Below are 72,089 nucleotides of genomic sequence, written 5' to 3' on the forward strand. Positions count from 1 at the left end.
TCAGATGGTAAAACATCTGCCTGCAATGCAGGAGACCGGGGTTCAATCCCTGGGTCAGGAGGATCCCCTGGAGAAGGAAATGGCAACCCACTCCAGTACTTGTACCTGGAAAATCCCATGGAGAGAGGAGCCTGGCAGGCTATAGTCCATGGGGTTGCAAAGGCTTTCACTTTCACTTATGACCTCGTGGGTGCGTGCATGCTGCTGCTGCTGCTGCTAAGTCGCTTCAGTAGTGTCCGACTCTGTGCAATCCCATAGACAGCAGCCCACCAGGCTCCCCCGTCCTTAGGATCCTCCAGGCAAGAACACTGGAGTAGGTTGCCATTTCTTTCTCCAATGCATGAAAGTGAAAAGTCAAAGTGAAGTCGCTCAGTCACGCCCGACTCTTAGCGACCCCATGGACTGCAGGCTACCAGGCTCCTCCATCCATGGGATTTTCCAGGCAAGAGTACTGGAGTGGGGTGCCATTGCCTTCATGCTAAGTCACTTCAATTGTGTTCAGCTCTGTGTGACCCTATAGACTATAGCCCACCAGACTCCTCTGTCCTTGGAATTCTCCAGGTAAGAATATTGGAATTGGTTGTCTTGTGCTCCTCCAGGAGATCTTCCTGACCCAGGGAATGAACCCAGGTCTCTTACATCTCCTGCATTGGCAGGAGGGTTCTTTAACACTAATCCACTCCCTTAAAGGGAAGGCCCTTTATGACCTCACTTAACCTTAATTTTTTCCCTAAAATCCATACCTCCAAATACAGTCTCATTGGGGATTAGAGCATCAACATAAGAATTAGGCTTAGGGTGGGGGTTGGAGAACATAATTTAGTTCACATCAGCATCTAGTTAGAGGTAGGCACCGAGGCTGTAAAGACTGAGGGACAATGAATACAGAATCCACAGAGAGACTGAACAAGAGGAATTTGAAGTTCAGACAGGTAGTCTAGTCCACTAGCAGCTCTTCACCAGAGTTGAAGTTCTTCACAGTAAGGTAACAGTTTTTCTCAGGACATTTTGCATTTTGGCAACTTTTTAGGACAAAAAGCAGTCTCTAAGTATGACTATGTCAGGCCTCTGTGGTAGCTCAGTGGGAGGATGAGGCTGAAGAAATGATGCTGATACAGAAGTAGATGACAGAGAAATGGAAGGAACCACCATACCCTCCGTCTTTGATTCTTCCATAGGCCAGAATACACTATCTGATGTTCAATTTGCGTCTGTTTAATTAACTTGATAGGAAAATCCAAAAACATAGAACCAACTTGTGTTTTTGGTCCAGTGATGACAGGAAGTACCTATTTTTCAGAAAAAGAAAATAAAATTGCTGCCTAATATTCCTGAAAGAGTGAGGTTTTTGCTAAAGTATCTAAAGTACATATTCTATAGAAGCTCATCCATGCCAAACTCGGTGAAGCATGGGTGTAAACAGAGTCCTGTGATATAAATGTCATTTCTACTGTCTCTTTTTTGAAGATTTTTTTTTTTTTTGATGTGACCTTTTGGAGGGTAAATTTTTTTTAATTAATATTTTAATTGTAGTATAATTACTTTATAATATTGTGATGGTTTCTGCCATACATCAACATGAATCAGTCATAGGTATACATATGTCCCTTCCTTCTTAAACTCCCCTCCCACCTCTCTAGGTTGTCACAGAGCACGGGCTTCACGTTCCCTGTGTCGATGATGTGGACCATTTCAAAGTCTTCATTGAATTTGTTACAAGAGTGCTTTTGTTTTATGTTTTTTGGCCATGAGGCATGTGGGATTTTAGCTCTGCAATCAGGGATCAACACCCCCCCAACCCCAACCCCAACCCCTACTCCCCTGTATTGGAAGGTGAAGTCTTAACCACTGGGCAGCCAGGGAAGTCCCTCTGCTGTCTCTTCTATGTGCACAGGAGGACACTGTGCCCCCTTCCATCAAGTTAGATTGTGGCCACGTGACTCAGGGCAGCTGTGATGCCAGCTGCTTCCAGGCCTGAAACTTAAATTCTCTTTGGGTGGCCCTCAACCCCTCCCTTCATTGTGGCAGTTGACATCCTGACCTAGAGACCACATGTTGTGCATTGTGAAGTTGTCAGATAGAGGAGGCTCACCTAGCCTGAATTGGCTTTATATGAATGAGAAGAAAATATTTTATTGTATTAAAGCCACTAAGATAGCAAGTATAGGTTCAGTTCAGTTCAGTTCAGTCATTCAGTCGTGTTTGACTCTTTGCAACCCCATGAATCGCAGCACGCCAGGCCTCCCTGTCCATCACCAACTCCCAGAGTTCACCCAAACTCATGTGCATCGAGTCAGTGATGCCATCCAGCCATCTCAACCTCTGTCGTCCCCTTCTCCTCCTGCCCCCAATCCCTCCCAGCATCAGGGTTTTTATCATAACTAATACATGACCCCTCCCACAGTGAAGAAATGTGTTTTCTGCTTAGTTCTATTTTATGTTAGTTTTCCAAAACACTGGTTCCAGCTAATTAAAAGGATTTAACGGCGGCTCGAGCAGAGCGGACACAGCCCCTGGACAAGCTTCCCCAGGAGAAGCCAAGGTCATCCTCCCTGACCTCAGCCTCCTCCCCACACCCGGCTGAGGGGGTGACCCACTTCTGGGCTTCCATCCATTCGCAAAGCCACTTCCAGCCCCCAAGTCCCCACCCCAGGACCCAGCGCCCTCACGATGGTGAAGTTGCTGCCTGCCCAGGAGGCAGCCAAGATCTACCACACCAACTACGTGCGTAACTCGAGGGCCGTGGGCGTGATGTGGGGCATGCTCACCATCTGCTTCTCTGTGCTGGTCATGGCGCTCTTCATCCAGCCCTACTGGATCGGTGACAGCGTCAACACGCCCCAGGCGGGCTACTTTGGCATTTTCTCCTACTGCGTGGGCAACGTGCTGTCTTCTGAGCTTAGCTGCAAGGGTGGCCTGCTGGACTTCTCCTCTATCCCTTCTAGAGCTTTCAAGACTGCTATGTTCTTTGTGGCCTTGGCCATGTTCCTCATCATTGGCTCCATCATTTGAAAAAAAATAAAAGGATTTAACGACCCCTAGTGGGTCCTGATCCCTAGTTTGAAAAACACCCTTTTAAAGAATGCTGGCATTCAGAAAAGGCAATGCAATGTTCGCCATTTAAACAAGTGAATGAAATCACATTCTTGAAGACTTTGGGCCTATGGTTCAGACTGATCACAATTAGTTGGTTCCGTCGTTTCCTTAAGAAGCTAAAATCCTATGTCAGCCTTCTCAACAATTGCTAACAATAGGAACCACCTCTAGAGACTTGCATTCTTCAAAATGAGGCAAATACTATTAAAACATCATGCATATTAATGACACACTCCATAGAAAGGACAAAGGAAATGAGGTATCAATTTCTAAATAATTGTTTGTTTGTTTGTGTTTTCTTCTTAATCTGTGATGGCTCAGACTGCCTTACTGGGTTTTATTTTCATGCACCATCTTCTTCCTTATAGGATCCCAAGCTCTCACTCGTATCTACAGCTTCCTCGAGCAGCCTGGCTGTGGCAAATCCCCAGGAACTGCTACAAGGCCAACAGCTCTTCCTCTTTGAGGCTTAAATCCTCCAGGATAAACTTGAAGCCTGTTAGGTCTTGACCTTTTAATAACATTTGCCTTCAATGCAATGTTCGATCCCTGAGTTGGGACGATCCCATCGAGAAGAGAATGGCAGCTCACTCTAGTATTCTTGCCTAGAGAATTCCATGGACAGAGGAACCTGGTGGGCTACAGTCCATGGGGTTGCAAAGGGTCGGACATGACTGCGTGACTAACACACACACATGCACACACAATTAACTCCGATACTTAAGCTCTAAGAAAGGTTGTCCACTCACTGGGGAGCCAAATGTTTTCTCAGTGTGCTCAAGGCATCCTCACCCACGAAACTGTTCCAAGAAACTTTGAAAATGTTTTCAAACAGAAGAATGTTGGCAAAGTAGCTCCCTCACCCCCTTTTGTTTGTTTTTGACTCTTTGTTTAAAGTAATATGTCGGTCAAGCAAGATGGTATTGCGCTTGGAGTCGGCAGGTCTCTATCACTTCTGAAAAATGTAGGAAGTCTGGATAGCTGGTGTATTCTAGGCGTAGACCTGAGTCAGTCCACCCTTCTATCTGTCAGTTTCAAATGATTTTAAGTGGACTTCCCTGGTGGTGCAGTGGATAAGAATCTGCCTGCCTATACAGGCGACATGGGTTCCATTCCTGGTCTAGGAAGATTCCACCTGCCAAGGGGCAACTAAGCCCATGCCCCACAACTACTGAGCCCATGTGCTGCAACTGATGAAGCCTGAGTGTCTAGAGCCTGTGCTCCGCAACAAGAGAAGCCACTGCAATGAAAAGCCTGAGCACTGCAATTAGAGAAAGCTGATGCAAAGCAACAAAGACCCAGTGCAGTCAAATACAAAAAAATAATAAATAAACGTAAAAAAAATTTTTAAGCACTCAGATTTTTTCGGTCTGTCTCTACTTGAACTGTTGGGAAAGTTTGATAACAAGGAGCCAAGTTAACTTTCTGCTGATAAGAACTTTTATTCTTAAATTTTTTTTCATTAAGCCATCTTAATATTTCAACATAACATATTAGGAGCAAATTTAAAACAGATTCTGACCTAACTTCTTCACAAGTTGAAATCCCCCAATGTTACTTAGTTTGGGGGGGGAAATGGTTAGTAAATGTTTTCACCCACATAGTTAAAAGCATGAGGTCATGCTCTTATGTGAAGATTCCACATTCTGTGGATTTGCAGTATATGAAGAGAAATGTAAGAAAATATATGAAAATCACAAAGTGTTAGATAACAAGCAAAGGCATAAATAATTAACATTCAACAGGGCTTCCTGGATAGCTCAGTTGGTAAAGAATCTGCCTACAATGCAGATTCAATTCCTGGTTCAATTCCTGGTTCAATTCCTGGGTCGGGAAGATCCCCTGGAAAAGGGATAGGCTACCCACTCCAGTATTGTTGGGCTTCTCTTGTGGCTCAGCGAGTAAAGAATCCACCTGCAATGTGGGATTTGATCCCTGAGTTGGGAAGATCCCCTGGAGAAGGGAATAATCCATGGGGTCACAAAGAGTCAGACATGACTGAGAGACTTTCACGTTCACTTTGATGTTACCGTTTACAACAAGACTAAGAGTTTATTAAAAGTGATCACTTATGTCAGACATTTAAAAACAGAAAGGCAGAAATCATGGTAAAAGCTAAAGTGCCATCTTGGAGGACTTATTCTAGTTACAACAAATTAATCCCTACCACTAGTTCCTATATGCATTGTGAACAGTGATTATTGTTTAAGGTCACTGATAACTGGAATGAACTACAAACAAAGATAATTAGGCTGTTAGAGCCATGGGTTGCTGCTGTTATTTGGGGAGAAGTAGAAAGAACCAGGACTTTCCTGGTAACTCAGTCGGTAAAGAATTCACTGCCAATGCAGGAGACCAGGGTTTGATCTCTGGGTTGGAAAGATCCCCTGGAGAAGGGAATTGCAACCCACTCTAATATTGTTGCCTGGAGAATTCCATGGACAGAGGAGTCTGGCCGGCTATAGTCCATAGTGTTGCAGAGAGTCAGATGCTACTGAGCAAGTAAGACACACATTTAATATGTATATATATTTATACATATAACTGAATCACTTTGCTGTGTACATGTAATGTAAATCAATTATGCGTCAGTTAGTAAAGAAAAGAACACAGTAACGAGATGGGTTTGGGCATAATGATGATTAGTTCAGTTTTGAACCATTTGAGTTAAAATTTTGTTAAACCCAATTTATGATAGTCTTTGAAAATCAGGTTCAAAAGATTTAACTTTGATACTGTAATTAGACAAGGACAATTGAGCAAAATTATGGAATTATAAAGATGTTATTAAAATATAATTGATTGTATATCCATGTATCACTTTTAAGAAAAAAATAGATTAAGAGAAATCTGTCTTTGAGAAACTGATATAATCATGGTGATAGCAATAGAAAAATTTAGGAAGAGACCACAGAAGGCAGATTTGACATCATGTCATGTAAGGAAGACAGAGTCTGGAACCTATGTAACATCTGTACCTAAGTAAGAAGGAGGCCATTTCTCCAGGTAAAGTAAGTCCTTCAGGTAGAAAGTTTGGCAAGTGGACCTAATTGGTGGGGTTGGGCGGGGTGGCGGGGGTGGGCAGTAGGGAGGTGCGTGCATGTGTAGTCACTCAATTGTGTCAGACTCTTTGCAACTCCATGGACTGTAGCCCACCAGGCTCCTCTGTCTATGAAATTCTCCAGGCAAGAATACTAGAGTGGGTTACTATGCCCTCCTCCAGGGCATCTTCCTGACCCGGATGTGGAACCTGTGTTTCTGCATTGCAGGCAGATTCTTTACCACTGAGCCAACAGGGAAGCCCTAATGGGGTGGGGGAGGGCTTCATGACAATTATATAAGACACCCCTCCTGTGGTTGTCCACAGCTCTATGTTGGAGCTCAACACCTAGCACAGAGCCTGAAATTCAGGCTGAAATTTCAGGCTCTACTCACATGTTTGACCTAACTACCCTTTGCAGAGCAGGTGTTGGTGCTGGAGTAAGGGTAGGTAAGCCTGGAGGCATTTGATGAGATAAGAGAAGAGAAAGGGAGCCAAGTTTTGTTTTTATTTTAAGTAGATAAAAGGAGCTTCCCTGGTGGTTCAGACAGTAAAGAATCTGCCTGCAATGCAGGACACCAGAGTTCGATCCCTGTGTTGGGAAGATCCCCTGGAGAAGGGAGTAGCTACCCACTCCAGTATTCTTTCGTGGAGAAGTCTGTGCACAGAGGAGCCTAGAAGGCTATAGTCCATCAGTTTGCAGAGCTGGACACGACTGAGCGACTAACACTTACTTACTTAGATAAAGGACACTCTTGGGGAAGGAAGATTAGACTTTTTCAATTGGGTTTACTGGATGTAATCATGACCAGCAGACCACTATTTTGAAATAGCAGGTAACCATTTTAAGTAAATAAAACTGCTCAGAAGCATGACTACATTTCTTGAGAGACAGTGAACTCAGTCATTGGAAGTAATAAAATGGACTCTGGATACCTAATTGATAAATATTTTATAGAGGAATTCTTCAAGAAAAGTCTTTCAAGCCTGTGATTTGATGATTGCTTGGGTGTTATGACCAATAAATCTGTGACCACAGAGGAGAGCTAACTGGCTGGAATGGGGGAGACCGAACTTGGTTTGGCCCTTGTTAGAGGAATATTTTCTCAAATACAAAGATTCGGGGAAGAAATAGAAGAGCCCCTTCCACCACTCCCCAGTTATTTTGCTCATATTTGTATAGCTGCATAATGTTTGTTACAGTTGACTATGATTTAACCTATCAGCTTCATCCTGAAAGTCCTGGATTGGATTGATGGATTAATCTAGTAGAAGCTGGTGTGGATGAAATCTGGATTTGGCTTTGGTTAGATTATGTGTCTGCATCCCCAGACTTTCTAATGTAGATAATTGGATAGCTAATGTTTTTTTGCTTTCTGTTTCTGCATTCAGTTGCTTTTGATTTGGTATATCTCACATCTAGAACATTAATTTTATTTCAGAAGGGAGGTCTTCATTATGATGCAGGTCTAAATAAGTATATAGGTATCATGTATTTGTATTTAACTGAAATAAGAAAGTAAGAATAATAAGTATCAAAGATCTAGTTTCATTGACTATTAAATTAATTGACAAACTAACTTCAGATCAGATCAGATCAGATCAGTCGCTCAGTCGTGTCCGACTCTTTGCGACCCCATGAATCGCAGCACACCAGGCCTCCCTGTCCATCACCAACTCCTGGAGTTCATTCAGACTCACGTCCATTGAGTCAGCGATGCCATCCAGCCATCTCATCCTCTGTTGTCCCCTTCTCCTCCTGCCCCCAATCCCTCCCAGCATCAGAGTGTTTTCCAATGAATCAACTCTTCGCACGAGGTGGCCAAAGTACTGGAGTTTCAGCTTTAGCATCAGTCCTTCCAAAGAAATCCCAGGGCTGATCTCCTTCAGAATGGACTGGTTGGATCTCCTTGCAGTCCAAGGGACTCTCAAGAGTCTTCTCCAATACCACAGTTCAAAAGCATCAATTCTTTGGTGCTCAGCCTTCTTCACAGTCCAACTCTCACATCCATACATGACCACAGGAAAAACCATAGCCTTGACTAGACGAAACTTTGTTGGCAAAGTAATGTCTCTGCTTTTGAATATGCTTTCTAGGTTGGTCATAACTTTCCTTCCAAGGAGTAAGCGTCTTTTAATTTCATGGCTGCAGTCACCATCTGAAGTGATTTTGGAGCCCAGAAAAATAAAGTCTGACACTGTTTCCACTGTTTCCCCATCTATTTCCCATGAAGTGGTGGGACTGGATGCCATGATCTTTGTTTTCTGAATGTAGAGCTTTAAGCCAACTTTTTCACTCTCCACTTTCACTTTCATCAAGAGGCTTTTGAGTTCCTCTTCACTTTCTGCCATAAGGGTGGTGTCATCTGCATATCTGAGGTTATTGATATTTCTCCTGGCAATCTTGATTCCAGCTTGTGTTTCTTCCAGTCCAGTGTTTCTCATGATGTACTCTGCATATAAGTTAAATAAACAGGGTGACAATATACAGCCTTGATGAACTCCTTTTCCTATTTGGAACCAGTCTGTTGTTCCATGTCCAGTTCTAGCTGTTGCTTCCTGACCTGCATACAAATTTCTCAAGAGGCAGATCAGGTGGTCTGGTATTCCCATCTCTTTCAGAATTTTCCACAGTTTATTGTGATCCACACAGTCAAAGGCTTTGGCATAGTCAATAAAGCAGAAATCGATGTTTTTCTGGAACTCTCTTGCTTTTTCTATGATCCAGTGGATGTTGGCAATTTGATCTCTGGTTTGGAAAAAAAGTATAAGCTAATAAAAATCGAGTTTTGGGACTTTCCTAGCAGTTTGGTGGTTAAGACTCCATGCTTGCACTGCAGGGGCCAAGAGTTTGATCCCTAGTCAGGGAAATAAGATCCCACTTGCCAAACAGTATGGCCAAAAAGAAAAGAAAAGAAAAGAAAAAAAAAAAACCTGAAAAAAACCGAATTCTGTTTAAACTTCAGCAGTAAAGAAAGTTGAAAGAAAATAGGGAAAGGAACACAACTCACTAAGAAGGACAAAGAGGAATCTGAACCAGCAGGTTAGTTTCACAGCTAATGTTGTTTCTGTCATTTTAAAAGATAAATAGAAGGTCAGGAAGACAAATACACAGTTTCCTGATTCAGGGGGCTACTGCACATCTTGGAACATAGTTTACCTTCCAAATAACAGCTCTCACTGGAGATTAGAAACAGGTTCTAACAGATCATTATGTCTAAAAGTTAATAGTTTTGGTAAAGTGGAACATTGGGTCTAGTAGTTATGTAAACCAATACTCTGCTGGCATCATGGTGCCCAGCTAGTAGGTCAAACCTTATCCTGGTGTTTCTGTGAAGGTGCTTTGGATGAGATTAATACTTAAACTGGTGGACTCTGAGTAAAGCAGCCTGCCCTCCCTAATGTAAGTAGGCCTCATCTAATTAGTTGAAGACCTGAATAGAACAAAAAGATCAGCCCACCCAGAGTAAGACAGAATTCTCCAGCCTGCTGGCTTTCACACTGGAAAAGTGGCACTGGCTACGGTGAGTCAACAGCATACCTGTGTACCTGCAGAGTTTGAATTTTCCACCCACTATTGTACAAGTCGATTACAATAAATCTCTTCATATATATTTAATATATTTTTATCTATATCCATATTTATATACACACATCCTACTGGTTCTATTTTTCTGCAGAATACTGACTAATACACAGGTCATACTTATTTCATGAGGGTGGGCAGAACACTGTGCCATTCCTTCTCTCACCTTGGCTCCAGGGAATAAATCCTCTCCATTCTCTTCTTGGTCTCAGTTAAACTCCTCAAGTGATTCAATATGCACATTCCTAAAGTTTATTCCTAGCTGAAGCTGAAACTCCAGTACTTTGGCCATGTGATGTGAAAAGCCAACTCAATGAAAAAGACTCTGATGTTGGGAAGGCTTGAAGGCAAAGGGAGAAAGGGGTGGCAGAGGATAAGATGGTTAGATAGCATCACCAACTCAATGAACATGAGTTTGATAGTAATGATGATCACTATTATCACCAGATAGTGAAAGACAGGGGAGCCTGGTGTGCTGTAGTCCATAGGGTCGCAGAGTCAGACACAAATTAGTGATTGAACAATGACAACAACAAAAATCCAGTATGACTGGTGTCCTTATAAAAAGTGGAAATTTAGAGAGACGTACACAGTGGAACACCATGTGAAGATGGAGACAGAAATCAGAGTGATGCCTCTCCAAACCAAGGAATGCATGAGGTTGCCAGCAAACCACCAGAAGTCAGGTGAGAGGCATGGAACATAATACAATGCCTTTGGAAGGAATCAACTAGACTGACACTTTCTGATTTCTGGCTTCCAGAGCTGTGAGACAATAAATTTCTGTTGTGTCACCCAGTCTATGGTGCTTTTTGAAGGCAACCTTGGCAAACTAATATAAAGATTGCAGGAAAAAAAGACAAATATACAAAGGATAGTTGACATTGACATTGACTTTCCCTTACAAGTATCCATGCATCTCAAGGATATACTGAACCTCCCCTATTTCTCAGTTTTGGTATAGGTACTCAAATAGGACATTTTGAACAGGGTCTGCCCTATTATGGCCAATACTCTAAAGGATAGTTCCATCTGAGTAACTTTTTATTCTGATATGTTCTTAATTTTTGTTGAGATCCATGTGATACAGGAGGCAAGGGCAAGCCAATTGAACAATGAGTCTCTGGGAGAAGCTAAAAGAAAATTGAAAGGCAGTTTCACATATAAAGAGAATAGATTTTGAGTAAGAAAGATATTGGGGCTTACCTGGTGACTCGGTGGTAAAGAATCCACCTGCCAGTACAGAAGACTTGAGTTTGATCTCTGGGTCGGGAAGATCCCTTGGAGAAGGAAATGGTAACTCACTCCAGGTTTCTTGCTTGGGAAATCCCATAGACAGAAGAGCCTGGCAGGCCACAGTCCACGAAGTTGCAAGAGTTGGACATGACTTACTGACTAAACTATCATCACTAAGAAAGATACAAGTTCTAACACCTGCACTGTAACTTTGGGCAAATTACAAACTTTGTTACTTGGGATGTTTTCGTTCACTAATCTCATCTCTAGTTTTGCTGCCCTGTGTCTTCTGAGAAATCCTTAACCCACTCTGCTGGCCCTATAAATTCTGGATCTCCACTTGAGATTATTCACCTGTGTTTTCTTCTTTAGATGATGTCTTATGTTGCAAAACTGCCCTCACCTTGTTCATATGCAAGCCCCTGCTCTGACCAGAATCTATTTTCCACAGAGATAAAAGAGTTTCAGGGAAACCTATGAGCTCCTTGCGGGCAGAAAACATGTCCTGTGGTTTCATCCTCACTGCTTACCTTGCACAGTATCTGGCACCCTACAGGTCCTTGATGAGTACCTGCCGAATGACTATTCATCTGAACTTGGACACGAGGGGTTCATGTGTTAAATCTCAAGAGTAATTTTATTTTTCTCATTTCAGTGTTCTTCATTTGTTTCATCTGAAGAGACCCTACTTACCCATCAAGACTGAACCCCTATGTCACCCTTCCTTGGAGGACTTGTACAGGTGCCTGATGAAACAAATTATTCATTTCTTCATGCTCACCAAGCACTTTGGCTGTTTACTCTCATCATCTTCTCCTTGGGTAGACTATGATCTCCTATTCATCATTGGATTCCCAGTGCTCAACAGATTGAAGAAAGTGTTCAATAATCATTGAACACTTTCTTCAACAATCGAGTTGAATGGGAAGGGAGGCTATATTTAATTATTCCTATGACATTCAGTTTCAGATTGTTTTAAGGAGAAGCTGATTTAAATAAACTTGAAGGACAGTAAGTAAAATAGGCAATGTGCAATAATTGGGGCACGCAGGGGATGAAGAGATAGACTGGGTTTGATTGGTGGTTTTACAGTTTATGGCTGTATGTATAGAGACCAACTTTTCCCTTTCTTGGCTGCCTCTGGTTTCTGCCTGGTACCAGCAGGAAAGCCACTAGAGATGGCAGCACATTTCATAAAAGTTAGCAAATTAGAAATCATGCTCTAACTTTAGAGACATCCAGATATTAAGAAGAGATGGCAAGAATACACAGAAGAACTGTACAAAAAGATCTTCACGACCCAGATAATCACAATGGTGTGATCACTCACCTAGAGCCAGACATCCTGGAATGTGAAGTCAAGTGGGCCTTAGAAAGCATCACTACGAACAAAGCTAGTGGAGGTGATGGAATTCCAGTTGAGCTATTCCAAATCCTGAAAGATGATGCTGTGAAAGTGCTGCACTCAATATGCCCAGCAAATTTGGAAAACTCAGCAGTGGCCACAGGACTGGAAAAGCTCAGTTTTCATTCCAATCCCAAAGAAAGGCAATGCCAAAGAATGCTCAAACTACCGCACAATTGCACTCATCTCACACGCTAGTAAAGTAATGCTCAAAATTCTCCAAGCCAGGCTTCAGCAATATGTGAACCGTGAACTTCCTGATGTTCAAGCTGGTTTTAGAAAAGGCAGAGGAACGAGAGATCAAATTGCCAACATCCGCTGGATCATAGAAAAAGCAAGAGAGTTCCAGAAAAACATCTATTTCTGCTTTATTGACTATGCCAAAGCCTTTGACTGTGTGGATCACAATAAACTGTGGAAAATTCTGAAAAAGATGGGAATACCAGACCACCTGATCTGCCTCTTGAGAAATTTGTATGCAAGTCAGGAAGCAACAGTTAGAACTGGACATGGAACAACAGACTGGTTCCAAATAGGAAAAGGAGTTCATCAAGGCTGTATATTGTCACCCTGTTTATTTAACTTATATGCAGAGTACATCATGAGAAACACTGGACTGGAAGAAACACAAGCTGGAATCAAGATTGCCGGGAGAAATATCAATAATCTCAGATATGCAGATGACACCACCCTTATGGCAGAAAGTGAAGAGGAACTCAAAAGCCTCTTGATGAAAGTGAAAGTGGAGAGTGAAAAAGTTGGCTTAAAGCTCTACATTCAGAAAACAAAGATCATGGCATCTGGTCCCACCAGTTCATGGGAAATAGATGGGGAAACAGTGGAAACAGTGTCAGACTTTATTTTTTGGGGCTCCAAAATCACTGCAGATAGTGACTGCAGCCATGAAATTAAAAGATGCTTACTCCTTGGAAGGAAAGTTATGACCAACCTAGAAAGCATATTCAAAAGCAGAGACATTACTTTGCCAACAAAGGTTCGTCTAGTCAAGGCTATGGTTTTTCCTGTGGTCATGTATGGATATGAGAGTTGGACCGTGAAGAAGGCTGAGCACTGAAGAATTGATGCTTTTGAACTGTGGTGTTGGAGAAGACTCTTGAGAGTCCCTTGGACTGCAAGGAGATCCAACCAGTCCATTCTGAAGGAGATCAGCCCTGGGATTTCTTTGGAAGGACTGATGCTAAAGCTGAAACTCCAGTACTTTGGCCACCTCATGCGAAGAGTTGACTCATTGGAAAACACTCTGATGCTGGGAGGGATTGGGGGCAGGAGGACAAGGGGACGACAGAGGATGAGATGGCTGGATGGCATCACTGACTCGATGGACATGAGTCTGAGTGAACTCTGGGAGTTGATGATGGACAGGGAGGCCTGGCGTGCTGTGATTCATGGGGTCGCAAAGAGTCAGATGCGACTGAGCGACTGATCTGATCTCTGATTGATGATGGAATTCCAGGCTGCATGGCTGACTTACGGCAGATATTTATAACTTTTCAAAACACACTTGGAAGCCTCTGAGTGGAATGGTCCTGCTGAGACAAGTCCATGGGCCTTCCTTATGTAACTCATTAAAGGAAATATGTGAGTAACCAGAGCTGCAGTGGAAGGCAGAGGGGTAAATAAGGACCAGCTTCAGAATCAAATTGGTTATCTTGAAAATATGTCACTTCACCCTTGCAATACTCATAACTTTTGGTTATTCGTAAATTTAATTATCATGCTTTTGATTCCATTTCTCAATCCAAAGATTGAGGTGTTTTTAAATAGACTGAACTTCAGTTTCCTAAGGTCTTTTTTGGAGATATTTAACCTTTTCCTTTTCAGCATTTCTAAGAAATATTTCATTGATCATATATGGTCTTAAACCATCACGGAATCTGCAGGCATTTCCTTTTCACTCCTTATTTTATACTTGAATACCCTAGTGGTAAAGAATCCATCTGCCAATACAGGAGACATAAGAGACACGGGTTCTATCCCTGGGTTGGGAAGGTCTCCTGGAGAAGGAAATGGCAGCCCACTCCAGTATTATTTCTCGCCTGGGAAAACTCATGGACAGAGGAGCCTGGCAGGCTACAGTCCTTGGGGTTGCAAAGAGTTGAACACAACTGAAGTGACTTAGCAAGCCTACGTGCACCCATTTTCTAGTTTCTACTCTGAAATGTTGAACAAAACTAAAGTCAAGAATTTGTGGATACAGTTTTTCCAAGGATCACTGTCAAGAATTTCATTTTTAAAAAAATGTATTTATTGATATTTATTTTGGCTGGATTGGATCTTAGTTGTGGTTAGTGAGACTTCTGAGTTGGGTATGTGGGATCTAGTTCCCCCATGAGGGATGGAACCTGAGCCCTCTGCATTGAGTCTTACCCACTGGACCACCAGAGAAGTCCCCAGGAGTTCCATTGTTAATAGAAAGACCCCTAAACTCCTCCTTCACTGTGGGGTTGAAAAGAGAAAGTAAACATTGTTGAGGAGAAAAAGGATTTAGCCTTGGAAAAATTTTGTTTCTCTCCGTATGTCTGGTTTGACCTCGGGAAAAGGAGTAAATGTTATTGTTTTCAGACGTCAAGTAATCTGTGGGTTTTGAATTTTCTATCCATGTGTGGAATCAACATATGCAGGAAAGGGAAGAATAGGAGACTGAATATTTAATTTTTTAAAATAAAACTGATGAGACAGCAAATGATATTCAATCCTATTAAAGAGACTAAGCACAGACCTTAACAAAAAAAATCCTTACATTCCTTGCATTGGGATTGTGTGATATGGTTCCACAATTCAGGGAGATTGGAAATTACAGAACATCTGCAATGAAATTGGTCTTCTGTGGAAAACTGATGAATCACTTACTGCCAATGACTAGAAGGAAAAGCACTTGTTTATGCCCTTATGTAATGAATTTTTATGAGGTGAAGTTTGCTGTTTATAAAAAAAATACACTTTAAGCTGCTGTAGATGTAAAATAATAGAATTCAAAATTCGGAGCAATGCATTACTGCAAAGACAGTCACTAGCAGAATATTATCTGCTTACAAAACACCAAAACAGGGCTATTACTTCTATAATGGAATTAAAAAAAAAATCTCATCTACCCAGTTGGATTCTAGAAGAAAAAGTATTTAAAGAGACATAGCTGAAATTGACAGCTCCAAAATTGCATGCATTTTCAAAGAAAAGTTATTAATTCTCTTATTGTGCTCCTGAATTCCAACTGTTTTCCCTCAAAGCAAGAATACCACAGAATATTTTAAATTAAAAATGGTACTCCTAAGATTCACCACAAAGACAAACTGGGGGTGCTGGCTTCTCTATGGTGTTACAGAAATGCATGTAGAAATCTTCTCACAATAATACCATTAGTTGTTCAGCTCCATGCTTGTGAAAAGCTTCATGATCAAACCCCAAAGTCTCCTGCCTTCTTCAAACACTGAGCATTTGCAACGTGCCAGTCACTGTTTTTGGCTGCAGTGTCACAAAATAATGAGCAAGATACAGTCTCTATCTTCATAGCCTATTTTGACATTTGAGAGAGTCATCTGACTGAAATTGAGGACTATTCTGGTCACTTTGAGAAGGGGCACTAAGAAATATTGCGTACAATATTAGATGGGGGCTTTCCTGGTGGCTCAGATGGTAAATAACCTGCCCACAATGCAAGAGATCTGGGTTCAATCCCTGGTTTCGAAGATCCCCTGGAGGAGGACATAGCAACCTACTCCAGTATTCTTGTCTGGAAAATCCCATGGACAGAGGAGCCTGGTGGGCTACAGTCCATGGGGGTCTCAAAGAGTCGGACATGACTGAGTGACTTCCACTTCTCACTCTCAAAGAATTTATCTGCCTTTTGTATTTGGTCTGGAGCTAAGCATTTTTAAAGCAATTAACTATAATTTCCATGAGTGGAAAACAATTGTATTTTAGAATTTTGTTGACTAAAAAGGCACTCTTACAAATTGATAGGGGTTTGAAAGAAAAGAGGCTGTTAGGAAAAGATGCTATTTCCTGAGTGCTTAGGGAATATATTTACCAGGGAACCATCCTTGACACCTTACAAGACGGCAAAGCCTCTGAGTCAGCTAATTCAGGACTGTGACTGTTTAGATAAAGTACCAGCTGCAGTTCATTTGTATTATTGGCAACCAGATCATAAAAATATCTTAGAAATGCAGGATTTCTGTGTCCACATTTGGAAGGAATACAAAATCCTGGGTCAGACTCTGTCTTGACTCTTAGTTGAGGATATATGGTCACCTTACAGGCTTAGGTGAATTGCTAATATATTTATGTCATTTGTCTTGATCTGCTGTACTAGTTCTAGATATTTTAAAGTAACTAAACCACTTTCATTTACAACTACGTTACATGTATTTATAAGTATCATACAAGTACTTTTGGAAAAGGGTCTGGGGAACTTTTTACCTTTTTGTTGCCTACATATTTCTAAGTGGTTGAAAAAAATGTATATGCTATGAGTCAGAGGTTTAATATGTAATTTAAAAATGCATGAAATAATTCAGACTGTTTTAAGAGTTGCAGGCAGTTGGCCATAAAAAAAAAGACACACTTTATTTATTGTAATGCAAAAATAGGTACTCTAAGGTTTTTAGGATCTTATATCTCCTAAATTCATATTGTTCAAGGATTTGTTTACAAGCTGTGCAGATGTTTACCTTTGAATTGAACTGAAGCGAAGCTGGCCAGGAGATTTTAAAGAAATAAGTAACTTGCTTTGTTGTGATTAAAAAGTATTACATGCTCCTTGTAGAAAATATAGGAATACAGAAAAGTATTAAAAAAAAAAAAGCAAAACTGAATTACTTAGACACTGATTGTAAGATATATGTGCATGTTTATCTTAAAATTGAGAACACATTGTACTTTATATCCTTTCATTTTAATAGTATATTGTAAGTATGTTCCCGTTATAAAATTATTTGTGTATATTTTTACATAAACTTTTTTCCATGGTATTTATAACACTGACTTATTAAACAGCTATACCATTTTACTCATTTCCTTATTTTTGAACATTTGTTATTATTATGAATAGCGCTATATTGAACATCATTTCAATAAATTTACATCTAAAATCTTATTGTTTCCTTGAGACAGATTCTTAAGGTCAGTGGTATAAACATGTCCACATCCATTTGATTTTAAATTCAGCTTTACTTCAATAGATTTATGTTTTATTGGTTTGCGGATTTCAGCAGTGGCATGACCCAAAACCTGTTAATGTGAAGTTACTTTACTGCTAATGAGAAGGAAAGAGTACTACCCATTGAATATTGTACACTTGGATTTCCTGGCTTTAGGAGTGACTTGGTTTAACCTCATTTGACTTGTTTTAATTGCCAGAATAACAATTCGAAGACAGGTTTCCATGAAGGCCCTTGCTCAAAATGGTGCTTCCTTTTTTTAAAATGACATTCTAAAAACCATAAAATTTGTTTTTTTAAAAATTGAGGAAAAAATAAGAGATGACCTGCAAACATAAAAGCCTATTCTGTCTTGTTACATGATTTACATACTCTTTGAAGGAAAAAAAAATACACTCGAAATACTTGCCAACTTACTGGTGGCGATGCATATAAAATTTACTCTACACACTAATTTTAGCTGCAGAGAACCATGGAGCATCAGTTCTATAGACAATATGGCCTACTGGCTTGGCTAAAAAGTCTGTTTGGAATTGTTCTGCTGCTGAAAATATCTTTTCTTAATAGAGTAACACTTCATTTAGGGAGTGCTGTTAGGAAAAACAGCTTTTTAAAAAGCAAATGTTCCAAATGAATCAAGTTTTTGCTTTGAGTACCAACACATTTTGAAGGCTTCCTCAAATAAAACAATGCTAATGTCACTGCCTCCTTAATCAAATGATACAGATTATATGGTAGTTTTTATTGATGATCTAAGGTCATTTTAAGCCACAATTTTGCTGTTGTTGTCATTTAGTCTCTAAGTCATGTCCTACTCTTTTGTAACCCCACGGACTGTAGCCCGCCAGGCTCCTCTGTCCATGAGATTTCCCAGGCATGCATACTGGAGTGGGTTGCCATTTCCTTCTCCATGGGATATTTGCAACCATGGATCAAACCTGCATGTCCTGCATTGGCAAGCAGGTTCTTTATTACTGAGTCACCTGGGAAGCTCCAAGCCAAAATTACTATTCAGTTATTCTTCAAAGTCCATGGGTCCACTCTAAATATTACCAGATTAGTTTTTAAGGTTTTTTTTCCCCATTGATATCAAGTTTTCTATTATTTCTTGTTATTGTAAACAGGCTTGCATTTTACCAGTGTCCTCTGTCTCGCATCTCTTAGTTTTCACCTGGTGTGAAAGTTCACAGAAATATAGTTAAAAGAAAGCAGCCTCTAAATGGGGATTCAAGGAACCACCCCATAGGTAGAACTTTGGTGCATGAAATCTATCAACATCTATTTTAGTTTCTCATGGCTTTGCTGGTTTCCATGTCTGTGACCATTTCAGAGAGTGATGCTGTTAATGTACCACAAGCCTAATAGAAATTGTAACAATGGTGGCTTGTTATTTGCTGTAGACTTTGAACTTGTTTTCTTGCTTTTACTCATAACTCTACACACATCAGTCATTGTGATCCTTTAAAAGAATGTGTTTGATGCCATTTCTTGGTTTAAAGTCTTCTGGTGGTTTCCTCATACATAGAATGTGTGTGTGAAAGTCAGTTGTGTCCGACTCTTTATGATCCCACAGACTGTAGCCTGCCAGGCTCCTCTGTCCATGTAATTCTGCAGGCAAGAATATTGGTGTGAATTGCCATTCCCTTCTTCAGGTAATCTTCCCAAACCAGGGATAGAACCCAGGTCTCCCATATTGCAGGCAGATCCTTTACTGTCTGAGCCACCAGAAAAACCACATACTTGGAATAAACTCAGGCACTTTTTCACCGTGGCCTGCATGGGCTGGCCCGTATCCCCTCATCTCATTGCCTCATGTCCCAGTCTTGCTTGCTCTGATTTCTTGCTTTCTCAGAACAGGTGATGGATGCTCATCTGAGACCTGGGACACTTGCCATTTTCTCATCCTGGCATCCCTCCTCTGCTTGGCTTTCTCTCTCTTTTCATTCAGATCTCTTTAAACTTCAGCTTCTCACAGAGGACTTCCAGGAGCATGTAATTTGATACAGCATCCCTTTTCACTCTCCATTCTCTTAGTTTATTTTATTTTTCTCAGAGTATTCTAACATCTGAAACGATCTTACATGTGTTTATTGTCTATCACCCCTTCAAGAATGTAAACTCCATGAAAGCCAAGGTTTTGTTTTATTCATGAATGCATCCGAGTACCAAAGAATGCCTGTAAGGCCTCGAGAAATAATTTTTGAAAGAATGATACGCTATTTAATTCCCCATTACAGTCTTAGTGGAGTCGCTTAGTTGTGTCTGACTCTGTGACCCCATGGACTGTAGCCCACCAGGCTCCTCCGTCCATGGGCTTTTCCAGACAGGAGTACTGGAGTGGGTTGCCATTTCCTTCTCCAGAGGATCTTCCCGACCCAGGGATCGAACCCAGGTCTCCCGCATTTCAGGCAGACGCTTTACCATCTGAGCCACCAGGGAAGCCTCAGTTACAGGCTTAAGAGGTCAACATTACTAAATGTCCATCTCATAGGTTGGGTAAATTGATTAGAACTCAGGGAAGTTAAATAAACTTGTCCAAACCCCACGGACACTAAGTACTGAAGGCAGGGAGCTGGGAATGAGGGAAGAGGTCATGGCTTGTGTTCACCTGGACTGATGTCTTTTAGATACGGTCACTGAAGCCAGTTGGACACACTAAACACACAATGAGCAAACCTGACTTGAGAACAAGGTGCATGGGAGGGAGAAGAACAATGTTAGTGTAGAAGTTATTTTCCCAAAGGAGGACACTCAGGGCTGAATATTGGGTTCTGAATGCTAAAGTGGAAACACATGATGTAGCTAGATACGACCCAGTGGTCATCAACTCGGAGCCCTGCAGCCACTGGGGAGCGGGAACAGAAGCACCAGCGTTCAACCAAGTCCCCTGGCAGCCCTGGGGCAGCAGGGACTAGGTGGCATCTGGGCCTGTCATTGCAGCTTGGCCAGCAGGCCTGTCTCTGGGGTGAGGTGAAGCTCCCTTAGGTGGCACTCAATGTTCACGTCACCCACTGATGAGAAGCTGCACACCAGCTGCCCTCAGTGCGCTCTTTGCCAAGAATCCTTACAAGCAGGAAAAACAAATGTGGAAAACTATGAAGAAAAAGGATGGAGAGACAGGGTCAGGTGTGATACCCAGCTGGCCCTTCCTTTAGGAATGGCTTTGCGGCCCAGCTGTGGGGGTAGGGTGGGGGGGATGGACCAGGGCAGCAGGCTGCCTCAGGAACAGAGCTGCCAGGCCTGAGGTTGTGCCCTCCTGAGTGGCCACTGCCAGCATCTGACAGGTGGAGGTCAAAAGCCTGACTGCTCTGGCTCCACCTAGGACATCCAGGCCTTCAAAATGCTCCAGGGCTCTCCTCTGGGTTGGACAAGTTTCCTTCAGCTTATTCCTGCTTCTTCACCATTTGCTTTCACAGGCATGGATTCCCTAATGAGTATCTTGTACTTCAAACCCTTTCCCACCACAGAACCCAATCTGTGATAGGTTTCACCACTGGCTCACAAGATGACTGTCTCGGTACCCTGGAACATGCGGCAGGGTCTGACTATCCAGTGATGGGCAGAAGAGCTATAGGCTCTGACCTCATGGGGGGATATCACTTAGCGGGGGCAGCAGATATTAAATTTAAAAATATATATTTTGTACTAAGTGCCATGAGGGTCTATAGAAAGTATCCGCCCGCATCCATAATACTGACAACTGTTAGCATGCGTGTTGTGTTTTCATGTTAAAATTATGACAATGTGGGCACCTGCTCAGAAACTGCTATCAAAATCACACTGTAAAAAAATTGTTGGTAGAACAAAATCTTGTTGACCTTATTTCATCCTTTCAAATCCGCAATCTAAGATGACCATTCAGTTGCTAACGTACTTGCCAGACTAGATCACTGGTAAAATTAGGGGCCGGTGTAGACCTCCAGGATAGAGGCAAACGGAGACTGGTCAAGATCACTTCTCCCCCGCCCAGTGGCCACCATGCTCCTAACTAGCCCCTGTGGTCACATGCTTCCTGTCCTGTATTAGGTTCCTGGGGTGTTTGTGATGGAGCATCATCCAGCTGAGGGACTGGGAACAGTATTTCTCCATCATGGTTTAGGAATGTGCACACAATTTCAGGCTGACCAGACTGTGGGCTCCTGGTGCCAGACTACTAGGCGAGAAGCTCTTTGGCCAGTGGGATCAGGAAGCTGGTATGATGGAAGTCTTGAGCCTCTGGTGGCTGTCATTAGCTCTGAGAATGAAGCAGACAGAACCCCTTAAAAGCTGGCTTCAGAGAAAAGCTTACAATTACAATCGGGACATTGGGACTGAAGGTTTCAAACAACAGGTCTTACTCTTGTTATTGTATAATTTTCTGGTGTCATTTCTGAAAATAAATGTACAATCAGCCCAGAGTCTCCATAATCTTTTATTTTTAGTCTCACTCTTTCCAGGAAGTGGCAGAATGAAGGCACATTCTTAGTGGTCATTTGTTAAAAAAAAAAAAAAACCACCAAAAACTGTCCATTGTTCTTGACGTTAAAAATTAAACACAATGATTAAAAAAAAATAGCATGTTACCATTTATATCACATATTTAGGATCATGTGGTTTCCAGTGCGAGTAGAATGTAGTTGTGCCTGGGAAGGAACAGAAGGCAGTGGCTGAGAAGCACGTGTCCTCATAAAACATATCTAAGTAGTACACTCAGGATGACTCATGCTAAGGATTTAGACAGAATACAGTTCTTCTAGGAGGAACAACTTTAGTTTCTAAGGGACACTCACTTCTGCCATCTCAATGCCCGATTTCAAGGGTTGCAGGCTATGGACTTCTGTGCCACACTTAGGACAAGTGAAGGACATGTCAAATAAGAAGCTACTCTTCACGCAGTAGTAACAAAAGACATGCTCGCAGCCAATGGTATGAGGCATGGTGGGCCACTCCCCACACAGAGAACACTGTCTGCCACTGGTTGCCAGCGTGCTGTCGCTGCCTGGGGCTCCGGTCAGTGGGACACACCATGAAGAGAGCTTGGCTCTCAACTTCTGGACGTTGATTAGTGGGAGGAGAAAAATTAGAAACTCGGCAAAGCCGTGCCAGAGGAGTTCCCTATTCATATACTCAAAGCCCACTTCTCGGACACTTTGGGGCTTGTGAAAGACAGAATGGATGCCCAGGAGACGTTCGGTCAAAGTTGCAAACTTGCCCCTTTGGAGGAAGATCAAGAAATTAATCAACCCGCCTAACTTCAGAAGTCCGACCACCAGATTCATGCACTGCTTGGCTTTCCTGAAGGATGCGATGCGACGGTTCCGAAACAAATCGTAGCATCGTTCTTCTAACCACTTGCCACCAATCGTACAGACAGCGTACCAGAGCTTCTGATTTCTGCTTGGTGGCTGGTAGCTCAGGTTTGGGGAAAGATCATTCTGGTACTGAATATTCAACACTGACTGTCCCACTGTGGCATTTTTAGAGTAGATGGTGAATCTCCACAAGAAAAGCCACAAGAATGCTTTCACCTCTGGTTCAAAGCGGGCTAACAGCCCTGGCTTAAATCCATGGAAGCACTGAGTAAACTGGGACCAAACGAGCTGCTCCAGGGCCTTGTTTAGTTCAAGTGCATCCAACTGGCTGATTCTTAGCACTCTGTTCGTCCGCTCTGCGTTCTCATCTCCGGAAGCCATGCCTTCTCTGAAGGTCTCTAGGAAGAAGTACAATCAGAAACCATCACTGACGGAGCAGTTTCTCAGAGCTACCTAAAATGCTGTCTCCTGGGCTACAATCCTCATTTTGCCCCAAAACTTAACTCCCTCCCCGCCAACACAAAAAGAAAACATCATCGAACAGTCCCAATCTTGTACTGTCTTCCCAACTTAGAGCTGGAAAACTGTGACACACAGGTGACAATGGAGAGAGACAGGAATCCTGTGAAACCCTTGCCTCGCGCTAGCCAAGAGCTGTAGGGAAGGAAACGGGTCAGGACAGAGTCGCCCCTCTTTTTTTATCCGTTCATGACCCTGTCCCCTCTCAGCCTTTTCTCATTCTGGCTGCTCTGAGCTCCCCACTGGATGACGTCTACTGTTCGTCTTCCCTTTTGCCTCCTTCAGTGCCTGTCCCACACTGCGGTACTTTGAAAACACAAGCCTTCCCAAGTGGACCCCTAAGGCTGCTTTCCTCATGCTTCACCCTCTAGTTATAAAGTGCTCCCTTCTCTTGTTCACTACTGGACATTTGTTGTCTTTCCCTTCACCTGGAACAATCTGCTCCCATTCTCTAACTGGAAAACTCACATTGCCTGGAAACCTCATAGACAGAGGAGTCTGGTGGGCCATAGTCCATGGGGTTGCAAAAGAGGCGGAAGTGACTTAGTGACTAAACAACTAAGTTTTTAAGTACTAGCTTAGGGACCACTTCTTCTAATTTAGTTGCCTCTCTAGCTGTTTCTTTAGCTCTCTGTCCTTCCTCTTTCATGATTTTATGTCCCTACTGTATATAAACTACTTTGCAATTGTCGATTTCCTCCACTGGATGATAAACCCTGTAGCAAAGACTGAGTCTTTTTACAGTTGATTCTAAGCAAATAGCCCAGTTCTTGGTTTAGAGAATGCTTCCCACAAATTCAAGATGAGTGGAACAAGAAACAGGATGAAAGTCTGGAGTGGGTGAGTGGTAGAAAATACAAATTCCTACCCAATAACCTTTCAAACGATTTTGAGTTACCACATCTTGACTGCTGATCGCCACATCTTTCAACATATTTTTGTTGCTCACCAGCTTTTCCCCAAGCAATGTGTCAGAAGCCTGTGATAAAATGGGAGAACACAGTCCCAACCCTTGTGGAGATCATAATCAAGTGACTGGGAAGAGGGAGGAAGCAAGAGTGTACTGCTGCTGCTGCTGCTAAGTCACTTCAGTCATGTCCGACTCTGTGCGACCCCATAGACGGCAGCCCACTAGGCTCCTCTGTCCCTGGGATTCTCCAGGCAAGAACACTGGAGTGGGTTGCCATTTCCTTCTCCAATGCATGAAAGGGAAAAGTGAAAGTAAAGTCGCTAAGTCTTGCCTGACTCTTAGCGACCCCATGGACTGCAGCCTACCAGGCTCCTCCTCCATCCATGGGATTTTCCAGGCAAGAGGACTGGAGTGGGTTGCCATTGCCTTCTCCGAGTGTACTGCAGAAAATAATAAATAGGCAATTACAAGATGTGAAAGGTGATGTGCAAGGGGAACGTAAGAACATCGTGCTTACAACTAGAAGGTCCAAGAAGGCTTCACGGAAGAGGCAAGATCTTCTGAAGGTAGCCAGTGTCAGGAAGGATCGGCAGTGTCAGGAGGGTAAATATAGGTAAGAAAACCACTCCTACAGAGGGAACAGTGGGTGCTGAGGATGGGAGGAGCCAGGACAAAAGATCAGGCTGGAAAGGTAAGACTGATGGTAAAAGCTGACTTTGAGGAGGCTACATTTTATCAAGAAGGTAATGGGGAGACACCACATAGCTGTAAGGAAAGAACTGATCAACTCTGCATTTTAAACAGCGTGTTCTAGCCACATGGAGAATGGATTAGAGGCTGAAAGACTGGAGGCAGAGAGACCAATTAAGATGATTGTTAACATGATTTAGTGAGAAACTAATGATGGTCTAAATTAGAAGGGTATCAGTGGGGATGGAGAAAAATAGGTACCTTTGAAAGCTTTGAGGTGGAAGGATGGACACGACTCAGTGAGAAGTAAGCCAAGAATAACTGACTTGAGTAATGGTGTGGATGGTAGTTCAATTCTCTGAAATAGGAAACATATGCAGAGATATAGGTTTGAAGGGAAAGATAATAAATCTGGGCAGTTTTAGAGAGCTGAGGCTCCTATGAGACAGCTAGGTGGAAAAGCTCAGTAGGAAGTTCTGAGGATATATGGGAGAGATATTTGGGGAGGAGATTTTGTGTGAGCCCCTCCGATGGGACTGATCTATTTTAAATCTACTTGATCTATTTAAATGCTAAGATCAGGAAGACAGTCGTCTAAAGATAGGTCAGTCCTGCCCATTCACAGCACATCCAACTTTCTTTGTACAATATAATCTTATTCCCCTGGTTTCCTTCTCCAGTCACTGTAGCGTTTCATGGGTCATGATCACTGCCATCACCAACCTTTGACCTTTCAAAGCTTTCTCTGCTGGGGTCTGTGTATCACAGTCCTGTTGTCTCTCTGTGCTTGTAGTCTAGTGGCCTTCACACCTGAGCATTAATCACCATCACATGCAGGACTTGTTAGACTGTGCCCCTCAGTTCCAGAGTTTCTGATGTCCTCTGGAATGGGCACCAATAATTTGCATTTCTAGCAAGTTCCCTGGTGATGTTGCGAATGACTGGGCTCGTCCATTTCCGGGCAAAACTCACGACTTTGTGGGCACACCTGTCACCCACCCAGCTCAATGCTGCATGCCAGTCCTCCTGCCTTTTTTGCTTGGTTTTCGTCCACAGATCTGCAGAGGCTCTTACAGATCTCACCCTGATTCAGTTTTCTCTTTCTGCTACTATGTAGTCCCTGTGAGACTGAGACCACTCACAGATTTCACAAAGTCTATGAGCATCAACGTATCCTAGCTCTTCAGGTGCTCAGGATGCAAATGAAGACGCCAACCTGGGTCTGCACAAAGGAAGCAGGCCAATCGATGGACAAGTCAGGCAGCAGCAGAATTACATGGTACTGTAAGATTCTTAGACACTGCATAAAGTTTCAGAACTATCTCAACAGAGAAAGACTTTCAATCTTTATGTAAAAAAAATCATTAGTGATTATTTTTCACATTTTATGCAATTTAAAATCTTCTTTAAGTGTCATTTATGTAATTAAATAAAGGTCCATATAGTCAAAGCTATGTCTTTGCTGCTGCTGCTGCTGCTAAGTCACTTCAGTCGTGTCTGACTCTGTGCGACCCCATAGACGGCAGCCCACCAGGCTCCCCCGTCCCTGGGATTCTCCAGGCAAGAACACTGGAGTGGGTTGCCATTTCCTTCTCCAATGCAGGAAAGTGAAAAGTCAAAGTGAAGTCACTTAGTCGTGTCCGACTCTTCAGGACTCCATAGACTGCAGCCTACCAGGCTCCTCTGTCCATGGGATTTTCATGTTTTTACCAATAGTCATATACAGATGTGAGAGCTGGATCATAATAAAGGCTGAGCACCAAAGAACTGACACTTTTTGAACTGTGGTGCTGGAGAAGACTCCTGAGAGTCCCCGAAACAGCAAGGAGATCAAACCAGTTAATTCTAAAGGAAATCAACCCAGAATATTCATCAGAAGGACTGATGCTGAAGCTGAAGCTGAAGCTCCAATACTTTGGCCACCTGATGCAAAGAGCCAACTCACTGAAAGAGACCCTGATGTATTTAAGAAACATAATTAAGAAAAAAAGAAAAAAAAAAACACAACTAAAACAGTATTTAAAAAAACCTCATAGGCAAATCAAAATCTGTAAAATTATTTGTTCAGATTTACCAAATCATCTCTTACTTCACTGACCCCAGGATAAAGTACAGACTTCTTAGATTCTAGCCCAATTCTGTGTCCTTCTTTTTAACCATATAACCAGTTATTCACTGAAGAGTTTATTTTACTTCTAAAAGACTTTCTTGTTGTGGACAATTTTTTAAAGTCTTTATTGAGTTCGTTACATTATTGCTTCTGTTTTATGTTCTGGTTGTTTTTTTTTTTTTTTGGCTGAGAGGCCTGTGGGATCTTAGCTTCGTGACCAGGGATGGAACTGCACTCCCTGGGCTGGATGACGGCAAAGGTTTAACCACTAGACGACCAGGAAAAACCAAAGAAATTTTAACTGACTCTCTTTTGGTCCTGCCTCTATGCCTTTTCTCACGTACTTGGAACACTTACCTTCTCTACCATCTCCTCCTGCCACCCTCAAGTACACTGCAATCCTATTTCAACATTCTGCTTCACAATTCTCTCCCCAATTCCCACTGTCACTATTTTTAACTATCACAGCAACTGTCTGTGCCATGTGCTTAAGTCCTCACTCTAGTTGTCTGAATACACCTTTCCCTAACTTAACCATAAACTAGTCAAGGGAAACTACCTCATAGCTGCTTCTCAAGGTACCTGCCATCCACAGAGACTGATACCTAACTCACTTTTCCTCATGCAAAATTCTATAATCATTCAGGATAGGTGAAATTATGGTATATACAATTCCTCTACTGTGAGTCTGGACAACTCGTCATGTTTCCCAGGTTTTGTATCCTGTGGTCAACAAGACAAAGGAAGTTCTCTTATTTGTCAAAGTACTCTTGAAAAGCTCAGGCTGTACTGGACATCAACTTCAACACTTCAGCCTTCTCCCGTCACCCCATCCCTGCCCCCAGTACTGAACCGGATGGATTGGTAATTTTTTTCAGTTGCGTGCTCAGTTTCTGAGTAGTGTTCAACTCTTTGTGAGCCCACAGATTCCCATCAGGCTCTTCTGTGGAATTTTCCAGGCAAGAATACTAGAGTGGGCTGCCGTTTCCTTCTTCGTTTCAGTTGCGTAGCAGATGAAATTTATGGCATGTGTTAAGGGCGCCAGTTGTGCCAACTTATGTATCTTCAGATGTTAGAGTCACAATCAGTTCTTGGTAATCTTTACAGAACTTACTGCAAAGATGCGCCAGCTGTAGTAGTTGCTCAGTAAAGGTCTGTTGAACTCATATGTGGTGGAGTGAGTAGTTTGGTAGTGAATCAATGTTCAGATTGAACACTGCTGATAAACTGGAGTCTGAGGGCAGCTCTCTCTTCTCAGGTTCCTTACTTGTATACAGAAGAAACTGGTCAGAGAGACTGGCTTCTGACAGGAGTCACTAATCTCAAATCCCTCATTTCTGGAGGAATCATACTTAAGTACAGTTAGTAAAGACAGGAATTTTAAATGGCTGCCAGGAAGGAAGACTTAACACACTCTCTAACCAATCCAATATTTAACAATCCTTATCATCAGAAAATTCTCTTATACCTTCTGTTACAGTTTAACTTTTTTTTTTTCCTTCCTCTTCTTCACCCCAGGCCTGGCTTCGGTGAAGATTAAGAACAGTTGGGCCTGATCTCTCTACAGAAGACTCTTTACTAGAGCAAAAGACTATTATTAAACTGTTCTTCCAGGAGAATAATTTGTTTCTTTTGTTTTGTTTTGTTTTAGGTTTCAGTATCCAACATGTTAGTCATTTCTGTGACTTCTTTTCATTGTAAACACAGAACAGGCATTGTCTATTACCCATCACAGTGTGTTAAAGTAGGAGCATAGCCTTCCTACTGCCCTGTCATCCTGTTCAGGCGACTGGGACAGAGTAGAAAGACTAGGTTTAAAATCAGATAGACTCGGGCTCCAGCTCCAGCTTGGTCTCTTGGCTGCTAAGTCATCTCAAAAAAATCATTAGCAGTAGATTCTTCTAAGAGTTGGAAATGAATGGCTACCTGGCTACCTCAAGATGTTGCTGCGATTAAAGCAGACAATGTTGTGTAAGTGGTTTGGAAACAGGCAGGCAGTACATTATTGCTACTTTGGCTAGGGATGAGCTTTAGAAGAAAAAGACTCGGCTGATTTTGCCAAATCTCATTTCAAAAGACTGAAATCTTCATTATTACTCATCTAATGCCTCAAGCTGGGCTGGAAGAAGCACAAGCTGGAATCAAGATTGCCGGGAGAAATATCAGTAACCTCAGATATGCAGATGACACCGCCCTTAGGGCAGAAAGTGAAGAACTAAAAAGCCTCTTGATGAAAGTGAAAGTGGAGAGTGAAAAAGTTGGCTTAAAGCTCAACATTCAGAAAACGAAGATCATCGCATCCGGTCCCATCACTTCATGGGAAATAGATGGGGAAACAGTGTCAGACTTTATTTTTCTGGGCTCCAAAATCACTGAAGATGGTGATTGCAACCATGAAATTAAAAGACGCTTACTCCTTGGAAGGAAAGTTATGACCAACCTAGACAACGTATTAAAAAGCAGAGACATTACTTTGCCAACAAAGGTCCGTTTAGTCAAGGCTATGGTTTTTCCAGTGGTCATGTATGGATGTGAGAGTTGGACTGTGAAGAAAGCTGCGAGCCAAAGAATTGATGCTTTTGAACTGTGGTGTTGGAGAAGACTCTTGAGAGTCCCTTGGACTGCAAGGAGATCCAACCAGTCCATTCTAGAGGAGATCAGTCCTGGGTGTTCTTTGGAAGCAATGATGCTGAAGCTGAAACTCCAGTACTTTGGCCACCTCATGCGAAGAGCTGACTCATTGGAAAAGACTCTGATGCTGGGAGGGATTGGGGGCAGGAGGAGAAGGGGAAGACAGAGGATGAGATGGCTGGATGGCATCATCGACTCAATGGACGTGAGTTTGGGTGAACTCCGGGAGCTGGTGATGGACAGGGAGGCCTGGCGTGCTGCAATTCATGGGGTTGCAGAGTCGGACACGACTGAGCGACTGAACTGAACTGAATGCCTCAACCAACCTGTGGTAAAAGGATTCCCACCCCCGTCCCTCCAGGAAATACTGCTACACCATTAAAATATAAATTCTGGCAGTTACACAGTGAACATTATGTCACTGTGAGGTGGGCATGTGTGGGGGTCAGATGGGAAGGGGCAGAAATGTGGTCCACTGGAACTCATGCATCATATCAGAGGAGATGCTGGGGTGGGCATCCTGAGAGCATGGGGGGATCCCAGAGTGACCTGCTCTCTCGGCTGTCTCACCTCCATCCACATGGCTCTGCCTGTTTATCCGGAAGCAAAGAAACCTCTCCAGAATGCACACTGAGAGCATCTAACTCGAGTGTGCTTCACCAAACAGGGCCTGGTACAGGCAGTCTGAGAAAAGCATCCAACCTTGGTTTACCATCAACATGCTCCGTTCAGTTCCTCCTCCTCTCCCCTCCTCTTTCTAGCAGGTACAGTTATTCTAGGATATTGGGCTTTAGAGAAGGGCACTGCTCAGGAGTAGAAGAAACTGATGAGATCGAGTAACTACAAGTTTAATTCATCTGATTATGGAACTTCTTCCCTCCACTGCTGGACAATAATATTTGGCTGAAGTAGGTGTAGGACACAGAAAAAAATGCCATAAGTGCCTTTAGATCACATAAAGTTATTCTCAATCTAATGGAAGAAGATTGGTTTTCAGTGAATTCTAAATCTGACAGATTGCTACTCAATTTAATATTTACTGAGTGCCCACAAAATGCCTGGCATTCTCTTACATTTCAGGGGTTCAATCCAAATAGTTAACTCTTAGTTAACTTCCTTTTAGTAAGGCATTTCTAAAGAAATAGGACTTTACAATAATCAAGACTAGCCACTGATCTGTGAAGAAAAGAATGGATCTCAAAATACGAAAACACTATGAAGGATCACAAAACTCCCTGGGGCAGAAAAGAGAAAACTTGGATTTAATACCATACAAAGTGCAGAAATATGCAAGCACTGACCCCAGCCATGGTCCACCTGGGAAACATGGGGAGATGGGTTTCAACGGGAGCTGCATCCTTATGAATCCCCACTAACATGGTTGCACTTGTTCGGAAGTAAAGAAAGAAGTTGTCTGCTATGACCAGAGCAGAATGGCTTGGCAGGAGAGACTGGCTGAAGAGTTGCTGCCGCTGCTTTAACCCCCTGCAAAAAAGACTCTGTTTTAAGGAAATTGGTTTTGTAGCCATGAGTAATCACTGAACAGAAGGGACTTAACAGGACATAAATTTTAAAAGATTAACCTGATTGCAGAGTTTAAGAAAAGGAAAACTGCAATTCTGAAGGACCAGTTCCAGCAGTTGGCCCCCAACCTTTCTGGCACAAAGGACCAGTTATGCAGAAGAGCTTTTCCACGGATGGGAGTGGGGATGGTTCAGAGGGCAATGCAAGTGATGGGGAAGGATGAGGAGCAGCGGCAGATGCAGCCTCACTGTTCACCCCTCTGCTCACCTCCTGCTGTGCGGCTGGGTTCCTAACAGGCCGCAGACTGGTACCAGTTGGTGGCCCAGGGGTTGGGGACTCCTGAGTCACACGACTCCTGTGACCATTCAAGGACCTTAACTGAGGTGTTGATTAATAACGTTCTGAACAAGTCTTAGTAAGTTGACCTGCTTCACTGACAACTATGAAAATTAGAAAGATTACAGTATCCTCATGTTTTTGAATCAAAAATCTCCAACTCTTCTGGAAACCAGTGCTTTCCTGACTCTGCTACACTTATTGCTATCCAAGGCCTACTACTGGTCGGTCTACTTCTACTTTCAAAAATTTAAATATTAAAAATTGTATTATTATTGGTTCTTGTAGGTTGGTATTTAGTTTCACAAAAGCAGCTCAAACGTAAATGGTTTAAAAAAATACAAACTAATTTTTTTTTTAAAAGTTGGGATTGTTTTGAATTGAAACAAATACCATCAGATTTAATTCAAATTGATTTTTCCAGAAACACAAAATCAGGTGATGCTTTTTCCTGCTCTGCAATGATATCTCCTTCTTTTAATGCACAACCCTATCAATCTCTCCCTGTCCATCCCCCGTTTCCCTGACTATACTAAGATTCTGAAAAGCTAACCCAGGGAAAACATTTATGGCCATGCAAAAAGACTTATAAAAACAATTAAAAGTAAAATTGGCACTAAATAACTTCACGTTCAGTGAAGGATACTACTATGTTAAGGACATGTGAAGAAGATGCTTAAGGCAAAATCAAGACCAGATAAAAAGTATAGCATCTACGAGGGTTACTGTGATTAACTTGTCACATAAATATGTTTAAGACAAAATGATTGAGCACTATAAAACTATTAAAAAGGTCTCCTGCTGACATTTTATCACTAGACATGTCACACTGCTTTTCTTTCACAGGGAAAAAACAACTGAAAATTCGTTTACTGAGAGCAGCGATATATAACCTTATCCCTTAAATAACTCATGCTTTCCTTTTAAGCTTTTCATTCCCCAAATAAAACTTTGTCATCTATATTGCATTCCAAAACGAAGGACTTTTTATCTCAGTACAGTGGGAAGAATTTCTCAGGACGTCTTCCAGCGCTTTTATTGAGTATTGTACAAATTATGAATGAATATATTTTATTTAAAAACATGTTATTGACAGAAATCTATCAATAATAATGTGGGTATTGTCAAGGGCCTGTCAATATTAATGTAATTATGATTAAGGGCATAACATGGATTTTTAGCTATAATACCAAGTAACATCTCCGGCATTACTGCTATCAATAAACACATTATTATTGACCTGTTTCAAGATGCTCAGTACTAGATGTATTACCATTAGGCATGTTTGTCAATGCATACTGCTGACAAAAATTCTACATTTAAATTTACAGTCTTTGCAAACTTTGTCAGCAGAAACATGTGATTCCCAAGCAATCGCTAACGTTTCAAATCCATCCACACACTCTCTGCCAGGCTATTCTTTTCCAGACCCACAATCATCGACTGATTTTCAGTACAACAATGTTGCTGCCACACGGTCTTAAGGGTTCTGGTGATATAAATGGATGGGACCATTTCTGCCTTTTAGTTGTGTCTTTTTTTAATCTTAAGTGGCATTTCACATTAGGAGGTTATACGAATAAAGTTCTACAACCTGAGATCTTAAGCTTTGAACCTCTACCCTACTATTTTATTTCCTTTGTGTAGTCAGATAGATTTACTGTCCATTGTATTGGAATCAATACTAATAAATGGGACATGCATCAAAGAGAGATTTTAACAGGACGTTGATTCCCAGAACGCACTGCAAAGATGAGCAAAAGAGGAAAAAACCTATGGCGGGGACCCATTAGACCCTTGTGACCTCTGGCACTGTGAACAGGCCTAGAAATCAACAACTGTAAGTTCAAATCCCACTTCTGCCATAGCCTTGCTAAGTGACATGTCACTGCTGTTTCGTTCATCTCGTTCATCAAATATAAACGAAGTCCTGATAGCTTATAGGTATCTGATGATATAAACCCCAACTGTGCTCATTTGGCGGAGAAGGCAATGGCACCCGACTCTGGTACTCTTTCCTGGAAAATCCCATGGGCGGAGGAGCCTGGTAGGCTGCAGTCCATAGGGTCGCTACAAGTCGGACACGACTGAGCGACTTCACTTTCACTTTTCACTTTCATGCATTGGAGAAGGAAATGGCAACCCACCCCAGGGTTCTTGCCTGGAGAATCCCAGGGACGGCGGAGCCTGTTGGGCTGCCGTCTATGGCGTCGCACAGAGTCAAACACGACTGAAGAGACTTAGCAGCAGCAGCAGCAGTGGGTATATAACAGAATGTCTCTACAATGTATCTTAAGGATACACTTCCAAATAGCACATATTTTTCAAACACATGAACAACAGTAAGTTATTCTTTTTATTTGGAGAGAATTGGGAATTCAACTCAAAGACTAAAATCTCCACCACTATAATCAGTCTTACACAATTGAGCACCTTACCTATTTCACTTACGATATATTTACTCAGGTATCTAGAAGTAACACAAACTTTTTTTTTTTTAAACCTGGGGACGGAATCTCCCGTTACTTTGGCCTTTCTTCACAAATACATTTTAAGCATGGCACTCATCCTCTCAGAAAACTGATACTTCTGAGTCTTTGAGGGAGAAAGCACACTGTGGAAACAAAGAGCAAATGTCTGAGTGAACACAGGGCAGGAGACTTAAGCTGGTTCCGATTAGTTCTATATTCTGGTTCACCAACAGGCTGTGTGACTCTGGGCAAGTCATTTGACTACACTATACTCTTCAGCAGTTAAAAAAAAGTCTTATAAAAAGTCTACCTCTCTAGAATCATCATGGGAATTATTTTAGAAAACCCTGGAAGAGAAGATAAAAAGTAAAAGTACAGTCATTTCCAACTGTAGTAAGGGTTAATGTCAAACATGAGTAAGGAAAAGGCTAAAGAAAGTAGAGACATCAGAACAGTAGCACCCATGAGACAGACTCAATCCTCACAGAAAAAATACAGCGAAGCCTGACGGAAGACAAACCCAAACGATTTGGGAGTTTACAACTGTAGTAAACCTATACTACTTACTTCCTGGATATGGAGTGCTAATAAGCGACCACTACAGCTAAGTACCCTTTGCAAAAAAATCAAATATTAAATTATTTAATCCTTACAATGTTATGAAAGAGGTTCTTCTGGTATTTTGTTTTAAAGCAAGGAAATTGAAGCACAGGGAGATGACTTGCGTGAAATAACACAAGGAGGAATGGTGGGGCCATGCTCTACACCAGCCTCCTCTATGGACAGGTGACGGCAGACCTCAAAGATGAACATAAACCCCTTAGGATGTCACTGCAGGACATGCAGATGGGGCTGTTTAAGAGACTAAGTACGAAGTGATGAAGAGCACCAGTATGAACTTCAGCAAAAACTGCAATCCAAGGATGAACAAACAAAAGACATGGGAAACTTAAGAGAGCGACTAGACCTTCAAGTACTCTATAAATTTGGAGAAAGGTTTTAGGATCTAACTGCCTAAGAAGACAACTCTAAATGACTTCAAGATTATTGGAACACAGGTTTAATTGCACATTTTATGGAACACGAGAGAATATGAAAACAGCCACAAGGGAACAGAGGTATCAGCAACGGAAGAGGAGAAAGTACCACGGGATACATACTCTGAAGAAGGCACTAGATGTTTTCTTTACAGTTTCATGACACAGTCAATGTTATGTCCACTTTAAGAAGTCAAAAATTAAGAGGGGTCTGATAACGTGCTTAAGGTCAAGCTGGCGATTTAGTAAATGCTAGAAAAATGGTGGAACATACAAAAGGAAGTCAGTATAGATATTTGCTAAGCTTGGATCAAATTCAACATCACAGAACTCAAAACAAAATTTTTTCTCTCAAGATAATTCTGAAGACCAGACTGCCAGTCAAGCTCTCAGGACTGTAGATGGGAGAAGAAATTCAAGGAAGCTGGTAAAGTTTCCCACATTGCCTGGAATTCACCTTACCTACTTTCCCTGCCTTTCCATGTGGTCAGAGAACCATGTGAAGAAACTGAATGTCAAAAATTAACCAAAGGAATATGGGGGTGAGAAAAGGAGGTGCAAACAAATATTATGAACACACGTAATATGGGAAGTAAAGGCAATGCTAACTCACATGACCCTGGAAAGGAACGGTGTGCACAATCAAAATGGAATTACTCTAGAGCTCTTTTTTTTTTTTTTTTAAGGTTTTAATAGTTAAAAAGAAAGAAAAGATAATTTGGATGAAATTTTATCTCATGTTATTGACAAACAGGTAAAAAAGAAGAGCTCTGCAAAAAAAAAAAAAAAAAAGGAAAATAGATAAAAAGCAATCTAGAAAAGGGCATTTTGATTCCAGAGATGAGAAAAGATGTGAGAAATTTAGAGTACACAATGGGAAGGCCTCTTGGGTGGCTCAAGTGGTAGAGAATCCACCTGCCAATGCAGGAGATGATCCCTGGGTTGAGAAGATCCCCTGGAGGAGGAAATAACAACCCACTCCAGTATTCTTGCCTGGAGAATCCCACAGAGGAGCCTGAAGGACCACAGCCCATGGGGTTGCAGGGAGTTGAGCACGACTTAGCAACTGAACACACACACACAGGGAAGGACAGAGGGTGCTAAACACCCTCTTCCCTGCTCCCACGTGCAGAAATTAGTGCCAGGATGACAGATGTGGGGCAAGTAGGACAGTCAGGGCTTTTCTCCTGAGGTTTCTTCCACATTCCAAAGGAACTGAAGAGGACCATGGAATGTGTGAAAATGCTGTCATTTCACAGCAAAGAGAAAAGAGAACGTCCAATGTGCTTCTAGGTTGTTCAACTCAGATAATAAAGTGAAGAAAGAGGCCAGTGACTCAGAGCAGAACTTCTGTCCATGAATAAAGACTGCTTTGTCTTGTGCTACAGGAACCAGAGCACGGTGGCGTGCAAAAGGCGAAGAAACTAAAAATTTACTTTATGCTTTAGGGAAAACGTGAGGCTAGGACTTGGAACTTTACTAGTAAAATGATGTTAGGTAAAACTGCTAACATCTTTAAGGTTCAACTGCCAAAAATGGAAAATATCTGCCCTCCCTATTGCAAAGACTGCTATGAGCTTCAAAAACAAGCAAAAATTAAAAAGTAGGGGGAAAAGAGAAAAAGACTAACTGTGATCAAAAACAAAGTATTAAACTTAAAATCTGTATACAACCACAAAGGTTTGTGACTTTTGGTAATGAATTAACTGTGCACATATGCATTTTATTGTTTAAAAACCTGTAACAAATGAATGCAAGTTGAATACAAATGAACAATTAATTTACAAAACAAAATTATAAGGCTAGTAGGAAATATATTAAGTAGTCTAAGATACAAATTTAATTTTCTTAACAGGACTACTGTTTTTCAAGCAGAACAAAAAAGAATAAGCTGTTTTTGTAAAATACTGCTGAGGGTCAGCTTGCTTTGTCTCTCCTCTGCATGACTCCAGGGCACTTCTACAAGAATTCTTCCACAGAACAGTTTTAAAACCACAGACTGAGTGCTCCTCCTAATTTCTAAAAATGAGGAGAATAAGGCCAAGAGGCAGAGCTGGTCAGGAGTAGAAACTCAACTCTCTTGATTCAGTCTAGCATGTTCTTTGCTGTGTCCTCTTCTGTTTTTTTCCCCCATTTCTAAGAAAAATAAAATAAGAGGTTCTTTTTCACTTGTATTGTCAATAAAGAATTCCTAACTCCACTCTTTCTTTTCTTCCAAATCTCCTTCTGACTCAAGACTATTCAACTTTAATGTTTCTGGATACAAGAAATGGATAATATGGGCAAGATGAGGGAGAAGATACAGTGATAAGAAAGAGTCGGTCATCCTGAAATATTCTGCCAAGGCTTAACTAAAGGTAAATCATTAGGGGAAGGCGTTCAGACTGTAAACTGGTGTGGATGGAACCTCAGCCTACCTATAATTTCTACTGTTCAGATATAGTGTTCCAGGGACATCACAGAATAACAATACCATTAGATGTGAACAGTCTACAACTTAGTCTCATTCTGTGAACAGCCCGTTCACTAAATGTAGTATTTTCGAAAAATGGGACCTAAAGATAATAAGTAAACAGTGAGTTTTAAGACCTCACAAGAAAAATGACTTTTATATTCTATTTGTCAGGTATCAATGTTAAATGTAACTCACTCATTGTAAGTTATTATCTAAGAAAGTTCTCAGTAGTTTTTTCTCCCCAAGAAAATTAAAATTGCTTTTAAGTTTATAGGCTTTTAAAAATATTGGAAACTTAAGCCTACTCAACTTTTTGGTACCAAACAGAGCTATACACGAACCATCAGATATTAAGAAAAGTTTGGACCCTCAGTAATTCTTAAGCCGTTCGAAAGGGTTAAATCTCACCACCACCAAGTGACAGGAAACGATTTCCAAGTATGTTCTAGAAAATTACTTCCCAGAACGCAAAGGAAGCTCAAATCTAGCTGTCCTTTTTTTTTCTAAGAATGCCATCCTAAGACTATTTTTAGGCGTTTAGGTTTGCTCCACTGCCTTTCCCAAAATCAGACTCTGCCTCTTCCAGGAAGACAGGAAGCCAATTAAACAGGGAAACAAGCAAAGGGCGACAATTACAAGGTCGTGAAACTCCACGCCCTCCCAGTTGTAAGCAAGACCGCAGGTCCACACTCCGACTCTCTCGGGCGACACTGACCTTAGGAGTCTGCGAAACGCCCCGCTCCGAGTAACTGTTTCTGAAACACCTCTGGGAAGCTTGGCTTTTCCAAGCCGAACCTGCGGTCCACAAGCTTCCGGAACTCGTGGGTTTGCGGAGTGACGCAGAACCCGGAAGTGCCTAGGAAAAAAAAAAAGTGGAACTAAACCAACGAGAACCACGCTTTAACGCTCAGCGAAACGCCGAACTCCGACGAGCCGAAGGGCCGAAGAGCCGACGAGCCGAAGGGCCGAAGAGGACACCCGCGCGCTGATTGGTCTGCTGGCCGTGGGGGAAATCCGCATCTGATTGGCAGGAAAGGCGCGAACCCGGCAGCCCGGGTCCTGGGGCCGCGCGTGGGGAGGCCACCGGGTCAAGGGGCCGCGGGGAAGCCAGGGCTCTGGAGGGCCGGGCTTTCCCTGCCTTCGGACAACGGCAGCCGGCCTCTGAACGAGTGCCGCCGAGTGGCGGCGGGGTGCCTCCGCGTCTTGGGGGCTCTTCGCTCGCCAGGTTGGAGGGCCCACTGCGAGATGGCCGGGTGGGGATGGGAGCCTCCGGCTGCAGCTGCAGCATCCGGGCTGGGGCAGTTTTTGCAGCGCGTGGCTGCCGTGGCGGGAGGGGCGAATGGCTGGCTGGCCTCTGCGGACTCAGGGAGGCAGGTGGCCTTCAAAGCCTCGGCCCGGGAGGCCTTGCCCTACGAATTGGACCCTTTCTCGCTCGCAGAAATCAGAGCCTTGAGCTCCCTGCCGCGGGGTCGGTGTGAATCATCCCAGACCTTTAGAAACGCGGACAGTAGGGTCCCCCAGCCCTGGGGAGCTGAGGCAGGATTTCTAGTACTAAGGGCCCGAGGGAAGGTATTTTTTGAGCATTGATCAGGCAATTATGTGTAGCCGGCGTTGAGAATCGCCTCTGCCTATAATAAAGGGATGGCCTTATCTGTCTGGCTTGTTTGCTCAAAGGTTTGAATGAAGTCAGTGGGTACAAGCTCTCTGCACTCAGTAGGTCTTAAAAACTTTTAAGCGCATGTCTACCCCCGCTGTGCCTTCTCAGAACCCAGGAGCACGCAGACCTGCAATAAATGTGTTGACAGACATTGGAGAGCTCATGCTGTAGAAGCAGTGTTTGATTAATTATCCCGTGGAACAGTTGTTATTGAGAATTTGAAATATTATGGACAAGATAAAAGAACATTTATTGATGAAGTCTTACATTGTTAAATTTGTTTTTATGTTGAAGGTACACAATTAGCATCACTTATACCTGGAATTTTGTCCTCTTCCGTATATTAAGGAGATCAGAAAGATCAGGCCTAAAAGAAGATGGTGATGGTTTCTTGAATTAATAAAATTCCCACTACAGGTACCAATAGTATAAATGAGATTGGCTTTCCTGATGGCTCAGAATGCGCCTGCCAGTGCAGGAGATGCAATTTCCATTCCTAGGTGGGAAAGATCCTCTGGAGAAGGGCATGGCAACCCACTCCAGTATTCTTGCCTGAGAAATCCCATGGACAGAAGGAGCCTGATGGACACTCCATGAGGTTGCAAAAAAGTCAGACACCTGGTAGCGACTGAACAGCAAAGGAGCTCCAAGTTGAAAGGATATGTGGTTCTCTTAGGTACAGGAGGGAAGGTGTCTCCAGAGCTCCAGTTGGCCAACTAGTTGCTGCTGGCCACTTGAAGCGTGGGTAGGCTGGATTGATGTCTGCTCTGTGTGTAAGATGCACACTGTATTTCTAAGATAAAAGGTAAGAAAAGAAAAGAATGAAAACTACCTCATTTGTTGCATTGGCTACATGTCAACGTGAGAATGTTTCAGAAAATGTCAAATTACATATATGGCTCCTCATTTACATTGATGTTGGGTAGGGCTGTTCTAGAGGGTAAGAAAAGCTCTTTGAAGAAGACCAAGTCTTTCATGTAGCAATTATAAAGGAAGGTAACCATGTTGAGCCTACATCTGTGCTTCACTTAATTTTTATGAAAAGGAGAAAATAGGACTCTTCCCCCCACACAAAAAAAGACTAACATAGGGGACATTTTCAGAATGCAAGTTCTAATTCATGGAGCCTTATGTATGTCACATGAAAATATCGTGATATCAGTTGATAATAAAAAGACCAAGCTATCAAGAAATTTGAATTATGTTTTAAGGAGTCTGATTATTAGGGCAAAGCGTATAGAACATTTAAGATTTCTATTGAAAATGTTTCAGATAGCTTCTGGGTTTTACCACTTAACCTCTAGATATGGTGAACTTTTTTCAGTTTTCCAGTGAGGTTTCAGGTAAGCTTTTCCAATACATTTATTTTTCATTCATTTATTTAATAAAAGCCTGCTGAGGGTTCTGGGTATTGCAAGGCAGTGTTATAAAGTTGAACACTCAGACATGGCCCTTACTCTCTCATAACTAACCAGTATCAGTTCAGAAACAGTGAAAAAGTACATAATAACCAAGGCATAGTGTCTTTTGTCTTTGAATGAGCGCTTTACCTTGGTAAATTCCACACATTAATTGTCTTCAACCCAGTATTTATATATTACTGCTCATGTATTAATGAAGAGTCTTATAAGGACTAGATAAGGGTTTAAAATATGTTGGTAAAAAAATCAAAGTATACTTAATTCATCTGTTAATTGTCAGAACTTAAAAAAGAAAATAAATTTGAGTATTCACCTTTAAATAGAAAAGATGAAAAAATTACAATACCATCTTATTTATGATACCTTCTTTTAGCCTTTCAGCAACTTTTAGGTTATAAGGAATTTAATAATAGAAATGTAAAAGAGACATTGATTTATGCCCATAACATAGTTTAAAATTGCTGACTTAAAAAAGCTAAATTTATTTTAGCATATTACAAAGTTCTTAAATCAATATATTTGAGTCTTTTAGGAAAAAGGTAAACATAAATCTTATGTTAGTTTACTACTGCTGCTGTAACAAATTATTGCAAAGTTAGTGGCTCAAAACACCACCAGTGTATCATCTTACAGTTCTGTGGTCCCAAGTCCATCTGGGGTCTCCCTGGGCTAAAATCAAAGTGTCATGGGTCTGTGTTCCTTTCTAGAGCATCTGGGGAAGAATCAGGTTTTTTTGTTTATTCAGATTGTTGACCAGATTCAGTTGCTTGCTATGGTAGTATTGAGGCCCCTGGTTTCCTTGCCAGCTATTAGCTGAGGGATGTTCCCAGCTTCTAGAAGCCATTCACATTCCTTGGGTTGTGGCCCTCCTGCTCTATCTTCAGTCACCTGTCGTAGGTTGAGATCCTCTCATCCTTCTGATTCCTCTTACCTTTTCTTTAATTTCAGTAAACCTCCTATTCAGTTGAGCCTACCTAGAAAATCCAGGATAATCTCTCCATGTCAAAGTCTGCAACCTTAACCACATCCTTCAAGTCCCATTTGCTGTAGTGAAGTGACATACTCATGGGTTCCAGGGATTAAGGCATGGGCATTTTTAGGGGTCATTATTCTGCCTACCATAGATCTTAATTGGGCCCATGCAGTATAACCATAATTTCGTTTTTGTTTTCTGGAAATATTTTGAAAATGTATTAAGGTACATATACAATCCAGGGTATCCATGAGAGTAAAAGCAGCAGGGAAAACTGTTATTCTTGTCATTCTGCCTACCATAGATCTAAATTGGGTCCATGCAGTATAGCCATAATTTCTTATCAGTACTCTCAGTACTTTAGGATAGAATAACAATGTTTATAATAACAGGTAGACTGATGCTGAAGCTTGAAGTTCTGATACTTTGGCCACCTGATGTGAAGAGCTGACTCACTGGAAAAGACCCTGATGCTAGGAAAGATTGAGGGCAGGAGGAGAAGGGGGCAATAAAGGATGAGATGGTTGGATGGCATCACCAACTCAACGGACACGAGTGTGAGCAAACTCCAGGGGATAGTGAAGGACAGGAAAGCCTGGAGTGCTGCACTTATGGGGTCACAAAGAGTTGGACATGACAGTAACTAAACAACAACAAACTTTATTGGATGTTTCATATATTCCAGGCACTATTCTCGGAGAAGGAAATGGCACCCCTCTCCAGTACTCTTGCCTGGAAAATCCCATGGACGGAGGAGCCCGGTAGGCTGCAGTCCATGGGGTCGCTCAGAGTCGGACAGGACTGAGTGACTTCACTTTCACTTTTCACCTTCATGCATCGGAGAAGGAAATGGCAACCCACTCCAGTATTCTAGCCTGGAGAATCCCAGGGACAGGGGAGCCTAGTGGGCTGCCGTCTATGGGATCGCACAGAGTCGGACACGACTGAAGCGACTTAGCAGCAGCAGCAGGCACTATTCTAAACCCTTTTTCTGCATTTACTCTTGGTCCTCAGAAATGCCCCAGGAGATAAGCGCTGTTGTCCCCACTTACAGATAAGCACACAGGTACAGAGTAGGAAAGTGACTTGCCTACTTCTCACAGCTGTTAAGTGGTGGAATGAGGATTTGAATCTACATGGTCTGTCTGATTCCAGGGCCTCTGCAGGCTCTGACCCACAACATAGAAGAAATAATTTTGAACATTTGGATTTACTAACCATGCTTTAGAGATATAGTGACTATGAGTTCAGGCTCTAGTATCACAATGTGTGGATTTATATTCTATCTTTACCAGTTACTTGATGACCTGGACAAGTTACCTAACCTCCCTGGGTCTCAATTAACAACAAACTGAATTCATAGTAACACTTGAGGATTAAATGAGACACTATATGTACTTACTATATGTACTTACAACAGTGCGTCTGCATGAGCTATTGCAGCTATAATTATTGATGGCAGTTCAACTTCTAAAAACAGCAGTTTATTGTAAAAAGGAGTGTTTCCTTTATGAAAATTCAGTCGCTTTATGAAATAAAAACTGAAAGTTAATCTTTTTCCTTTTCAAAGACCACACTGTTTTCTCCTTCCCCAGTCGATAATTACTCTCCGATCCAACCCAGCTGCCATCGTTCTGGCAATGTTACTTTTTCCAATCAGGTATTACGCTATTGTACACTTAGGCACTTTGTCCAGACTCTAGTTCCCCTAGGTTAACACCCAAATCCCCTAGAAAGGCACCAGGACTCAAACTCCAAGTACCCTGTGCTGCCCGGTGTGTACACAGCCCCCATTTCTAACTTCGATTTTCTTTTGCAATTGTTCCTGGAGGAGACATAGTGCTAATATACCACTCCAAACCTACCCCCTCTTCCAATAATCTTTGCTGCCATTGCTTCAATTCAAACTGTCATGCTTTCTGCACTTAAAGTCATCCCCAACAAATTCATGGCCTCCAGTCTTACCACCCTTCAAACTTTTATTGCTCGCCTCCCTGTTCACCAGAATAGTCTTTCTAAAATACAAAACTCCACATTACTGTCCTCCTTCAAACCCTTCATTGTCTTTTCCAGACCCCATTCCTGCAAATATTATTCCTTTCCTTACATCTCTTAACACCGACTAAGTGCTTCTACTGTTGCATTCAAGGTATGCTTATTTAAGAACTTTCTTCTTGCCTTCTAAATCATGAACACATCGATAGGGATTAAGAGATGCTTTTGCTTGCATGAATTTATTCCATTATTTTGTTACTGCCTATGTACATGTCTGTCTGTTGTCTCTGAAATGTGAAATCTTTAAGGGGAGGCTTGTGGTATTATTTCTCTTTACCTGTGTGCCCAAGAGGTAGAAGGTGCTTAGTCATTGTGAATGAATGAATAAAGAAAAATAACCCCACATACATACAATTGAAAAAATGCTGCTTAAATCCCCAAATGTGTTTATTGAGACTATATAAGGTCCTGACTAGAAGCTACATAACTGGTAGTTAACAGCATGGACTCTGGAGTCAGAGTGTTTGGCTTTGAATTCTGACTCTGCCACTTATTACCTGTTCACTATGAACCTTGAGTCTATTCTTTGTAAAACAGGGATGATAACAGTATAACTATCTCTTTGGGTTAATAGAGCCAAATGAGTTCATGTTTATGAAGTGTTTACAGTAGCATCTACCACATAGTAAATATTTTGTAAGTGTTGGTTAAGTAAAAATATGATAGTTTATGTTTTTATTACTCTTGTAGCCCACCAGGCTCCTCTGTCCATGGGATTCTCCAAGCTAGAATACTTAAGTGGGTTGCCATTTCCTTCTCCAGGGAACCTTCCCAAGCCAGAAATTGAACCTCGGTCTCCTGCATCGCAGGTAGATTCTTTACCAGCTAAGCTACAAGGGAAGCCCTGATAATAGCTAATGTCCTTATAATACAGTGATAAAAAATACCACAGTGTTTTGTAATTGTGATATTTAACTAGAGGTTTTTAAACTTTCAATGATTTTTAATATCTTAAAAATATATAAAATATATTTTGATGAGTAAAGTTGTGATGTTGTATGTTGCCCTGTAAAGAGGCCAAGGAACTGAGGGCAGCACCTGGCCAAAAGCCAGAAAGGAACCAAGGTCCTGAGTCCAGTAGCTTGCTAGGAACTGAGTCCTACCAAGGACTAGATCTTAGAAGTGGACCTTTCTCTGGTTGAGCTTTGAGATGCCTGCAGCCCCAGTGAACACCTTGATCGCAGCCTTGTGAGAGATCTTGAGCCAAAGGACACTGCTAAACCTCACCCAGATTCCTGATCCATAGAATTATGAGATAATAATTTTTAAAGCCATTACATTTGAGATAACTTGTTACACAGCAGTAGATAGCTAACATGTGTCTGTGTGTGTACTCAGTCATGTTTGAATCTTTGTGACCCCATGGACTATAGCCTACCAGGCTCCTCTGTCCATGGAATTCTCCAGGAAAGAATATTGGAGTGGGTTGCCATTCCCTTCTCCAGGGGATCTTCCTGACCCAGAGATCAAACTGGGGTCTCCTGCATTGCAGGAAGATTCTTTACCATCTGAGCTACCAGGGACTAATATATTAATGCTATTTCAGTACAAATGTGTAACAAAAACACTTGGAATGAAAGGCAACTTTGTAGGTTTCCTAGTTATTAATCAAAGCTCTTTCTACTGAAAACAATGATGATAATAATAATAAAATTAGAATATTGGTAGTAATTTACATTTTTTGAATGCCTACCAGGATATAAGGCACCTTTCCAAATTATATTTATAAATATCAGTTCAGTTCAGTAGCTCAGTCATGTCAGATTCTTTGCAAACCCATGGACTGCAGCACTCCAGGCCTCCCTGTCCATCAACAACTCCCAGAGTTTACTCAAACTCATGTCCATTGAGTCGGTGATGCCAACCAACCATCTCATCCTCTGTTGTGCCCTTCTCCTCCTGCCTTCAATCTTTCCCAGCATTATGGTCTTTTCAAATGAGTCAGGTCTTCACATCAGGTGGCCAAAGTATTGGAGTTTCACCTTCAGCATCAGTCCTTCCAGTGAGTATTCAGGACTAAATCCCTTTAGAATTGACTGGTTGGATCTCCTTGCAGTCCAAGGGACTCTCAAGAGTCTTCTCCAACACCACAGTTCAAAAGCATCAATTCTTCAGCGCTCAGCTTTCTTTACAGTCCAGCTTTCACATCCATACATGACTACTGGAAAAAACATAACTTTGACCAGATGGACCTTTGTTGGCAAAAAATGTCTCTGCTTTTTATATGCTGTTAGGTTGATCATAACTTTTCTTCCAAGAAGCAAGCATCTTTTAATTTCATGGCTGTAATCACCATCTGCAGTGATTTTGGAGCCCCCAAAAATAAAGTCTGACACTGAAACACTGTTTCCCCATTTATTTGCCATGAAGTGATGGGACTAGATGCCATGATCTTAGTTTTCTGAATGTTGAGCTTTAAGCCAACTTTTTCACTCTCTTCTTTCACTTTCATCAAGAGTCTCTTTAGTTCTTCTTCACTTTCTGCCATAAGGGTGGTGTCATCTGCATATCTGAGGTTATTGATATTTCTCCCACAAATCTTGATTCCAGCTTGTGCTTCTTCCAGCCCAGCGTTTCTCATGATGTACTCTGCATATAAGTTAAATAAGCAGGGTGACAATATACAGCCTTGACATACTCCTTTCCCTATTTGGAACCAGTCTGTTGTTCCATGTCCCATTCTAGCTATTGTTTCCTGACCTGCATACAGATTTCTCAGGAGGCAGGTCAGGTGATCTGGTATTCCCATCTCTTTCAGAATTTTCCACATTTTTTTGTGATCCACACAGTCAAAGGCTTTGGCATAGTCAATAAAACAGAAGTAGATGTTTTTCTGGAACTCTTTTGCTTTTTTGATGATCCAACGGATGTTGGCAATTTGATCTCCATTTCCTCTCTTCTAAATCTAGCTTGAACCTCTTGAGGGTCATGGTTCATGTACTGTTGAAGGCTGGCTTGGAGAATTTTGAGCATTACTTAACTAGCATGTGGGATGAATGCAATTGTGTGGTAGTTTGAGCATTCTTTGGCATTGCCTTTCTTTGGGATTGGAATGAAAACTGACCTTTTCCAGTCTTGTGGTCACTGCTGAGTTTTTTTTAATGCAACAGCTTGTAAGATTGTTGTTTTTTGTTGTTTAATTGCTAAGTTGTCTCTGACTCTTGTGACCTCATGGACTGTAGCATGTCAGGTTCCTCTGTTCATGGGATTTCCCAGGGAAGAATACTAGAACGAGTTGTCATTTCCTTACCCAGGGGATCTTCCCGACCCACCTGAAGTTCCTCTTGTGTCTCCTGCATTGTAGGTGGATTTTTTACCACTGAGTCACCAGGGAAACCCCATAAGATAGGTATTAATTATAATTATCTCCATTTTATAAGTAATGGAATTAGAGCTAAGGAAGGTTAAATAAAGGACATGCCCAAGATCCCCAGTTGAGTAACAGCATATTGGCAAGATTTGAACCCAGGCTGTGTGACTAGAGTTTTCTCTCTGAACTACTATAATAAATTGTTCCCTAAGGATCCATGATCTAAGGCAAAGGTGACGGGTGTGGCAGGAAGAAAGGGCAGCATTCTGAGTTCACAGGGAAATGAGCTTAATCCTGGTCTAGGAAATGCTGGGGTGCCAGAGCGGCATCTGATCTGACTTTCAAATGCTGGGTGGAATTTAGGTGTGTGGCTCTTAGAGGAAGGAGTCTATCAGCTGAGCAAAAAGTTGGAAAAGCATGAGACACAGACAAGAAAACATCACCTCACAGTGTGTCTGGAGCTCAGCTAGTGGGAGATAAACTTATGTAGTTTGGAACTTGGTTATAGTTCTGTGAAAGATTTTGAATATTTTTAATAAAAAAAAAAACTAGCTCTTGAGTTGTTTTTTTTTTTTTTTATAGTAGCTTAAATCAAGTACCTCTTAGTTTAAACTATACTGCAAAACTGTTAGAGAGAGGATATTCTGGTGAATTTGAAATAGAAAATCTGATTGTATGGGTTGTATGAAAATATGAAATTTAATTACCATGAAGTGCAAAAGAAAAATAGAAATATACACAGAACATTTCATGTAGTTAAATTTCTAAACACATTCAAAGATGTGTTCAGTTTGTATTTAGTTTCAGTAAAACTGCAAGGATATCAAAATTTGTAGACCTTTTTATTTCCTTGTAAAAACAATACTATTGGTGGTTACATTCAAAGCACATTAAGTATTTCACTAAAAACAGAGCCTAGAGAAATTTAAAAAAGTTATGATTGTGTGTTTAGTTACCTGGGAGTGGACCTTGAAAACAGTACTATGTAAGGCATTCATATGAGCAGGGCTTAAAATATTATCCTTTTTCTCAAAACATCATTCAAGTGCACTAGATGGAAATTTAATTTTGTAAGATGTCTGTACTGTTCAAATTTGTTTATGGTGTGAGCTTTCAATTTAGACAATTTATCATTACTTGGAGAGGAACTTTTTCTCTTAAGCCAGATTGAGTTTCCTTTCCAGGGAATAGATGAATCCAGGAAAAATGTTTCCACAGCTCGTACCTAGCCAAAAGCCATGGCCATGGAGGAATGGAGAGCTCATTGAATAATGACAAAAGGAAAATATGTAATCCCCTTTCCCTTAGCCTCTCGTGCCCTTGACTTGTCTCAAAACTCTCCAGTCCATAGATTCAAGCAGTGTCTATTTTGATTCTCAAATTTAAGGGTTGAACTTCTGCTTCACAACAGTATTAAGCAGACGATTACAAATATGATATACCTACAGAGGTCTGACTCTAGTTTGTCTGACAATCGTATAATCTTTGGAAGGTCTCTTTATGACCTTTGGAAGGTCTCTTAACTGTCATGAGCATTGATTTCTTATTCTCTCATGTGTTTGACATATCCTCAAAGATTCCTTTTGGTTTTAATGGATTAAGATTCTAAAGGCCAATTTTGCATGACTGCAGTTTCACCCCAATGCTACATTTAAACACTTGGGTTTCCATGCTGTCTCCATGTATTTTTGAAGTCATCGTTTCTGTGTCTGTGTTTTCTGCAGTAACATAATTACATGCATAAGAGAGGCTAAGTCCTAAATTTGTCTCCTTTTCTGGTTATTTTTGATCTCATAATTTAGGAGATGATACTCCTTCCATCTCAAGGGCTACCAGTGCTACAGAAATAAGTTGGAAGTCATTTCCTTGTAAAATATCTCTCTTTTCTGTATGTATTTACATATTTGTACTGTATATCTGGGCTTCCCAGGTGGCGCTAGTGGTAAAGAACCTTCCTGCCAATGCCAGAGACCTAAGAGAGATGGAAGGTTTGATCCCAGGATTGGGAAGCTTCCCTGGAGAATGGAATGGCAACCCACTCCAATATTCTTGCCTGGAGAATCCCATGGACAGAGGACCCTGGGGAGCTATGGTCTGTAGGGTCACAAAGAGTCAGACATGACTGGAGCAACTTAGCATGCACCATCTTACTATTATAACAGAGGAAGTTGGTGAGGAAAAGAGAAAAATATATATGGCGTTAATTTACCCTGACACCATTCACCTTAGCAAACTCAGCATCCATCCAGCCCTCAAGCTTCCAACCCAAGACGATTGCAGTGAGTCTGAGAGGCAGGGAATTTCTTCCAAAAGAAGTCTCTGAAACCACGATAAGCTGTTCCGAACAAGAGCTATGTACTCATTACATGAGAAATTTGGACTGGCCTGCAGGCAATATTCTTGTCTCCCTCAAAAATGTAGGGAATAAAGGTTTATATAGGTTAGTTGAAATTTCACATAGTTTCTAAGAAGTCTGGAAAGCATCGGAAAGTTCCAATTTTTCTTGAATTTCTGGATTAGGGCACTGTTCTTTCTGTGACTCATTTTTGAAGGCTCTAATAACTAAACATTTCTCCTGATTGTCTCTGGGTCATAGGAATCCCCTATAAGTTGGGTAAAGGTGAGCTGTAGAATTACAAGAACTGAATTTAGTGTTAAGGAGACAAGATTGCTTATGTCCGCCATGTATATTGAGCTGAGTGCTCTTAGGCAAATGGCAGTATTCTTGATGGTCCCAGTGATGTTGAAGAGTATGGGTAAGATAACTTTTGAGGACTATTTTAGTTCTAAATTTCTACGGTGCTCAGAGTAAATGGCCACATGCTTGTAGATATTTTGGATTAGACCCAACACCAAGGCAAATAAATGTCGAAAGTTAGTGCTACTTAGCTGGGCTTTGATATTATCCAGAATTGTAGAAGCTTAGGTTTATCTACTTTGATTCCAAGAACTGCTGAAGAGAAAAGTAGCCCAGAGTGAATGTAAGCCTTGCTCTTGCTGTAGTCAACTTAAATTTAATAACTTTGAGGTGTTCTTTTTAGCCATCATTACAGAACAACAATGTAAAGTATATGATTTTTATATTTACTCCTTTTAAATTCTATCATTTAAAAATTATCCTTGTTATCTTTAATAATATTCTACCAAGTTTCCCTAATCCAGTGACAATCAGTGACACAAGATTTTTACTGTATATACAATGCTACGTTAGTCACTCTGGAAGGATAAAAACACCTATGACAAAGCACTTGCCTTCAGGTGCTAGGAGAAGAGAAAAACCATTAAGAAACAAACATATGAACAGGAGTGAAAGAATAAAAAACCCCAGGACATTCTGCAGGAGAATGGATTTAACCAAACGGAAAAATGTATGCTTTGCTTTCCTAATAAAATAATTTTGTGAGCACTTTGTTCAATTAAATATTATTATACTTAGAAGCAGGTTGAAATCTTTTTCTTCCCAGCATGCAAAGCTTTCTTAAAAGATAAAGATTGTCATGGTATTTTTAATTATTGAGGTTGGGTACTTATTTCCTTCTTACATTCATGTGCTTCCAAAGGGATTTGGAACATGAAAGAGTCTCATAGCTATTTAGAGAAATGAGAATTTAGGCCTTTATAATTATAGACATTACTTTCCAGTTCTATCTAAGTTCAGACTCTATTCTCTGTAGTATTGAGCCTTCCAAGTGGTGTTACACCAATATAATGTACGATCTGTGTGCCTGGAACATCCAAACATTGGTGAGTTTCTAGAATACATTAAGGCAAATTAGTTTCAGCTAGCTTTGTCCTGTGGAGAAGGGGATGGCAACCCACTCCAGTATTCTTGCCTGGAAAATCCCATGGACGGAGGAGCCTGGTGGGCTGCAGTCCATGGGGTCGTGAAGAGTCAGATACGACTGAATGACTTCACTTTCACTTTCCACTTTCATGCATTGGAGAAGGAAGTGGCAACCCACTCCAGTGTTCTTGCCTGGAGAATCCCAGGTACAGGGGAGCCTGGTGGGCTGCCGCCTATGTGGTCACACAGAGTCAGACATGACTGAAGTGACTTAGCAGCAGCAGAAGCAGCAGCTTTGTCCTGAGTGATTTTTTTCTATGTGGTTTGTGAATTATCAAATAAACATATCATTTAGGAAATACAATTTTATAACGTCCTTCTTATTCCCAGTAATTGTAGCTCAAACACGATATAGCAATAATGCAATTTGGCTATCATGGGCTGACTACCTGAAGCAGTGTCTCAGCATGTTATTCATGAGCTTAAGATGACTAGAAAATGATAATTTTGGGGGGATGGATCGATCCCTGCTCACCTATCAAAATCTTATACTATAACCATGTATGTTTGAGTAGTGTTTAGTGAAGGTAAATATTTCTGTCTTGTCATGTATAATTTTTTTTAAATAATGCTGATCTATCATAAGGTCTTTCTAGGTGGCTCAGTGGTAAAGAATTCGCCGGGCAATGCAGGAGACATGAGACAACGGGCTTGATCCCTGGTCAGGAAGATCCCCTGGAAAAGGAAATGGCAACCCTCTCCACCATTCTTGCCTGGAAAATTCCATAGACAGAGGAGCATGATGTGCTACAGTCCACAAAGTAGCAAAGATTCAGACACAACTGAACGACTGAGCAAGCAAGCAAAGCACATCTATAATAAAGTACTAATTTATAATAAAGTATCGGTGGTTTTATTTCTGATTAAGGTTAGACCATTTCCTTCTATTTTATGAAATAATATCAATGGCTAATGCTTATATCAGTTCAGTTCAGTTCAGTCGCTCAGTCGTGTCTGACTCTTTGCGACCCCATGAATCGCAGCACGACAGGTCTCCCTGTCCATCATCAACTCCCGGAGTTCACTCAGACTCACGTCCATCGAGTCAGTGATGCCATCCAGCCATCTCATCCTCTGTCATCCCCTTCTCATCCTGCCCCCAATCCCTCCCAGCATCAGTCTTTTCCAATGAGTCAGCTCTTCGCATGAGGTGGCCAAAGTTCTGGAGTTTCAGCTTCAGCATCATTCCCTCCAAAGAAATCCCAGGGCTGATCTCCTTCAGAATGGACTGGTTGGATCTCCTTGCAGTCCAAGGGACTCTCAAAAGTCTTCTCAACACCACAGTTCAAAAGCATCAATTCTTCGGTGCTCATCCTTCTTCACAGTCCAACTCTCACATCCATACATGACCACAGGAAAAACCATAGCCTTGACTAGACGGACTTTTGTTGGCAAAGTAGTACCCACTATTTTGTTTTATAGGTATTGGTCCACTTCATGTCCACAACAACACCATGTATGTAGTAGGCATTGTGATGATCACAGTCCCATTTTACAGATGAAGAAAGTGAGGCAGAGTGATTAAGTAACTTGTCCCAGATCATCAAGGCACCAGGTCTGAATTTGCACTCAGGCACCCTGACTCCTGACTCTGACATCAGTGCTCTTTATTATCATGCTGTACTTCCTCTCCACAAGTCAGCCTGGACCTCAGCAGCCCTTCATTTTGCGGTCTGGAGCCCTAGTTTGGGGCTTGAGCAACTGTAGCCAAATCCTGTTTTTCACTTAATCACTCAACAATAAATGAGTGAGATGGGAAGAACTAGCTTGCAGCCAGCTCTGGCTCCATAATTCACAGAACTCAGTCCAAAAAAAATGTGGGGCCTCTTGTACAAAAAGTAGGAAAAAAATAGGATTAATGATACTAAAATATAAAGCCTCTCCCTTCTTTCATGGTTTCCCTCTTGTCATGGAATTTTTCATCTGCCGTTGAATGTTGTTCTAAGTAAAGAAAAATTAAAAATTGAAATTATTAGCATGAATTTGCCATTCATCATTGTGTTGTGCAATGTCTTTTCAGGGCAAATAGAAAAGCATTTAACTTTAATGTGGAATCACCAAAATGATACAGTGATCTTTTTGTGACTTGTACCTGAATATCTTTTTTTTTCCCTTTCTTACCAGAACAGTGGAAACTCTGCATAAAACTAATTCAACTGTTTTTATTTCACTGCTTGACATGCACACTTCACCAACACTTTCTCCTTCTGGCTTACTGATGAATAGGAAGGACTGTAGGGAATGTGAGTTGTCCTGTTTTTTTGTTTTTTTTTTTCCCCCACTCCTTCTGTGTTATAATTTTTAATGTAAAATAGTTCATCAATAGGAAGGAAGTAGCCTGCTCGGTCGTGTCTGACTCTGCGACCCCATCATGCTCCTCTGTCCATGGAATTCTCTAGGCAAGAATACTGAAGTGGTAACCTAGCCCTTCTCCAGGAGATCCTCCCAACCCAGGATTGGAACCGGGGTCTCCTGCATTGCAGGTGGACTCTTTTCCACGTGAGCTACCAGGGAAGCCCAAGTTCATTAATAACTGAAATTAATATGAGTAAGAAAGGATTGGATAAAATTCCTTGGTTCATGTTTCTTATAACACCATTGCTTTTCTTTCTTTTAGAAGCAATTCTGTTTCAAATAGGAAGTGTATCCTCTTTGGGTTCAGTTGTAGAAGCAACAAACTTACTGTGCCCTTGATTTGCATCTCTCTCAACTTTCACTTATGGTGGGTCCCCTGGAATCCAGTGCACATGGACAGACAAACACCATGTGTAAATTGGGAGGTAAGGGACAGCGCAAACTGACATGCATTTGTTTGTATCTCCTTTGCTCATGTGTGTGTTCCATTGTACCATGGGACTTTGCTTAAAAAACACAAGTGCAAAAATGAGATTTTGGAGAATTTCATGATGGCAGTAGCAGAGTTGTTTGAGGGCAAGGCTCTGCACAGGTTGTATGCCTGAAGTAAGCCTAGCTTTGGGCCATTAGATGAGATGGAAGCTGAGTTGAACTAAAACCACTTTTTCAAGTTAACCCCAAACATCCCAAACATCATGCTAAAGATTGGGATAGATGTATGTATATTGTCATGTGTAAAATAGATGGCTAGTGTGAATCTGCTGTACAGCATAGGGGACTCAGCTCAGTGCTCCATGGTAACTTAGAGGGGTAGGATGTGGGAGAGAGGGGATATATGTATACATATAGCTGATTCACTTCATGGTACAGCAGAAACTAACCCAACGTTGTTAAAGCAGCAGCTGCTGCTGCTGCTAAGTCGCTTCAGTTGTGTCCAACTCTGTGAGACCCCATAGATGGCAGCCCACCAGGCTCCCCCGTCCCTGGGATTCTCCAGGCAAGAACACTGGAGTGGGTTGCCATTTCCTTCTCCAATGCATGAAAGTGAAAAGTGAAAGTGAAGTCGCTCAGTCGTGTCTGACTCTTCACAACCCCATGGACTGCAGCCTACCAGGCTCCTCCATCCATGGGCTTTTCCAGGCAAGAGTACTGGAGTGGGGTGCCTTTGCCTTCTCCCATTAAAGCAGCTATACCTCAATAAATAAATAAGTAATAAATAATAATAATAATATTTTTTTTTAATGTAAGAGATCGGCCTGGGACTGTTAAGTGTAGTCACAAGTGATCAAAAAGGCCACCGTGCCTACAAAGGCAGTGGAGTTGGCTGACTACTGCTCTATTGAAATGAAGCCCTGCTGAATGATGATGAAAAATGGCCTACCATTAACGAATGGTTAAGTGCTAAGTGTAAAAACTGGAAAGCCTGGCTGGTTTCAGCATAGTTAAAGGGCAGGTATAGTCAAATGGTAGACAGAAGAATTAATTAGGAGGGTTGCTGAGATGTTTGGACCCTCGGCCGAGGCAGATATGCCCTGCGAAGGTCAGAGTCCTAGAAGGAAAACTAGGAATTCTGCGAGGTAGGACAGGGCTCTCTGGGTGTCCCTGAGGATATTGACTCTACAGCCCCCCTGAAGCCTCCAGATATGCAGAGGCGGCCACTCTGCCCTTCTGTACAAAGAGCTGGCACTCCAGCTGTGCTGGAAGATGCTACAGACTCTACCTTCAGGTCAGCTGGTACCCTGGTCAGATTCAGCCCTCATTCATCTCTTCTGGCTGCCAAGCCAATAACTACAGATTGGATTTTTAAAACTGCTTGGTCAACAGATCAAAATGTAAGCCTGAATAAGCAAGAATGTATTAACCTGGGGGCACTTTCTTGGGAAATAAGGATTAACACCCTAGGAAAGACTCTAGTCATGGGGCACATATGCTGCTGTGGTGGCTTTTGGAAACCTAGAAAAACAATGTCCAACTCTCAGTAAGTTAGGAATGCCTGAGTTGACCTGGCTGATGGTGGATGAAGGGAAAAATTATGCTTGAGAGAAGTGGGCATGTTGGAGTAAATATATTAAGGAAAACCCACAAAACCCATCATGAGATTATATCCCACGACAGAGCTGAGAGAGGACTAACTGTATGTTAAAACCACCAGGAATGTACTGGAGAGAGATGCAGGCCAGCGATGATGACCATTATCAGGCTCCATTTCAAGGTAGTTGGCAAAAGAATATAGTTGGTTAGTCACCTGGGTTCTAGCCCTCATTCTAAAATAACGGGGTGATGCAGGATAGTTGTAAAACTATCTAGGCAAATCATTCAGAAAATTTCATTTTGGAAAAGAGAAGTCGTTATGGTTTCCTCAGATCCCTGTAAGTCTATGCCTCACTGCTCTCGGCTCTTAACACTTTTCTTGGGCTGTGCTGAGTCTTTGCTGAGGCGTGTGGACTCTCTCTCCACGCAGTGCTCAGGCTTCTTTTTGTGGTGGCTTCCCTTGTGGAGCACAGGTTCTAGAGTGTGACACTCAGTAGTCGGGGCTTAGATGCCCCTAGGCATATCCCCAACCAGGGATCGAATCTCTGTCCCCTGTGTTACTGGCAGATTGTTAACCACTGGACCACCAAGAAGTCCCGCATTTTTATTTTTAAATTGACTTATTTTCCCTAATGTCTGAAGAGGTAGTTAATATTATTTAAGTTTTAGGGATTAGGGAACAAAAGAGAGTCCAGATGATTTTGCATGTTTTAAAGTTGACAAGAGAGAGATAATTACTTACTATTGCAAGTCATGAAGCAAAGCGGTCTATGTTTGAATCAAGGCTCTGTAGCTAACTAACCCTGTGACGTTGGGCAGTAACCTAAATTTTAAACTTAGTTACTTTAACTGCAAAATGAGGTTAAAGCTAAAATTTGAATTATAGATTATTTGGAATATTACCTGTGATAATCCAAGTACAATGCATGTAGCATATATTTCATAAGTATTAACTCAAAATACATTTCTTTTGCTGTTACTGTTGGGCTTGCCACTTGCATCTGAGACATAGATCAATCGCCTGCCTGATTTTTCAAACTCCATTTTTATTTTGGAATTCCAGGTACAAGAAGATATGACAAAACTCTGTTTTTATTTAAAAAACAAACTAGTATACAAGCAAGAGGAATTTATCACTCTCTCATTTCCAATATCAGAACTTACAAATCGATGGAGCCCGAATTTGAAAATGTGCAGAGTTCACCATTAAATCACTTCACTTATTTCTCTTTTCAAAAATATATATATATTTTTAAAATAGCAGGATAAAAAAAGAAAATCATGTTCAAGAGAGGGCTGTTACCCTACTACATTTCTTCAAAGACTGATTGTATGTTCTCCCAGGACTCAAAGAAAAGAAGAGAACATGAGGGTTGATTGCATCAAAAGTGTGTCACGAATAAAGGAATCAAGAAATCACATATGTCTGCACAGAAGTCAACTAATAAATCAAAAGCATGTTCTTAGCTAAGTCAGATGTTTCTTTGAAACAGCATATTGTGCAATTCTAACATACCCTAGATTCAGCTACCTAACAGGCTGTTGCTTTCAACTCGTGAAAAATCTAGCAGCACAAATGTTTATAAGGCTGGTAAAACATTTTAACTTTATTTTATGCCCTGATTAGCTATTACTGGTCTGATGATTACATTGTAAAGCCTAAAATCATAAATGGAGAAAATAACCTTTTGGCAAGAGTGAACCCTAATTGTTACAACGTCCTATATTATGTGTTCATCATTTCTCTGTAGCAGTTATTTTGATGTAAAATTTAACAAGTTTTCTTTTATCCCATATCAAGTCTATATTTTTCTTTAAATTGTGGATTTAAATTTCCACATCACTCTTTTAGAGTTGAGAGTCATAAAATTAACACATGTCATAATCATTTTAATCAAATCCTCATGATAGTATCGTGTCCTAATCAGGGAACAATAAAGATTATAACCTTTAAAAATGTTAAGATGACTGTATCTTACAAGAAAGAATAAGCAATCACATTATAGTGGAAGAAAACTAGTTTACATAGTTTTAAACCTTAAATATTAAAAAGTTCCTGACTATGTGAAGGTTGCTGTGGGTGTGTGTAACTTTGTAGCAAAGGAGGAACTTCTTAGACTATTATTAATTGACAGAGGTAGGAGGAATTTGGCTCAATTAATCATTATTCTATTTGTCAATGATATTTAATTGCTCTTATATTGTAATGTCAATGGTAGTCAATGTCAAATCTGAAAACTATATTCTACCCCCATTCATCCTTTGACCAAAAAAATGCAGCTACATGTGTTTGTTGGTTACTGATACCAAGGAAGGACAGTCTTCCAGAGGAAATTATTGAACACTGTATTTTATCAGATTTAAAAAGGAAGGAGGGTCAAGGGATATTAGTGAAAAATTGGGGAATAGAGAACTAAGAGAGGAATCATTGGTTTAAGTTTCTAACCAGTAATCAGCTAATTATTCTGAATGGAAACCAATCTTTCATCTTGAGTTACCAAATTCAGCAGCAATGAGAAGGAAGAATGGCCTCCTTCCTATATGTGGAGCTACTTAACTGCAATGAGAGGGCCCTGGAGTTGCTTTGCCAGAATTCTGAAATCCAGGGTCTTTTTTTTGCCTATTTCTTCCTTTCATTAAATCTACTCATTATTTCCCAAGGCTGCCAATTCTGTGTGTAGTGTCTATTCACAGCACTTAGTATTTCATCAGAGCCTAGTGCTATCATTAGGAGCCAAACAAATAATGGAAAAGCTAGGCTACAAAGCCAAGTGGTCAAATGGGAGGGAATGGCTATATGGTGCCGAAGTACAGCGGCTGTTTCAGTTGTGTGATTTTTTCCCCATCTGGCTCCCAAATCAAATAATTGAAGAACATAAAAAGGGAAATGGCATTAGTGAAATGTTCCCTCTCTGATAGACACTTGGCACCCACTGTCTTCATCATGCTTACGCTGATCCTGGGCCAAGACCAATTCTGTTCATAGTTAAGAAATATTAATGAGGCTTGCAACAGTAACTTGCTGACTTAGTGTCAGGCCATCCCATATGGAAGAACTGGCCCCTTGCTTGTGCCCCAGTTGCAATAAGGGGTGTTGTAAAGCCTTTGAACACAAATGTACCCTTTCCCAGTCTCCTGCTTCATTTCTCCATGACTTGTTCTTCTCCCTGAATCTTACCCAATTCTACCTAATACCAGGCTTCTGGATCTCTCTGTCTCCTTTCCCGTTTGCTTGCTTATTCAGACTTCTAATCGCCTGCATGTGCTTCCCACTAATAATCATGCCCCACATTTAGCTGTTGGGATCTTCCTGCCATGTATTGCCTGATCACTTAGATTTGCTGTTAATCCCCTGACATACCACATGTGGAATCAGAATTACTCCCTTTTCCTACTTTGGCATTCATCTTCATTTGCCTCATCTTTTCATTCATTCTGGTTGGTCTGATATGCTCTGTGTGCTCTGGTTCTTTGATTATGGGAAACAGGAAGAAAAATATGGGCAGAGGGCCTAGAAACATGGCGGCAATGAGAAATCTAAACTTCAGAGTTGTCTCTGCCTTGCTGCTATCTTGGATAGATTTTTCCATCCTTTGTTCCTTTTGCATTGTACAGAGAAGGCTTTTGTGAAGTCTTGATTAATCTGAAACTACAGTGTACGACAGCTCACAGGTAGTGATTTTGGCAGCTATTTTGAGTTTATCCACATGTCAGTAGCGGTAATTGCAAGCTTCTTTTCTTGTTAATTCCTGCAGTTGCCACTCTCCTTCCCCTGCTGTGAAATTTTGTCCCTCTCCCAAACAGAACACATTTTTTTTTCCTGATGTGCAGAGCACACTCATTAATTTCTCACTTAGTGATGATTCATTAATCATGGAAGGGCATGTGAGCTGCAGTTAAAGCAACTCCTTTAATTTAATTTAACAAACATTTATTGAGTGTTTAATGTGCAGAGCAAAGTGCTAAGCATGAGACCCGAGGATACCCAGTTTGTAGGATATGTAAATTATCTTTTCATCAGGATAAGTGTTTAATAAACTTATCTGAATGAAAATCTAATTGGTATATACTTTATTATGATTTTATGTTTAGGTAAAAATTTAAAATAAACTTTAGTTATAACGAAACATACTTGGATTGTTTCTATAGAGAATGAGTGTATTTTATTTAAGTAACTTACCTACAGTTCATAGTCTTATGAAAACAGTGCCAAGTCAAAAACTAAATCCTTCAAAATATCACAGCTTATGCTTCCCTTTTGTACATCATTTCTTTTCTTCTCTGTTGATTCCATTGTGTAGGAATAATACAGAAACAGAATCAGGAAAATGGTTAGAAAAGAAATGATCTTTGAGCAAAACTAGGATACAGTGTGAAATAGTCATTTTATATAATCGAATTATAGAATCATGGAATGTTAGAATAGATAAGATCCAGTCATCAATTTTATTTCAATCATTTTACAGGTAAGGAGGCTCAGACCCAGGAAAGAAGGAATGGTTTCCTCATGATTGCCCAGCTAGTTGGAATCAGAAACCAGCTTTTGATCCAGGTCTGAAGTATTAATTATGACTCTCTGAATGGTGAGAACCAGAAAACAAACTAACTTGGGAAATTGTTGGTCATGCGTTTGAGAGGTGGGTGGATTGCAGTCATGGCTTGATCTAAGCGTTCCAGCTGTTTTAGTTTCACTCATTCTCCAACTCCAGAATCGGTTTCTGTCTTTGGTAGACTCAGTTCCTCCTAGTGGGGACAGGCTTCATCCATGCTACTGGTAAAGATGTTCATAAGTAGCCACAGGATAAAGTGTTCCTGGCTTACTGGCTTAATAGAAAACATGAAAAGAGAGTCATTTCTATTATTTGAACATCACTCAGGATCCTGACTGCATCTTCTTGGTTCATGTGGGCATCACCACGACAGTCAGACATGGCTCACATATCCATTGTCTTTGGTCAGAGAAGCCCAACTGCTATCAAAATAAGGGCAATGCTAGGAAAATATTCTGGATAGACAAAAACAATGGCTTCATAGCCCATGACATTAAAAAAAATCTAAAAGGATTTAAAATGGCTCATAATTAAAAGAAAACAAAGTTGAAACCTAATTTTCTATTTTTGGAATATTGAAGAAAGTTGAAGATATTGATTAGGACATGTTTGCTCTATTAGAGCTTATTGCAAACAATGAATAACTGTTATCAGCATAGGTCACTCTCCTTTTTCAATAACTTCCCTTTTTCCATGGGAAGGTTCCCCCCTCCTCCATGACCCAAACCTATCCACTAATAATTAGCAACCCCCACCTTTACATTCTCTCTTTATCTCTCTTATTTTTAACTGTAAAACTCCAGGTAGACATCAGAGAAAATTCTTATGAAAAAAGCATTTAAGAGTTCTTGTTCATATTTTTGCCCATAATATGTTCATAATTGTTCAATATTGCTCATAAATTATTGTTCAGATTATTTTGATTCTTTGATACTCATTATTTCTATTATATTGTAGTGAATACTAATGAATTAATGAAGAAGAGTAATTTACTTAGGACATTGCTACATGCAGAGAAAGTGCTATATGGTTTTGTTTTTAGACAAATTAAAGCTTTTTGAAGGTTTATCCCTCTGAATAGAATTATTTCTGTGCCCGTGTATTATCAAATTCAGTCACTGTAACTCAGTGTGCTCAGACTCATACAGCATACATATTCATTCAACACTCAGGAAGTTCTTTCTAGAGTGAATTAGCTAATAAATGACTATTTATAAACACAAACACACACATTTATAGACACCTGACCTCAAGGCAAAGGGGATTAACAACACTCAACCACTTCTAGACCTTACTGATCTGTAATTCCACTTCTGTGACGTAGATGTTATTCCTATTTAAATGATTAAGTAATTAGCCCCGTATAATATTAAGAGTAGCGGTTTTGTCAGATCCTATGGGTTTTAGTTCCAGTTTTGCTTCTTACTCGTTTACTTGCCTTTGCTAAGTCTTTGTTTCCTCACTGGAAAAAATGGTGAGAAAAAATAGGATCTAAACATGCTTGGCAAACAACACTTGGGTTTGTCTCATTCAAGATTTTTTGAGGAAAATAAAGTTAGTAAATGATTCCTGTGTTAAAAATCAAGTGAAACATAGATAAGTTATAGCTTCCTAGTTCTCTTTTAACCCAGTTCCTCCCATTAAGTTGGGTGTTGTAGCCAGATTTAGACTTTCAATTCCTTGAGTTCCTTAGTTCTAGTTATTTTCCCTCTTACTTCATCATGGTCATTCTACACCACAGAAATTCTCTGAGCCTGGGCAAATTTTGAATTCCTCTACCTCTGAAAGGCTACCTAATAATATTTCATTGTCACTGCCATCTCTTACTTTCCTAACGCACATTGAGAACTCTGGGTCTAGAAATCTCTTCTCTCTCCCTATTAGCTTCCTTGCCTACTGCCAATGCTTTAGGCTTATTTTCTCTGAGAGTAGACACTGTCAATATATCCAGTTCTCTTTTCCTATTATCTGTTACTCTCTGTGCACTGTGACCTTCAATCTCTCTCCATCTCCCCAAACTCTATACTCCAGCAGAACTAAAAGTACTGGAAGTTCCTTAAATGTGCCCTGCTGTTACGGGTTTTTGTTCCTTTGCTTGTACCACTCTCTACTTGAAATACCTGTCATACAAAGATACATTTAATTTTAAAGTCTTTCTGGGAAAAAAAATCTCTGTAAAGATTTTCGTGATCACCCATCCTAGGTTAAATCTATTACTCACCCATTTGGTTCCCCACAGTGCTCTGTATCCATACAGGAAGACACATGTTCTACTCATTTGCACTTATTTGATTTTTATATCCACCTTCCACGGCTGCTTAATTTCTGTATGCTCAACATTGGTGGAGTGCCTCACATGTAGTAGGCTATTAATAACTATTTATTGGATGAATTTATTAAATGAATTAAGCAAGGGGAAATACTGTCTCCCTGGAAAAATTAAAGTTTTTATTTTTCCAGTACTAAGGCACATACCACTCTCTGCCTTTCTCTGCAGCTGTTGGGAAGGGCAGGGTCAAGTGTGTGAACAAAAATTATTAGCTATGTTAACCCTCATTTTGGGTGTATTTGAATACTTTCTTTTACTTTATGTAGAGTTTCACATGAGTAACTTCAGATTACATGATTTTAAAAAGTAAGGGATGTGTGTGCCTCTGTGTGTAGAAAGGTGGGTAAATAAATAATTTCAACAAGTTCTATTTCAGAAATAACAGTATTTTCCTTGACACATTTTGATATTTATATGTATACCAGATTAACAGAGTTTTTCAACTTGCTGTAAAATAAATAAGATGAATGTTTTGCATGAAGAAAATCGTATTCCAGCACCAACAGTAAATCTCCCCTTTTTGAAATTTATAGTCAATGCACAGAAATGTTAATATCTTGAATAAATCTACCACTTAAATCTGTAAATTTCAAATAATTTCCTTGACACAAACATTATCTATGGCTCCTGAAAATATCTAGCCAAATGTTAAGATCAAATCCATAAATGGTATTGTGCTGAACACTGAAGTCTAAAGTCTGTGATCTAGATTTCTGAGAAATATAGGAGAAAACATTGAGATATATAAATTCATTATCATATAAAAGAAGAATAACTAGAAAAGCACACGCCAAACCACTCAAAAAAAAAAGTCCTCAAGTTTGGTAAACTGGTTTTCACACCAAAGGTATTTAGTTAATTAGGTCGAATATTGGAATGCATAATCTAACATTGTAGTTAAGATACGTATTCCCAAGTGGCTCTAGAGGTAAAGAACCCACCTGCCATGCAGAAGAGGTTAGAGACATGGGTTCCATCCCTGAGTTAGAAAGATCCCCAGAACAGGAAATGGCAATCCACCCCAGTATTCTTGCCTGGAGAATCCCATGGACAGAGGAGCCTGGAGGGCTACAGTCTATAGGGTCTCCAAAGAGTCAGACATGACTGAAGCAACTTAGCATGCACATCACTGTAGTAGAATTTGCAGTCACTATTTTAAACTAATATAATGTGTGTACATGTAATTTGGGAGGAACTTTTGGAATGACTGAGTTCATAATTTATTATAGAATTCATTTATCAAGCAGAGCATAATTTATAATTATTGATATTGACATTGTTGTGTTTTGCATAATTAACAGAGGTATGCTGGTATATGTTTAGTAACTATTCTCTGAGGAAACAAAGTCCTGATTTGCAATGTTTGCCAATTTCCATGGTATAAATTCTGCTGCAGCCAACTTAAAGCCACCAGTGTGAGGTTACCTAACACAGTGTTAGGAAGAAAAGCACACAATTGACTCTCCTGAGGCGTATAAGCCAGCTCCAGCACACCAGTGCCAAACTCTTCTGTAGGTTTCCGGTAGAAGCTCACTGTTTCTATGTAGATACATGTTTAATTAAATGATAAAGGAAGCCATACCAATGAGGCAGATACTTGGAAGAGCTGTACTCAAGAATTCCTTTTGTTTCTCTGAATTCCTTCAATTAAAGGCAATAGAGTTCAAGTTGTGTTTTTTTTTTTTCCTAATTAAGCCTGGGGTGATAATTTTCTAAGAATTGTATTGAAAATTTCAAATGCAGGAAGGTTTAACCCATCCATTCTGTTGTCTGTTGAATGTTGCTCTTAAATTGGGCCCAGAGTCTATTGTTGATAGGTCTCAGAAAATGAGGCAATATCAGCTTCCAAGCATGTTCTGTTTGAATGTTACATCTATTATTGATGATGTATTTGCACATTGGCATTCACTTTTCTTTCTTCAGTTTTTGAAATTTTTCCAGATGCCATTATGGGTTAGTTATTAAAGATTAGGTCTCTAAAGCAGGTTTACATAGACAGGATATGAAATCTCTTTATCTGTAAGTTGGAAACAGCATAATATTATGGAGGAAAATAAGTTAGATTTTTATGGTCACTGTCTGAGTGAGTGAGTGAAAGTCACTCAGTCTTGTCCAACTCTTTGCAACCCCATGGACTATTGCCCACCAGGCTTCTCTGTCCATGGAATTCTCCAGGCCAGATTACTTGAGTGTGTTGCCTTTCCCTTCTCTAGGTGATCTTCCCAACTCAGGGATCAAACCCAGGTCTCCTGCACTGCAGGCAGATTCTTTATCTGCTGAGCCACAAGGGAAGCCCATGGTCACTCTCTATTGTGTAGAAAATACCCCCTGCTTAAATAAGTGATATTTTGGGTAATATAAGTAAAAACTCTACACTAGTTACTTTAAACAAAACTTATTCAAATGTTTGTTTTTAATATTCAAATTGTTGCAGCTTTATCTTTTATATATACTTAGTGTCTTTGGGATTTTTAAGAGTGATGTACCGGCCAAAGTATGAGTGTGAAAAATGTCTGAATCAAATAAAACCAAATGTCTTTCTGAGCCATTGAAGTTCATATAGTTTTAATGTATTTTTATGGGTTTTCTATAAAGGATTGTCTTCCAGAACACTCTAGTTTCATCAATACTGAAAATATTTCTGCAATAATAACCTTGCCCTTCAGATTTCTTCAGATCTCATTCCCAAATTGTGTACTAGAGCACACAAGTCCCATGGGATGGTCCTTGAAAACAAAGAGGAAATTTTACAGTCAGGTATGAAAATGGTTATATTCACTGACTCCTTTTAAAGTCACGATATACATAAGAATATTAAGGACTCTGAGAAGTGCTGCAGAGAAAGATATCATATTTACTCTAAATCATTTTCCAATTATATTCATCCTAGACCCTTTTTTTATGTTATCTTGAAACAGGGGGGAAGGGAGAATGGCACAATCTTTAAAAGAATGATATAGCCATACGATATTGATGAAAACTGGTTAGAATCAAATAGGTCCAAGATGGCAGAATATTCAACTTCCAGTGAACCTTGAGCTGCATCATACAGTTCATCGTAATACATAAGCTGAGTGACACACCCACCAGTGCCATGACAATTCTGAAGCTGACCATCAAAGAGCAAAACTTGGGCTGGAAACCTCTGCCCCATCCCCCAAATAATTGGAATAATCCTCCCACTCATTAGCCAATGAAATTACCCAGTCCATACAACCTAACCCCGTGATATCTCCAAGCCTCACTCTCTCGCTCTTCCTCTCTCTCTCTCATCATCTGAGATGGTCAATACTCTTGTCTGTGGAATGTGTTTCCTTCTAAATAAATCCATTTCTTGCTATCACTTCATCTCTGAATTCTTTTGCAATGAAGCGAGAACCTTAAATTCACCAGCAACAATCCTATTAACATCCATGAAACATACTTTTGGCAATATCTTCTTTACAAAATCTTTTAGAAAAATATTGAATTTATACTTTTTTATCAATATTATACAATACACAGGTAACTTCAGAAACAAGTTTATCAATTTTCTAGACATTGGAAATAACAAAAATTGACTCAAGAGATATAAATACACTAAACCAAACAATGATCATGGAAAGAATTCATTATGTTGTTAAATCAGGGCCTGGCCTATACAAATACCAAAGAATTTCATGGATGAATGTCTTCAAACCTTCAAAGAACAGGTAATTCCTATGCAATTTAAATTGTTTCAGGCATAGAAAATAAAGCATTCCAATTCATTAAAAAAAAATGCCCAAACTACTATGACACTGACTCCAAAATCTGACAAAGACACCACAAAAAAGAAAGTGATAAACCATCATATTTATGAATATTAATGAAAGACAATAAGTAAAATCCAGCACTACATTAAAAGAGTAATATGCCATGACCAAGTGGGAATTATTTCAGGAATGCAAGACTGTTTAACAATATGAAATCTTCTAGTACAATTGACTACAGGTCAAAGAAGAAAAATCTTTCATAAATGAGTAGGAGAATAATACTTCATAAATAAAATGATACACATATCTCAAGCCAGTCTCTAGAATTGTTCTTGGTGATGAAACACTTCAAGCTTCTTCCCTGAAGTCAGAAATAAGTCAGGTGTCTGTTGCTTTCCCATTATTATTCACTAATTATCTGGAAATGTTCTAGACAATGAAATTAGACATACGGGTGAAATAATGATGATAAACATTGGAAGAGAAGGGGCAAGATTGTCATTATTTACATATAATATGATTTTATATATTTGAAAAACTCAAGAGAATCAATAGGAAAAAGTACTGTTAGAATGAATAGAGGAATCCAATAATGTGGTCACAAATATTAATATATAGAATGGGTTTGATACAACCATAAGGAAGAAAATGATATTGGGAATATATTCCACTTATAACTACAAATAATAAAAATAGTAATAACAAGCCAAACACCTCAGAATAAGTATAACAAGGAATATGTAGATGCTAAATGAAGAATGATATTTAAATAAATGGACACATATACCCTTGATAACAATATGCAATATTAAACTATGAAATAGTTATTCTAATTGATGTATATATCCATTGTAATTCTAATTAAAATTCCAACAGAATAACTCTGAAGTTCACTTAGAATAATAAATATGTAAGAATAGGCAGTATCTTTTAGTATTATTCAAGCTTCTATAATAAATAATATGATAGGAAATAACATTAGTCAAGCAGCAGAATATTCCTACAATCTCACTGACTTAATGGAATAGGAATTTATGTGTCATTTAAGTCAGCCAGTGGAAGTTTGCCTTGTTGGAGTTGCCTCTTTGGTATTGTTCAGGGGTCCAAGCTTCTGTTCTCTTGTGGCTCCACCTTTGTTTAAGTCTTTTGGATTCTACCTCTTAAGAGTTGCTTCTTGATGTTTTGTCCATAAATGTGCATCTCTTCCTGGCCAGATCTCAGACACGTAGTCTTAACTGTTTGTGGAGCTAAGAAATGAAATCTAGCTCTGTATACTTAAAGATAATAAAATGTATTTTGAATGAGACAGAGCAATCTGACAACACTTTTATAAACAGAAACCAAATGGCAGATTCTAAAATACATAATGTGCATTACTGTGTCTGTCTTAAAGAAATATTGGCAATCCAAGTAACTAAGGGTATCAGTGCTTTTTAAAATAGAGATTTTCCTTCTTAGATTGAATAAGACTATCATTTTAAAAAATTTTATTCATTTATTTATTGCTGCCTGGGCTTTTCTCTAGCTGCAGTGAGCAGGGGTTTTCTACTACTGGTATATGGGCCTCCCATTGTGGTGGCTTCTAGCTGCGGCTCTTGGGCTCTAGAGCACAGACTCAGTAGTTGTGGAGCACAGGCTTGATTGCTCCAGGGTAAGTGGGAGTCTCCTAAATCCAGGATCGAACCCGTGTCTCCTGCATTGGCAGGTTCTTTGTCACTGAACCACCAGGAAAACCCCAAACAATGCTATCTTGCAAAGAGAAACTAAGTGTGTAGAAACATGCTTTATCGTTTGTGCACAGCTGGGCTACATGGAAAAGCTAAGTGGGTGGATTTTCTTGTAGTTCTCAGTGCTTCCTACTGTTTAGGAAACAAAACTTCACTGAAAATTTGTGTGGGCTTGGTGCTTGCTCCTACATCTGGAACATAGAATGAACAAAGCAGATGAAACTCAATCTGGCGAACGTGTAGTACTGAAGACATCTTGAGAACACGGGTGTGTTTCAACAATTATTACAGTCTGTGAACACTGATTTTATGTTTTGTGAGCTATGAGCTTGGAAAATGAGCTTGGAAAATTATATAAGGATGTTTCTGAAACATATTCTAAGTGTAGCCATTTCAAATTATTTTCATGATAGTCAATTGCAATGATATGTGCAAAATTATTGTTTTATGTAAGAAATGTGGGCTTCCCTGGTGGCTCAGAGATAGAGAATCTGCCTGCCAATGCAGGAGACGTTGGTTCAATCCTTGGTTTGAGAACATCCCCTAGAGCAACCCACTCCAGTATTCTTGCCCGGGAAATCTATAGACAGAGGAACCTGGAGGACTACAGTACAAGAGGTCGCAAAAGAGGTGGACATGACTTAGCAGCTAAACAACAAAAACAATAAGAAATGTACAATATGCTAGCTCTTTTAGATCTTTATTCTTTCCTTATTATAAACTGAGCACTTACAGCACCCTGACCCTGTTCAAGGCACCAAGGATTGTGGCCTTGATGAAAATGGACTCATTTCCTGCTTTCAAAGAGCTTCCAGTTTAGGGTGGATTGCAAGCAGGAGACATGAAATGAATATATATACAAGTAGAAAAGATCGTTTCAAATAGCTATGTGCTACAAGTGACATTAAACAGCCTAATGAGATGGAGGCTGGAAGGGAGCAAGGGCTGACCATAAAGCTAGGTAGAAGTGAAAGTAAAAGTTGCTTAGTCATGTTCAACTTTTTGCGACCCCATGGACTGTCCATGGAATTCTCCAGGCCAGAATACTGGAGTGGGTAGCCTTTCCCTTCTCCAGGGAATCTTCTCAACCCAGGAATCAAACCCAGGTCTCCTGCATTGCAGGCAGATTCTTTACCAGCTGAGCCACAAGGGAAGCCCTAGAGCTAGGTAGGCATGGTGTATTTCGGAAGGCAGTGCTTGAGATGCCACCTATATCATGAGAGAGGCAAGTTTTGCAAAAAAATACACTCAGTAAATGTTTGCTGAATTAATGCATCTATCTGTTTATTCTTGGTTCATCTTTAAATTCATTTTACACCATGAAGTAAAAAGTAAAATATTTTCAGCAGCTTAAAGAACTCTACAGTTCAGTTCAGTTGCTCAGGTGTGTCTGACTCTTTGCAATCCCATGAACCACAGCATGCTAGGCCTCCGTGTCCATCACCAACTCCCAGAGTTCACCCAAACGCATGTCCATTGAGTCGGTGATGCCATCCAACCATCTCATCCTCTGTTGTCCCCTTCTCCTCCTGCCCTCAATCTTCCCCAGCATCAGGGTCTTTTCAAATGACCCTTAATAGCTCTTAACATCAGGTGGCCAAAGTTCTGGAGTTGCAGCTTCAACATCAGCCCTACCAATGAACACCCAGGACTGATCTCCTTTAAGATGGACTGGTTGGATCTCCTTGCAGTCCAAGGGACTCTCAAGAGTCTTCTCCAACACCACAGTTCAAAAGCATCAATTCTTTGGCGCTCAGCTTTCTTTATAGTCCAACTCTCACATCCATACATGACCACTGGAAAAACCATAACTTTCACTAGATGGACCTTTGTTGACAAAGTAATGTCTCTGCTTTTGAATATGCTGTCTAGGTTGGTCATAACTTTCCTTCCAAGGAGTAAGCGTCTTTTAATTTCATGGCTGCAATCACCATCTGCAGTGATTTTGGAGCCCAGAAAAATAAAGTCTGTCACTGTTTGCACTATTTCCCCATCTATTTGCCATGAAGTGATGGGACTGGATGCCATGATCTGTTTTCTGAATGTTGAGCTTTAAGCCAACTTTTTCACTCTCCTCTTTCACTTTCATCAAGAGAACTCTACATCTGCATACAAATGCTTTTCCTGGCCTAATGAAGTTATGGGTTTGGACATTAAGCAGGATAATAGTTCAATCTGTCAGCTTAAAAAAAAAAATGGAATATAGTTGCTTTACAATTGTATTAGTTTTTGCTGTATAACAAAGTGAATCATCTGTGTGTTTACATATATCCCCTCCCTCTTGAACCACCCTCACCTCCACCATCCCATCCCTCTAGGTCACCGCAGTTTACCAAGCTGAGCTTCTAGTGCTTTATAGCAGCTTCCTACTAGTTATCTGTTTTACACGTAATAGTGAGTATATGTCAATGCTACACTCCCAGTTCATCCCCCCCCATATCCACATGTCCGTACTCTACATCTACATTTCTGCTCTGCAAATAGTTTCATCAGTACCATTTTTCTAGATTCCACATATTTTAAATGAACTAGACATTTTAAAAAGAAATAGAATTTTGGAAGGAATGTAGCACTTAAAATTAGCTACGTTAGACAGACGTAAGTGTTATGGCTTCTACTTTTAACCACTCTCCCCCATCTGTGCTTCCACACATGCCCTGTTCTCTTCCTTTCCAACATTGTTAGTGTCATTATTCTTGGTTATTTTATCCATGTAGCTCCTTACCATGCTGGCAATTAAACAGCTATACCTGTCTCTTCATCGCTCAGACGATAAAGCGTCTGCCTGCAATGCGGGAGACCCGGGTTCGATCCCTGGGTCGGGAAGATCCCCTGGAGAAGGCAATGGCAATCCACTCCAGCACTCTTGCTTGGAAAATCCCATGGACGGAGGAGCCTGATAGGCTACAAGGCTACAGTCCATGGGGTCTCAAAGAGTCGGACATGACTGAGCGACTTCACTTTTCAGTCACTCAGAGGGCTGAAGTAATGATCAATTGTCATGATGTATATGAAAATACTATGTTGTCATAAAACATTTTATATTTTCTAGGCTTATAGACCATTTTAATGCATCAGTGCCATCATTTATTAAATGGGTATGTTGTTGACTTTCTCCACTGTTTCCTTCATAGGGAAGAAAGTAAAAACACTTCTTTAAAACAGTGTGTTAGTGAATACGAATGATAATTCTCAGATTTTTGTCCCCTCAGCTGATTATCATCACTTTGTCTGGCTTGTCTTTCATGGGAGTGTTTTAGGAAATTTTGATGATTATCATCCACTTCATGAATATGAATTCTTGGGGTTGAAAAGATTGCAAAGCAAAGCAAAGCAAATAGAAAAGAAACAAAGCCTATCTTTGTGTTAAGAATTCCCTGATAGAAGGGGATAAGCTGATCAAAGAGCACCCTAAAATACTGTTCTGTAAATAACTTACATAACTTGATTTTATAGATAGAACATTCCAGAAGTTGAGTGATAAGGATCTTGGCTACCCTCAATAGACCTTTTAAATGTGCTGTTGGTTTAGTGTTTAATATACTGTACAGGGCAATTTAGTCAGGTATATGAAGTTACTTTTGGTAAGGTTTTTTTGGCAGCGTTAATGGTAACTTTGTTAGGAAAAACTCATTAATTTCTCAATCCCGCTCTCAATTATACCAGAAATTGCTGATTTTCCACCAAAAGCTATTTAAAGAACCACTGGTGAAAGATTCTAGCGTGGATGGAGAACTCTTACCCGAAATTAAGTCTTATGTCCAACATTAATATGAATTTATTTTAACCGAGGCTCCTTATTTCCTAGGAAATGGGACTGTGCGCATTTCCATTCTTTCCAAGTGGGTGTCAATTTTGGACTTGTAAGCACAAATTCAGGCCAATTCCTGGATGTGCTGTCTGCAAGGTACCTATGTGTCAACAGCCCTCTGGAAGAGTGGTTCAATTTCCCCCAGAAGAAGCATTCTTTTTAGGGAGAAAATTTATGTTGATGATTTTCAAATTATTGGAACTCCTCAGGCAACTTTCCAGCTGGCCAACCCCTATACACTGACTTGAGAAGAAGTGCCAATTTTGGATTTTTGGCAGTCGTTAGCATGACCTGGTCAACTTCAAGAGGCAGCTCAGGGAAAGATTTCAGCATCTACATTTTAACACAATTACCGGTTTACTTCTGGATGGAATCCAGCACTTTATTTCTTAATATTTGAAGCTCAATCTCTCTTTTTTTAGTGTGCAGGAATTTATTTTTTAAAGAAATGCTGTTTATTAGATGGTTAATTTTAAAGATCTCTCTTAGAATATGGAAACCATTATACTATGAAAGGAGTGAACATTTCCCAGTTAGTAAATTACTTTTTTTTTAAAACTACATTCTTAATTTATTTTAAAAAATATAAAAACTGCACTGAAAATGGTAACAATATAGGCACATACATATATATCTATAGATTATTTTGAAACCAAAACGTTGTTTGCCTTTTTTTTAAACAACATAATATTTCTTTATATTCTCAGAATTGGATTAGAAGTTTCAAGCCCCATTCAATTTTTTTTAAAAAACATCACTAAAATAATAAGCTTTC

The 72,089-nt window shown here is 40.5% G+C and overlaps 2 protein-coding genes across 6 annotated transcripts; one reads left to right on the plus strand and one right to left on the minus strand.

The window, feature by feature from the left end:
• Nucleotides 1–2,496: 2,496 nt before the first annotated feature.
• On the plus strand, nucleotides 2,497–3,012 carry LOC133260219 (LHFPL tetraspan subfamily member 5 protein-like). Its single transcript, XM_061438382.1, has one exon. It carries the CDS (start codon nucleotides 2,671–2,673, stop codon nucleotides 3,010–3,012), a length of 342 nt encoding a protein of 113 aa, XP_061294366.1. The 5' UTR covers nucleotides 2,497–2,670.
• Nucleotides 3,013–21,941: 18,929 nt separating this feature from the next.
• PEX2 (peroxisomal biogenesis factor 2) lies at nucleotides 21,942–38,438 on the minus strand. 5 transcript variants are annotated; one of them, XM_061439047.1, is made up of 3 exons: nucleotides 38,233–38,417; nucleotides 25,215–25,311; nucleotides 21,942–23,232 (listed from the first exon to the last, which is right to left on the minus strand). In XM_061439047.1, the coding sequence occupies exon 3, from the start codon at nucleotides 23,213–23,215 to the stop codon at nucleotides 22,298–22,300; it is 918 nt and encodes a 305-aa protein (XP_061295031.1). In that variant the 5' UTR covers nucleotides 23,216–23,232; nucleotides 25,215–25,311; nucleotides 38,233–38,417; the 3' UTR covers nucleotides 21,942–22,297. The 5 variants fall into 5 exon arrangements, 4 of the variants coding, with proteins under 4 accessions (XP_061295031.1, XP_061295029.1, XP_061295028.1 ...); XM_061439045.1 differs by lacking the exon at nucleotides 25,215–25,311; XM_061439044.1 differs by lacking the exons at nucleotides 25,215–25,311; nucleotides 38,233–38,417 and adding an exon at nucleotides 24,230–24,332.
• Nucleotides 38,439–72,089: the final 33,651 nt, after the last annotated feature.

The sequence above is a fragment of the Bos javanicus genome, chromosome 14 (genome assembly GCF_032452875.1).
Source record: "Bos javanicus breed banteng chromosome 14, ARS-OSU_banteng_1.0, whole genome shotgun sequence".
In the NCBI taxonomy this organism is placed as follows: Eukaryota; Metazoa; Chordata; class Mammalia; order Artiodactyla; family Bovidae; genus Bos; species Bos javanicus.

Coding starts and splice junctions, on each gene's coding strand:
- LOC133260219 (XM_061438382.1), top strand. CDS start 2,671: ATGGTGAAGTTGCTGCCTGCCCAGGAGGCAGCCAAGATCTACCACACC.
- PEX2 (XM_061439044.1), bottom strand. CDS start 24,287: ATGTTGAAAGATGTGGCGATCAGCAGTCAAGATGTGGTAACTCAAAAT. Junction 23,233..24,229: donor AACTCAAAATCGTTTGAAAG/GTTATTGGGTAG, acceptor ACTTCTTCCTAG/AGACCTTCAGAGAAGGCATG.